This window comes from Colias philodice, chromosome 30 (assembly GCF_061535455.1).
Source record: "Colias philodice isolate Cphi_HAF_F1 chromosome 30, ilColPhil1 Martin Lab GWU primary, whole genome shotgun sequence".
Classification (NCBI taxonomy): Eukaryota; Metazoa; Arthropoda; class Insecta; order Lepidoptera; family Pieridae; genus Colias; species Colias philodice.
Genome location: NC_143115.1, coordinates 5553675 through 5625763, shown reverse-complemented (window position 1 = coordinate 5625763; position 72089 = coordinate 5553675). Strand labels below are relative to the sequence as shown.

General features: G+C 34.9%; 3 protein-coding genes across 5 annotated transcripts; 1 reads left to right on the top strand and 2 right to left on the bottom strand.

Moving 5' to 3' along the window:
• Window positions 1-1071: 1071 nt before the first annotated feature.
• Window positions 1072-4200, bottom strand: LOC149475560 (uncharacterized). The gene is made up of 3 exons (XM_089713259.1): window positions 3983-4200; window positions 2872-3020; window positions 1072-2561 (listed from the first exon to the last, which is right to left on the bottom strand). Exons 2-3 carry the CDS (start codon window positions 3015-3017, stop codon window positions 1112-1114), a joined length of 1596 nt encoding a protein of 531 aa, XP_089569385.1. The 5' UTR covers window positions 3018-3020; window positions 3983-4200; the 3' UTR covers window positions 1072-1111.
• Window positions 4201-4526: 326 nt separating this feature from the next.
• On the top strand, window positions 4527-11065 carry Fibp (acidic fibroblast growth factor intracellular-binding protein). The gene is made up of 11 exons (XM_089713242.1): window positions 4527-4868; window positions 5206-5302; window positions 5804-5905; window positions 6438-6519; window positions 7726-7871; window positions 8177-8276; window positions 8579-8706; window positions 8976-9044; window positions 9259-9345; window positions 9679-9777; window positions 10190-11065. The coding sequence occupies exons 1-11, from the start codon at window positions 4784-4786 to the stop codon at window positions 10266-10268; spliced, it is 1074 nt and encodes a 357-aa protein (XP_089569368.1). The 5' UTR covers window positions 4527-4783; the 3' UTR covers window positions 10269-11065.
• Window positions 11066-21210: 10145 nt separating this feature from the next.
• On the bottom strand, window positions 21211-63682 carry Asator (tau-tubulin kinase asator). 3 transcript variants are annotated; one of them, XM_089713345.1, is made up of 29 exons: window positions 63514-63672; window positions 56360-56427; window positions 53208-53293; window positions 52931-52989; window positions 51526-51661; window positions 50481-50631; window positions 49807-49948; window positions 48892-48964; window positions 48141-48270; window positions 47698-47837; window positions 36243-36446; window positions 35308-35382; window positions 34413-34508; window positions 32743-32829; window positions 32210-32297; window positions 31408-31485; window positions 30934-31002; window positions 30383-30471; window positions 29831-29932; window positions 28493-28747; window positions 28203-28383; window positions 27750-27913; window positions 26244-26370; window positions 24607-24700; window positions 23988-24062; window positions 23519-23576; window positions 22949-23135; window positions 22078-22189; window positions 21211-21435 (listed from the first exon to the last, which is right to left on the bottom strand). In XM_089713345.1, exons 1-29 carry the CDS (start codon window positions 63567-63569, stop codon window positions 21213-21215), a joined length of 3405 nt encoding a protein of 1134 aa, XP_089569471.1. In that variant the 5' UTR covers window positions 63570-63672; the 3' UTR covers window positions 21211-21212. The 3 variants fall into 3 exon arrangements, with proteins under 3 accessions (XP_089569471.1, XP_089569469.1, XP_089569470.1); XM_089713343.1 differs by lacking the exons at window positions 21211-21435; window positions 22078-22189; window positions 22949-23135; ... (1 more) ...; window positions 23988-24062; window positions 24607-24700 and having other exon boundaries at window positions 26094-26370; window positions 32210-32300; window positions 63514-63682; XM_089713344.1 differs by lacking the exons at window positions 21211-21435; window positions 22078-22189; window positions 22949-23135; ... (1 more) ...; window positions 23988-24062; window positions 24607-24700 and having other exon boundaries at window positions 26094-26370; window positions 32210-32300; window positions 56366-56427; window positions 63514-63680.
• Window positions 63683-72089: the final 8407 nt, after the last annotated feature.

Sequence of the window (72089 nt, the reverse complement as noted above, 5' to 3'; positions counted from 1 at the left end):
CAGAAGTACCTACACTGGCGGCGCGGCGGCATCGTGCGACATCAAAGGCATTGCCTTACTAGGTAAGTTTATAATGATTAACTCTTTAATAATTATTTTTGACTTTACTCATTTCTTTTATTATATAATTTACGTTTTACTTTTACAGAATCCGATTCAATGGATTATGAAGACGAGTCACACAACGCCATACGATAGTGATGATGAATGAACATTTCAATAAATGCATGCGTGTTTTTTTATGTTGTTTTGTAATTGCTAATTGTTTCTTAAATAAAGAAATAAACTAAATATTTAAATGATGATTTGTTATTTGCAACACAACTTTATATTTGAGATTCTTTAGAAATGTATTTAGTTTTGTATCATCAAATTTATAAATTTTATTCCATAGTTTTCAAAATTAAATGTAAATGACCATAAAAACATTAATAAAGTAAATCATTGATGTAAGGTCAGGGAACGTAATACATATTATACATCTGACCATGTAGAAGCTAAGTCTCGTTGACTGCTGAAGTCTGTAAAGTTTTGTTGTCTGCTGAAGTCTGTACGCAATGAAAATGTCTGCCGTTTCGAAAATAAGTTTTTAAGACCCTAATAAATAAAATATATGAATGGCAGATCTGGTCAAATACTTTCAAAATTGTATTTTTTTCAGCACTTTCATAAGTGTCTGCCAGAAAGTTATCCGCGTGATAATGGTCTGCCATTGTTATTTTCCGATAGTAATAATAATCTATTTTCAAATATCAAAATGGCAGACGTGGTCAAATGGTTTCAAAGTTCGCCAAAAATTTCCACCTGTCTTACCTAAGCGCGCGCCCCGTCCACCACTCTGGGCTTAGTGACTCCTCATCTCATGTATAGTAGGTATAGGGGAATCAACACACAAAAATCCAGGTCTGGTCAAATACATACAGGTAGCTTTGCGCTAGCTCTCTAGCTATGTGTAAAACAACAAATAAACTGTAATGAACGAAAATGCGACTTTCAGTATATTTTTTTCAATTAGAGAGCAATTTATTTTATGTAGCAACATAAACTAATATTCAACATATTGCTTATAAATTTCTATATTATATTTACAATGCAACGTACACCCCACTCGTCACTGCAAATTCTCACTCATTTTAATTGTGTCCAGTAACATCGGCAAGGGAACTTTCAACGATTCAATTTTGTCTTCACTAACAATAGTCACATCAGTTTTAATTTCACTGTGGTACCGTTTCACATGAATATCGAGTAACGAGCGTCTCACCGACATATATTTGCAATATGCACACTTGAAAGGTTTATTCCCTGTATGTATCGCTTCGTGGCACAATAAACTTTCTTTCCTCGCAGCTTTATAATCACAGTAACTGCATTTCAAACCTTTACCCATGTGCATTACTGAATAATGCTTCTGTAAGTCGTACTTTTGCTTGCAAGAGTATGTACACATGGAGCATTTGAACGTGTAGTGGCATTTCTGGTGCATGGCGTGTTGGCACTTGAAGAATGTAACAAAATCACATGCGGTACACGTTAATACTTTATCCGATTTACTTCTTTTGTTGTGAAGAGCGATTTGGTCCTTAGTTTTGGTGGAAAAATCGCAGTTACAACACTTGTATGGACGGTTCTGACTGCCCGTGTGATGTCGTTGAAAGTGACGTTGAACAGCTGCTTTGAATTTGGACGTATAGTTACACATTAAGCACATGAATGGCCGCTCTTTATCATCTGACTCTAACACTTGAATGCTGTTCCAGTCGAGACAGTTGGGATCTATTAAATACTGGTCCTTCGAGGTTTCGTGGTCTTCTTGGTATGGCATTTCATGGTCGATTTCAGTGTGACGCGGAGCTTTAGGCGTTTCTTGTTCGATTTGTAGCGACTTGTTTTTATAGATCTCACCGAAATGCCTCTGTCTGTGTTTCTTCGATTCGCACATGTACATAGTTTCGAATTCACAGTAATCACACTTTATTATGTCCTTCTGCAAGCTCCTCTGCTTGTGCGTGTTCAACCGCCACTTTATCTTGGTTGAAAAATCGCACAAATCACATTTATTAGCACCTTCTGATACTTCATTATGTATTTTTGCTAAGTGCCTTGTAATGTGTCCCTCGAACTTTGTAACAAAGGGACACTTATCACACTTGAAGTAAATGCCTTCGTTGTGTATTTTCCCATGCTTTATGAAGTTATGCCTGTACGCTGTCTGATAGTCACACTTGGGACATTTGTGCTGTTTCTCGAGCTTGTGCTTACGTTTATGTGCATTTAAATTCCATCGGTAAAATGTAACATATTCACAATCTTCGAAATCACACTTGTATGTGGCTATGGCACGTTTCTCTTCGGCAGATAGTTGATGCCGCATTTTGCGATGTCGGTTAAGAGCTGTAGGGTATTTCGTGGTGTAACCGCAGTGATCACAACTCAGAGGGTTTTCGTCTCTGTGACTTATTATGTGAAATTTCAGACAGTTTTTATGTTGCGTTGTGTAGTCACATTCTTCACATGATAATAGTTGCTTTTTATTCTTTTTTGATCGCTTCTTTACCTTCCTGAAAATGAAATAGTGTTTCATTATTAATTATTCTTTAAATTAAAAATATTCAATAACAGCTATAAGGACCAATATTTGAATAGATTACATGTAACAGTTTTAAAATGATTTTAATAAATTTTCACATCAAAATTTATAATACATACTAGGAATGGATAAAAAGAATACGATAAGTAATCACAATCTAATAAAGTTTGCAATAAGCAGCGGTGCATATAGTTTTTGAAATTATTGTAAACGAGACTAGTGGCCTACTGGCCCTATGAATTTACCCCCAAAATAAAGTTCATAATCAGTAGCGTACTCACACAACAGGCTCTGCATGGTTCTCGGCGCCCGACTGCCCCCCCTCCCCCTCCCCCACCTCCACCTTCACCCACACACTCGCAAACATGTTGGTGACCCCCCCCTCCGGCTCACTTGTTATGAGGTTACGCTCATCACAATCTGACATTTTCTGGAACAATAGATGAATTTTATTGGAAATGGTGAAAGAAAACATGAATGTTACGTTGTTTAAAAAAAGACGTGTGGCACTCGGGGACTGCCGCGGTAAAGCTATTGCATAGCATGCCTCAAGCCACACCTCCGAGCCCTTCGGAGTAGGGAGCGTGAGGTTTTTTCGTTACGGAATTTCTCGATTCGGTCCCCGCGCTCAAGGCCCGCAATAGAAGCTATGCAATAGCTTAATAAAAAAATGTAGAGATGTTTTCTTATGTAAATGGATTACAATTATTGGTTAAGAATTTACAAATATTTGAAAAACATTGATTGTGAAGTAGGATTTGAACCTATATCTAACTAATGCTGTAGAGAAAATAATCAAGTATACATTAAAATCCAGTAAGAATGATAATTCTTTTCAACATCTGAGAAACTTGTTCAAACTTCTAGTATAACATCATAGAATCTAGTTTTGTGTAGGTCAGGTATATTATTATTGTGAGCATGATTTTATTTTACAGATAAAGTAATGTGACCTTGTAGATAAAAAGCTCTAAGGAGTAAGTATTGAAGAAAGTATGAAAGAAATCACCAAGACGTTTATAAACTCTATAACTAACTTTAGTCGGCACAGATCTATAACTTTTACAATAAATAACATTATTTATAATAACAAAGTTAACTTATATAGACATCCAGGAATTATATACTTTTACATATATTATTTGTGCTTTAAAATACTGTAGAGTGTAGATACTTATACCAGTGCCGATTATGAAGTATTTAAGTATGTACTTAGTAATTCCTATAATATTTTCATATTATAGGATACCTATTTGATAAATTGGTTGCTTTGTTATTTCAATGAATTTCTGTACCTTGAGCGTAGTGAAGGACGAATTTGAATATATTGTTATATCTAATAAGCATGCTGAATCTTAATTTTGAATATCTTTATTATGTTTATGAAATTACCTGTCTACAGTCGGCGTAAACTAAATAATTTTATCGTAACATTTATCCATCAACTGAGTCGTTTCAAGGTGTTTTTTGGTTTCCCAATTCGTTGGCAGTCGTTTGAGATACAACCACGCAAAATAAAAAGCTTCATCTATAAGACTATAGGTTATTTACAAAACAAAAAGATAAAAGTAGGTAGATAATGTATATTCCCTTTCCCACTCAAATTCCGATGAATTTATTTTGTGAAAAAAATCAATCATGGCTATGATGCGTTCTGAATGATGACCATTGAGTGGATTACAAACACTATATTATTTTTGTTTATATGTCATCAATTATATTTTTGTAATTAATAAAAAGAAAAATATATGATAACTGTGATATTAATAATAAATTTAATTTCGTTTACTTTGAGAGAATAAATATATATTTTGAGCGGGATGTGTTGAAATTTCCGACACTTTATCCGAAATTGGAACACATCTTCGCAAATGTCAAAAATATGTCAAAATGTATAAAATTTCAGTGCATAAAAATTGTGGTTAGAATTTGCTTTAAACATAATGTACAGATTATTTGATAGTAATTAAATTATATTCTAGATTGCAATTCAATTTATAAAATAAAAGGTGCGAATTACCTATCGAAACAATATGTATAATATTATTAGATAAATTATCTGTAATCTGTATCATTTTTCAAATGTCAACAAAGCGGAACAGCTGATAAGAGTGATAAGTTGTCAATTTTATTGCTCACTGCTCAATTGTAAATAAATAAATCTGGAATAAATAAAAAGAGAAATAATATAAAATGTATACCGAAGTGGATGTTTTTGTGTCGAACTACACACTTATAGACCCAGAGATATATCAATTGTGGATAGAGGGATGTTCATGTAAGTTATTTTTCAGATTTTATCTTATAAAGATAAGTTGCAATTAACTTAACTTTCGTAATGATATTCTTATTTGTATTCAAAGATTTATCAATCACTCGATTGAAATAGATTTATTTGCTAGATCTTAATTCAATACAATGTTATTATTAGTAGATAAATATTAAATATCTTTGCAATAGGACAGAGATTCTCAAACTTATTTGACCATAGTCCATAGCCTACCTAAACTTGTTTTATTTTCATACCTTTATTATAAATTATGAATCTTAAACTGTATATGTACATAGCTTGACATATAAAGTCCTGATAACATGTATAATAATGTAATTTGCAGCAAGTGAAGCAGTGTCGACGCTCCACCAGCGCGCCGCGGCGAAGCAGACCGGCGCCACAGTGGAGCTTATAGCCAGCGATGTGCTTGACCATTATAGGTACGTTTATGAGACTAATGAATTTGTGGTTTGATGAAATCTATTGTACTGTACTATAACAATTATATATGTGTGATTAAATACTCATTTAGAAACATTTTTCCACGGTTGAGTAAGTGTATGGTAATTTTTTATAGTTTATAATTTATTAGCTTTCCACCCGCGGCTTCGCCCGCTATGTCTTTAAATAAATTATATACGAAAACCATCCTCTTGAATCTATCTATTAAAAAAACGCACCAAAATCCGTTGCATAGTTTTAAAGATTTAAACATACATAGGGACAGAGAAAGCGACTTTGTTTAATACTATGTAGTGATAATCAGTTGAAATACTCAAAAATATCTGAATTTATTGGGTTCAAATCTTACCATGTTACTAAGACATACTTTTAAAGAATTACAATGCAAAAACTGTCATAGAGTTTTGGTAACAAACAGCAATATCTAATTTAGTTAAAATCTTGATTTTTGAATACTTATACAAATTTATTGTTCACAGAACATTTGCATTGTTGGAGCGTCTACTCACAGTACCTTCGAAACTGTCAGAGCAGATGATCTTCCAGATAGACGAGCCAACCAAACAGATGCTTATTGAGAAGTAAGTTATAATAATAGTTGAAAAATATATAAATGAGATATTGGAATGCAGTCTTCCCTTTATTCCTACTTCGCAAGTAAGAGGTGTTCTCTTACTCGAGATGTTGCTATGGCAATACTTACCTGTATGGAATGTATAAAATGCAATAATTTTTTTAAACCCAGTTTAGGACTAGCTTCGGATTATTCAGAAGATACTTTAGACGCAACGTCTTTGTGATCGACAGGATGATTCCCAATTTGAAGAATCCTACTAATATTATAAACGCAAATGTTTGTGAGGATGTGTGTGTGTGTGTGTGTGTTTGTTACTCTTTCACGCAAATTCTACTGAACCGATTGTAATGAAATTTAGCACACATATAGAGAGAGAGAGAGAGAGAGGGAACTTGGATTAACAATTTAACACATAGGATAGGTCCCGGAAATCTCACGGGAACGGGAACTATGCGGGTTTTCCTTTAAAAACGCGGGCAAAGCGGCGGGCTCAAATCTATTATTTTTATAATCCATTTTATTGTATGAATTTCCAGATACTATGAATTGGACGATGCTGTGATACGAGAACTACTCGGAAGGAAGCTATCGTCGCGGCACAGAAAGGATTTAGACGAGGTGAGTGGAACTTAGTTTTATAGTGTTGTTTATTCCTTTTGTAGATGTTCATTTATTTATTTAACAATTTTTGTACCACACAGATTACTAAAAATGTATTTTAGTAAATATGTACATACAAAATGTTTTAATTAGCTGTATTGAATTTTGTTATATTATTTCTATCATTTACATAATAATGATTAAACAGATCTGTTTAAAGCTTTCGATTAAGTAGAACATAAATAATTATTGAGTAACTTATATTTTTATGGTAGCTATAGTAATTCTCAAGATCCAATAGCCTCTTATTTACCTAACCGAATTCAAAGGTTTTATTTGAAGAACAAACCTCGCCGGGTACAGTTTTACAAATGGGTGTCCCACAAGGTTCTGTTCTAGGTCAATTTTAATATTTCATATATTTTCATGATATATCATTACAACGGTTTTTCCGGTGCAATTATTACATTTATTTATGAATATTGCAATATCGAATGAAAATCGGAGATGTTTTCACAGCCGATGGTGTAATCTAATCATTTCAAAATAACTAGGAGCTGACTGCCAATATTGAAACTAAATTCATATTATTATTATTTATTAAAATAACATATTACCGTCGCGACGCGTAACATTTTAACATTAAACATATAACATAACATAACATTTATTTAACAGAATAATTAACATATAATATAACAATAATTAACAAAAGCATTAACAGTTAAACATTAGCCGGTAACAGTGTTATAATAGCAGTGATTTTAGAAATAAATTAATAAGTGTAAATTTTAGTTTGATTTTACAACAAATCCCTCCAACACTAGCCACGTAGCCCACCGCTGGGTATATCGCCCTACAGTACATACTATACCACGTATAAAAAAATCACTAACCATTTTGTTTTAAAGTTTTTCTAGTTATTAATACATCCTTTAGGCATTTAAATGCTTGCAGTATAAAATGTATGATACTGATTGCAAAGTCGTAACACGTAAAAGTAAAATAAAAATGTTGTGTGGTTTTATGAAACCACGGTAAAAGTGAAATTGTTCGAACGGTTCCGAACACTGCTTTGTGTAGCGCATGTCGCGTGTCGGTCGGCTGCCGAGTAGGTATACCTACTCGGCAGCCGCGATACACGCGACATGCGCTACACAGACCAAAAATTTTGAGACGATGTAATAAAAGTTTCACTTTAAAAAGCAACAAACTCGCGCGTAGGTATCGGACCGTTCTGGCGCGCCGCTGCGCTGCTGCCGGCGGCAGTTCGACAACGTGCGGCGCGTGTTCAAGGCGGTCGAGGAGATGCCCGGCAGCGTCGTCGCCAACGTGCGAGCCACCTTCCTCATCTCCGAGCCGCTCGCCAGGTGACACACACACACACAGACACACGCACGCTAACACACACACACACAGATATAGACACGTACAGATGGCAGACGCACACACATTCATTTATATATACAACAACAGCTAAAAGCCAAAAAAGATGTGTTAACAGCTTTATACTTTATAGCCTTATGTATCAACGAGGACTGTATAGTAAAAAAAATGTCAAATCAACACAACCTTAATATGGTTTGAAATAACTGTTTATCTGTCTTTTACTCGACCGCGCATAACAATAGAAATATTACCATTAATATTACATGGATATATAAAACGTGTGCAGAAAGTACGGCGCCGTGGTGTTCCTGGCGTGTATGCGCTTCGAGACGACCAAGAGGAAACTGCAGTATTTGTCCTTCAACGATTTCTTCCATTGTGCACAGGTTAGTTACTTGTTTGAAATCTAACTGAATAATGAATATTGATTATATTGTATGTTACATGTACATTGCGTTCGTCATTTGCTTTGATCTCAATCTTAATGTTAACATTTAAAAAGTATTTTAGTAGCCATTGAATCGTTTACTAGTGGCCAGCGACAGCCACTTGACTAATTTTTTCATATGTTTTCGGTCACCAGTAGCCGTGGTCCGTGGCCCGTTTGCGCTTACACTTACTCAAATGAAATTTGACATTCGTATTATTATTTTTATCGCATATTTTATCTAAAAAATAACGTAAACAGGCGATAATGGGCAGCTGGACGTACAGTTGCACGGGCCCGGAGTACTACGACACGGAGATGGACCGCGAGTTCCTGCTCGAGCTGCGCGACCTGCGCATACTGCTCGACAAGGAGAAGGAGCACAAGCAGTACGTGCCGCTCACTGACTGACCGACTGACTGACTGACTGACTGACGAATAGAATAGTGACAGTCGACAGAACTAATAGAATAGAATATGAATATAAGTTATGATCATTGATTACAATAGCAACATTTACAAAATTCATAAATGCATGATGTTTTGGTCCCCAAGTCAGCATGTTAGTAAAAATAATTAAACTAAATGTATTTTATAATTTTTTTTAAACCAGACACTATAGTAAACCTCTAAACATATACATATTTGTAATTTTCAGTTTAATCTGCATGCGGTTGAAACCGAAGCTGTTGGAAAAGTCATACCAGGAACTCGAACTTAATTTTAGGTAACATTATGTTAATAATTATCATATATACAGAAATCAAGCATCTACCGCAATAAGTCACGTCACCATGAGTAAAAATCTCATCGTACTCGCCGATAGATGAAAAATTAAAAAAAGCGTCATAACTCCGAAAATACGACAAATCGCTCTACATCCCAACTTCAGTATATCACTACTTCTAGGGACACCCTGTATAATAAATTGTGTTTAACAGATTGTACACACGCGCACTGGTGGGTGTTGCGGTGAACTTGCATCGCGCGAGGGAACTGCGCTCGCTGTTTGTGGACTTGCTTGAGAGGTGAGTCAGTAAATATAAGTTTAAATGGATAACTTATTTTATTCCAAACAATAATTTAGCGGATTTTTAATTTTTATCTAATCTGTTCCGTAGTAGCCTGAAAAAGTATTTTCACTTACGAATAGTTGTCACAAGAATATTTTTATTGGTTTAATTGGTTTGATTTTTGTTTGTATTAATGTTTTCCTTTGTATTCATGAAAAAAAAAACGCTTATCTTTCCATCTATCTTAAACAATACAACAAAAAGTAATTAAAAAATAAAACACTGGTCGTTTATTTAAAAATTCATTTAATACTATGGAAATAAATAAAATGAACAATACAATAACAGATGCATAGAGCCGCTGCGTCTGGGCAGTTGGCCGAAGACCGACCTGGCGCAGTTCCTCTGCGCGTACGAACAGTGCGCTCTGCAGATGGATGTGCTTAGGTATGTAGATAGTGTATTAATTACTATTTATTTTATTTAGGGTAATCTGCATTTCAGGTGTTTCTTGTATGCCAATGCACGTGGAGACAAAACTACCAAATATTAAAATCTGTTGTGTCGCTCTTGATTTATAAGGGAAGTAATTAACCCCGCTGTTTTACACATTATGATTATAGAAGGTAAAAAAGTTGTGCAATTTTATTCAAGACATGTTTTTTCGAAAGACGCACGTTCGAATCCTGTTTGACGATGAAATTTTACAATTATTAAAATATTTCGAATATGAAAACATTGATTAATTATAACCTAAGACATTATCATTTATCAGCAAGTCGTGTATGGATGGATTTAATAATAAAAAAAATCACATTGGATCTAACATAAGGTTTTTAACAAATATGTATGTCACCAGGGAAGCAGACCTGAAGTCGGTGTGGGAGCGTTACATGCGTGTAGTGAGTCAGTGCTTACTCACGATGTATCACTCGTAGTGTTAACTACACAGACAGACAGACAGACAGGTGTAAAGTAATGGATTTGTGTGGTTTGTATTTGTGTCGCGTATATGGATGATTTTGTTGTGAATTTCATTGACCGAACCTAACGAAAACAACGAAATAGCAAGAAAATATGTTTATTTACATTAAACGTTGAAAAAAAAATTATGAAAAATTATTTAAAATAAGTATGTCTTATGACTATTGACAGTCAATAGGGTGACAGACAATTGACAGTCAATAATTTCAATGTTATTGTTAGGTTCGGTTTGGTTAAAAATGTTATTGAAAGTATTTTTAGTATCATCTATCTTTTTGTAATAAATATCACTATCATAATCGCCTACATGTGATGACCATTACGTCAATAATGTTCAATGAGCAATAAAATTTATAATAAAATATAAAAATGAAACCCGTTTTCCTTGGTCACGGCATCACGCGTGAACGGGTGGACCGATTTCGATACTTGTTTTTGTAGTACGAGGACGGTTCTTATGTAGAGAAAACGTAAACATGTAAGTCGGGCCGGATCGCTAGTTTATAATAAAACTTACCGATTTTATTAGTTCTGATGTCGATGAATTTAAATTAATCTTAATATTTTCCATCTAAACTATTTATAAAGATTTTCTTATATTATTTTATACTATATAATACCTAGACTACCTATACTGTGTAAATAAGCCAAGTAGTTTAAGCTTTTAAAATTCTAATAAAATTAAATCTTTTAAAATGTATAAGATAATGTGGTTTTTGTGGATTGTAATAATTATTTATTGTGTTCCTATTAAAAATATATTTTGATTGTTTATAATGTTGTTTTATTTCCTCTGTCATTTCTCAACCTTAGAAATTTTTAAAACTAGTTACGTTTACACATTAAATTTCAACAATCAATTATTAGATTGACTGCTACATAATTATCCATGTAGTAGTAGTGTAATTTTCTGCATGTAGGCATTTCTTTCTACTCGTCGTTGTAGTCTTAACAGCTGAACGTTTTTGATCACGTTGCAGAAAGATGTCTCATTAATCACTACATAGTATAAAACTAAGTCGCTTTCCCTGGCCTTATATCTCTACATGTGCTTAAATCTTACAAAATTACGCAACCGATTTTGGTGCGGTTTTTTTATTAGATATAGTGATTCTCGACAGAGGTTTCCATTAAGGGGTTTAAACAAAGCAGGCGAAGCCGCGGGCGGGTCGCTAGTTATACAAATAGTCAGTAAGTATATATAGCACCAATTTATACTATGTAGGTAGTATAGATCGTGGTCTATATTGGATTTTACACACATATACATGTCGTGGCCATATCGAAGATTTGCTCACTTCATGAAATGGTCGCATTTCTTGCTGACATGGCTGACATGGCAGAATGTCTATCGGCCACATCATGATTTGGTTTGAGCATATCAATGATAAGAAATCGTTTCTCGATATGGGCAACTAAACACGCGGTTTTTTCATGAAATGTGCAATCCTAAAGTAGTTACAGTAATTATTGGTAGAGGCGATGCAAGCGCTGTGTTTATCATGGGCGTAGCCACGGTGGGGCAGGGTGGGGCACTTGCCCCACCCTGGCTCTGACCTGGAAGGTACCTACCTAACCAAATTTAAAAAACTAAATTATCTAGGCACTAACTATATACTTAATATTTGTAAGAGAAGTCGTCAGTCGACATAAAAAAATGCGATCAAAACAAAAAGCTGGTACGATTTATCTTATGCGTAATTGCGTACACAAACGCATAGACCGGACTCTCAGTGAAGTTTCGTTTGCAAAAATAGCAGACCTAAATCTGACTTCTGATATATATTGTATAGATCCCAGACATCCTATAGACAGATGTTGCCAACCAGTTTTGTGGTCCCCCTCTCCCCACAATGGTAATTAAATATGGCATACAAAGAAAAAAATAAAAATTTCCAAAACATGCCGCGTGGGGTATCAAATGAAAGAGCTTATTGAGTAGATCACGAATATATAGCATACTATAACATTTCTTACACTTTCTCTAAGATTTTTTAGAAAATTTACGAAAATGGTCCATTTTTGAGTTAACTTTAAACCACTATAGATTGAAAACTCATGAATATATTTTTTAAATTATTATTTTAAATAATTAACAATAGTCCATTTTTTACGATTCAATAGTTCGTACAGTGAAATAGTTGCATGGGGGAGTGGGGGGAGCATTCAAAGATGGCGAGTATATTTTCAAGTTTAGAAGAGGCTGATGAAGTTAAGAGGCTGATTCAAGAATATTCTGCCATATTTTTCATTCTGTCAAACACAACGACAGTGCAGAGATAATTATTCTAAGCCCTGACACCGATATTTTTGTATTAGGCCTTTATTTCTGGCATAAACTTGAAAATATACTCGCCATCTTTGAATGCTTCCCCCACTCCCCCATGCAACTATTTCACTGTACGAACTATTGAATCGTCAACAATGGACTATTGTTAATTATTTAAAATAATAATTTAAAAAATATATTCATGAGTTTTCAATCTATAGTGGTTTAAAGTTAACTCAAAAATGGACCATTTTCGTAAATTTTCTAAAAAATCTTAGAGAAAGTGTAAGAAATGTTATAGTATGCTATATATTCGTGATCTACTCAATAAGCTCTTTCATTTGATACCCCACGCGGCATGTTTTGGAAATTTTTATTTTTTTCTTTGTATGCCATATTTAATGACCGGGGTGCGGGGAAGGGGACCACAAAACTGGTTGGCAACATCTGTTTAAAGGATGTCTGGGATCTATACAATATATATCAGAAGTCAGATTTAGGTCCGCTATTTATGCAAACCAACATCTCCTTGGAGCCTGCTCTAGCAATCATTTTCTCCGATTTTTATTTTGACTTTTTTTGTAGAGAATTAAATTTCGAATCTTTTTCACCCTGTAAACTTTTTTTAAAACTTATCGTTTACGATTTATGGGCTATTTAATGAACCGGTTTATCGTTTTTGGCTATTTTTGAGAGCACTTTATTCTCTACACTCTACAGCATTTGTTTGAATTTTTTTCTAATGCCGTATTTTTCGAGTTATAGAACATTTAATGTTGGACTGTTGACTACTGTTGACTACTGGGCGTTTAATCGAAAATTTCAAGGTATGCATAGTATATAATGGTACAAATTCAACAAACTAAAAAAAACTATGTGCTGTAGTGCTTAAAAATTTATAGGTAAGTAGTTTATTTCGGCCGCCCGCGCTATTTCTACATTAAACGTTCTATACCTACTCAAAAAATATGGGCAATGGAAAACATTATCTACAAAAAAGTTCACATTAATAACTTTTGCCCCAAGGTGGATTTTGAGATATTGACCAAAAACTTTTTAAACTATATTTCATTTCTATATTCAACTATAATTAACAAATCAAATTATTGTATTTATAGAACGCTAAACTGTATAATAAAGTAGCCCTAAACATATGGTTAGGGTTCTGAACCACCAAAAGGAAAAAAGTGGATCCCATATAGGATCACTTTGTTGTCCGTCTGCCTGTCAACACCTTATTTATCAGGAACGCGTGGATGTATTGCTTAAAACTTTATCGAATACTCAAATCTAAGGTCCCTTGAAGCAAAAAAATATTAAGAATCCAACTACTAGGCAAAGCAATCAAAAAGATACAGCCGCTTTTGCTAAAAAATTTCAAGAATCGATAGGGTCCCAAGGAACAAAACCTACAGTGTACTTCCCGTGAAACCAGAATCTGTATTAAGTAACTTCATATAGCGCAGATAAAGAAAAATATTGCGAAAAGCATAAATTTAAAGTAACAACAAAAAAAACATGTTTGTATAGAACCCTCGGTAAGTGAGTTCGATTCGCACTTGGCCGGTTTTTTGGTTGTGTCTAAATTAACTACATCCATGTAGTATCTAGAAGACACAACTGTTAACTTATTTCTTGATACAAGGCCGGGTGTTGTCCCTATAGACCCTTCTGACCATTTTGTATGAAATAAAAACCGTGAGTTGAACTTGCGCACCGATGGTTGCGTATGAGCCTGTTTAAATATGTTGTTACAGAAAATTTATAATTTTTTCACAATTATACTTGTATCTGTCATATAAGATGTTGCTTGTTGCTTCTAACCAAATTTCAAGATTCTGTGTTCACGGAAAGTACCCTGTAGGCTATGATTCCCTTGCGAAAGTCGCAATTTGCAGCATAAACGGCTGTATCTTTTGATTGCGTTAGTTTATAAGTTTAATTTTTTCACAGCTTCAACGGGCGGTAGACATTAGTATTTAATATTAATTTCAGCTTCATATTTCTACGCGTTCTTGAGAAAAAAGTTTAAAGATAAACAGGCAGACAGACGGACAACAAAGTGATCCTATAAGGGTTCCGTTTTTTCCTTTTGAGGTTTGGAACCTTAAAATTTAACCGGGATAAGACCTAGGGTATTTCTAGTTACATAATATTATTTTATATGATTGCCCCACCCTGAGCCCATGGCTGGCTACGCCCATGGTGTTTATGTGTGAAGATGGCGCAGGCGAAAATTTTATTTCTCGCAGTAAAAAACTTCATAAATCGTTCAATTACATTGAAGAAAGTCATACCTAGCTGGTCATAGCAAAGAATTTACGACGAAGTACGAGTACTGTGGAAACTGCGGATATCTTATGTTCAAGAATAAATGTGTCTAAAATCCTATATTACTATATTTATATATCCTACTATATTATTTGTTTTCTGAAAGCTATTCGCTTCTGGTTTATCATTTCATGAAGTGAGCAAATCTACGATATTGCCACGACAAACATACATGTTTCAAGAATAGGCACATAAAACCAATAAATAGTAGAATCTAATCCCGACTTATGATCAATTTTTTATTTCTATTGTTTGCAATATGATGTATACAAAAAGTAGGTACAAGTAAAACTTTAAACTAGTATGAATAAAATACTCAAGTACTGATTATATGCTCAAAGACCGCTCATATATAGATTAAAAGATACTGTTAATGTTGTTATGAAAAGGCTGCGAAATTCGTGCCCGATTTGCTATTCGATTTCGATGCGTTGTGGAACTAAAAAAATCTTTTGTATGGAATTTATGATGCGGAATTCGGATGGAAAATCTAAATTCATACTTAATTATTATTCAAGTTTGCTACGTGTATATGCGACTTAAAATATAAGGGGTTACGGAAATCTTTATATGGTTGTAAGATAAATTTAAATAATCTGTTGAAAGATTTGTTGGACACATGAGTACATATTGTTCGAAATTTTAAATTTTACCATCATGCATAATTCCGAAATCACATGAAACCTACTGCCATAATAGAAAGCAAACATTTCTATTCTGAAATAAACTTGAAGTCTATAGATATTCTATCTAGATTTATACTACGTTTAGCCCAAAGTTAAGTTCAGGGGTTTTCGGAAAAAGATATTATAGATAAAGGCTCCAGAGAGGTTGAAAGTTGAGGAGCGAAAAAAGTACGGAAACAAAATTTCTGTTTTAAATAGATATCACATTTATAGGATTTTATGATCATTATTTTGTAAGTTCATTACAATAAACAATATAGAGGAAAAATAATTTCGAATGAAAAAAGCGTGTTAAATTATTTAGGATTTTCAAAATCATGTACCTATAAATGTTCCTACATACTTAGGATATAGGAACATAATTATATGCCTAAAATAGGTGTCAAATTCTAGACTGGATTAGAAATGGAAGTAACCTACTTACTGAAAAGGTTGCTGGTTTCAAATGCTGATTTCGTAACTAATAATAACCTAATAATTACCTATGCCTCGGCCCTCGGAATCTACGATTTTCGAATGTATGTGATGAATGTACCGTCGATATAAGTAGGTATATAAATTGTAATCGAAAATATGTATGTAGTGGTCCGGGAGCCAGCAGCAGATTTTATGACCAAGTTCCTCTCAAGCGGTAATTAGTAAAATGCATCAAAGTATAGTATTATGAAGCCTCGTGAACGTCAGCTGGAGCTCGGTTGGGGGGAAGAGCGGTTGTAGCCTCCCGTATCAGCTGACGGTTTTTCCACTAAGATACAGCCAGCTGACATATATATTTATCCACAGTTACATATAAGCTATCATCAGGTAAATTTTTGTTTGAGAGGAAATAACGGAAAATAAATTTTTCTTTAAATTTAACTTTCATGTTCGAGACACCAGCTGACGTATAATACACCATGTTGTAACCAGCTGACTATTTTTTTTCGTTGAGATATTGGGTCAGCTACAATTTGACAAATTTTTAGCTGAGAGGAAATGAATGAGTGAATGTATTTTTTTTCCTATGTGCGTGGGAGGCTACAACCGCTCACCCCCCCAACCGAGCGCCAGCTGACGTTCACGAGGCTTTATAATACTATACTCTCATGCGTCTGACGAATTATCTCTTGAGAGGATATAGTTAACCAAATTTGCACCTGGCTCCCTAACCATAGGTTTTTTCATACGCTCTTTAACAGCTTGATGGATGTTAGCTTGAGAAATGTTAGATTCATCTTAAATAACTAGTTGTTATGTAACTACTATATAAACTTAGGTATTTTCTAGTTTTTGATTTTACGCGAGTATTTTACATTAAAGATTTTAACGGATTTTAAGACGTTTCGCACACGCTCGCTGCAAAATGTGCGAAACGCTGGGAAAATAACATAATGAATAGAAATTGATGTAGTTGACGACTTGACCTATCTCTGTATGAATTTCTATGTGTAGCTGTGTAGGTATTCGTAAATCTGATTTCGAAAACAATTTTTTATACTTCTATGTGATAAAGGTGTTTTCAGGACAACGTTTGCTAATTATAATTTTTCAGTGGTAGTTAGGATTAAGGATAGCGACCAGTATCATTTTGATTGCCAGTAAAATAAAACAACAATATAAGGACAAATACCTTTTATTTAAATTTCATTGTGCATATTTCGGTAAATATAAAAAAAAATATCGCAAAACAAAACGTAACCGAGCGTGCATCCTTGTAACATAAGACAAATTCAGCGCATCGCCTCAACATGCTCATTTAAAAAAGGGCCTAAGTATAATATAACAACAACTTTATACATAATTTTTATTTGTCAAAAATAATTTTCTCGACTTTTTTAATCTGTCACCGATATAACTATGAGACGGAAGCTGTTCGTAGACTAGAATGTGTTCCGGAACCCACGTTCCAAGCGATGTATCAGCTCACCTCCGTCAGACGCAACGCTGACAGCCGTCAGATCGCTGACAGCCGTCAGATCGCTGACAGACGTCACACTCGCTGACAGCTGTCAGACTCGCGCCTGACAGTCACAGAAACCGCCCAAAAATTACCAATAAACCTTACCGCTAGATACTTTTTAATTATTACATACATTTCTCTATTCTAAGCAGCGGAGACTAGAGTTGAATGGCGTCTACGTAACGTATATATATAATATAATAATAATATAATTTATACATATGTATAGAACTCGAAGATATTAGACTATCGGGGATATAAAATGAAACGTATGAACCATCGTTGTCGAATGTCGCCGCAAAATAAATATTCTAATATCGTCGAGATTCCCGTGCAACACTAATAATAATTAAGAAAACAGATTAATATTAAAAATTTTACACCTTGGAGTCTCAGTCCAACCTCGCATACAGTCAATATACTTCAAGAGACACCGAAGTACCTTCTACTTGTGCCCTCAAAAACGCTTGCAAATTACCTTACAAGCGTTTCCTTCACATTAAAAATTAAAAGCCGCGTACACACTACGCCACCAAAATTATTTCCGCGATAAATATATTTAAAATGTGAACACTGAAGATATTAGTGGCGCAGTGTGCACGCAGCTTTATGTCATCGCCTGCACGAATAAACAGAGAGCTAATCGAGAAACGATTTACAAATGCAGCCAATGACATGAAATTACAATCCAATACAATCATGTCATAAAATGTCAACACAAATGACATTTTTTTCATTTCAGTCAATCCTAGCGACCTTTTTTAAAAAATGCGTTAAATCTAAGACAACCCATATTAATAAACCGTTCTATTGTATTAAATTCTATATTAGAAAAGTTACCGGGAATTTTTTATCAAAATAATCTAATTAATGTACTCATGATCACAATATGTCACTATTTGTAAGAATATGAATTATTTTCTGAATATTTAACTGTAAAAGATGTATTAATATGGGTTTTTAGTTTACCATAAAAAAATATTATAGATAAAGAATTATTCATTCGAAACATTCAAAGGGACACATCACTAAAATCTCAAAAACGCACCGAACGCAAATATTTCACGCGTCATTACAATATTAAGGAAATGCTTTTTTTTATTTATTTTTCTTTCTATATCGTACGTGACTCTTTAAAATACTAATCCGAAGGAAAACATTGATATGAAGGTATATTAAATCACCAATTTTTGATGATTTACGTTAAAAATTCGATGGAATCTAATAAAAATATCAGCGTTAGCGGAAAGCTTGGAAAATAATCTATAGCATTCTAACGCACCATTTCTTGTATCTATATTTTTTTATAATTATTTTTCAATCCATAAAAATTTCGAGGCAATTACTTTTTTTATATTTTTCATTTGAGTATGTTTCTTTCGCTTAATTCGAGCCTTAGAGTAATTAAATTATAAATATATTAAGGAGAAACTAAAATAGTGAGCGTTTAAGTCTTCAAAATAATTAATATAAATAAAAAATTGGATCATTGGCGTCTTAAATATATTTAATCTACCGCGCGTCATCAAAATAAAACCATAAAAACTAAATTTTAATAATCCAAAATTAAAAATTAACACCAAATTTAGACGAATCGGTATTATTATTTAAATCACACGCCGCAAAATTGTAAAACAATGTTATAATAAAGATATATTTTTGTTTTTACAATTGTCCTATTCTATAAATAAGTCCGTATAATTTCAGAAGATAAGCTTAACATACTCGGATCCGTGTATTAGCGAGTTTTTGTGATGTGATACCTACAAATTATTTTTTTATTCTTAATGTTTGTTTTTTTTTCTTATGTAGTAGTTACAGAAACTGTTTACGTCATAAAAATGATTAATAAGTTTATTTGTCTCATAATTGATATTTTTAGCACATGGGATTGAGAATCGTTCAAAAACTCGCCGATACATTACTTATTCACCGAAAAAATCGTAATATTTTTTACATTTTAATAATTTTTCTTTATTATTAAACGAAGCTCACAAACCGATCAACAGTTCTTACCTAACGATAGCGAAGGCGAATGTCCTATCTAAGAGATCTAGGTATTAAAATTACATGTCAAAGTGTCTGAGATAATGTCAAACGGTATGAATCGATTAGACACGACGGATAAATCAATGTCAAACGGTATGAATCGATTAGACACGACGGATCAATCAATGCCAAACGGTATGAATCGATTTGACACAATGTAAACCATCTTATAGTTAACTATATTGAATTTATTGACACACATAAATGCACTAAGACAATCAAATCTGTCAAATCAAATTTGTCCTCCATTTTGCACAATTTTGCGTCCTGCCGTGCTGTTTCACTAATCATGTAATCTAAAGATTTTAAAGGTTACAACACAGTTATTATAGATAAAATATTAAAAAAAAACCAGAGCACTAATCATATTTTGTTTACATTTTAAAAACGTGGATACTTTTTATTATCTGTCAAAACGAGGTAATAGTATACGTATTGAAAACATTTCATTATTTCCCAAACATGTCACTTTCGAGGATCTTAGTAACTCTTAGCAATGGTGTAGCCTTAAGAGATAGCTTCTAGGAGTTTAAATTTAGACACAGAATTTATAATTACTTGAAACACTATAAGAAAGATAAATGTCATGTTGTGCCAAAAAAGATGGTATTTTTGCTTTAGTAAAATAATTTTTTGTATTTATTATTTCAAGTAACTATAAATTCTTATTTTATCAAGCTACATCCGTTCTTATGTTATTCAAATAAAGATTTAAAATTGCATAACTCTAAACATTACATAATATAGAAAAATAAATATCTTAAACATTTTAGAATTCCCGAAACAAAAGCCTCTCAATAGCAATACAATTATTATTAAAATTAAAATTTTACCAAAAATAGTACCGAGATTAATGTCAAATGACGTCACGACACATTTTAATTAAAATAATTTTTGCAATCAAATCCAAAACCCCTCAATTTCTTACGAAAAAGCGAAAAGTATTATCCCACGAGGTCTTCCAAATTAAAAAATTATAAAAAATATATGTAATTTCAAAATAACATCTACTTATTTGTGCACTACCGTTAACCGCCAATTTGTATTCACAACCAAATTATTCTTCTTTAATCACAAATGAATGCATTTCCTTCATAAAAAGTATAAAACAATTCATTTTACGTAAACGTAAAATATTTTTAAACCGTTACATCCAGAAATTTTACATTAAAAATCATATTAGAAACAACATCTGAAACTTTCATAATTTAACAGATGCCATGACATTTTTATGTCAAACAATTCCACTTTGACATGCGTAATCACTTTGACATCTATGGCAAACGTTAAGAAAATCGTGACGTCATTTGTACACTGTACACAAATAGTAAGGGAAAAGTATGGATATAGTCAGGTGTAACAATATGTATAGTTACATATAACACATTGAGGTACGTATGTTTCGCCGTCACACTTGCTCGTCAGATCCTGTGAAACAAAATTTTAAAGTTATATATAGTTTTGTATATTTTTTGATATAATAATTAATGTTAGTTAAATCGTTTGTACTAAATTGTAGATTTACATTTAGAAATATTGAATAGAATTATTTAGATTTACCTAACTGAATGGCCCACTTGCCCCATTGCCCCCACTTGCCCCAATACAAGCTATACTCACTGAGCTAGGGCGCAATAGACAGCGGTCGGAACCGCCGGGCCCTCGCCGCGTTGTGTGCCGGCGGGGCTGCCCCCGGGGCGGGGGGCACCGCGCCTGCCCCACTCGCCCCACTGCCCCCACTGGCCCCAGTCCCCCCGTTGGCGGGGGGCGGCGGGGGCGAGGGGGAGGACGACGAGTCGGAGTGGGAGGGGGCGGGCTCGCGGGGGGCGCTGTTTGCGCGACTCGTGCTGCAAATCATTATTATTGTTTATTTAGGCTAAAATATTTATTTGAATCGTGTGTATTGTGTGTAGGGATAATAAAAAAAGACGGGTTGCACTGGGGAAGTGCCGGCAGAAGTGAAAACTTGATTATTAACGTTGAGAATGTTTGATATCCATCCGTCTTACGCTCTTTCGATCAGGTCACGTGTCCCGACGCGAGTTTAAGATTTTATACCCATTACAGAAAAAGTGCTCAACGCCGCTAAAGAAGTTTTCACTTCAAAAATATGAATTAATATGTAGATAAATCTCGCATTTCATATTCATTTTCAAATTGTAATTTTGTTTTACAGACATTACTTTATACCGCACAATTTCGTTGCCATGACATAACTTTAATGTCATGTCATGTAAAAAAATGTCAGTTCCTACCAAATATTGACATTATTCATGAAAAACAAACGTATAATTTAACACAATAATCCAATAAATTTATAATCAATTACAATACTTACACATCACTTAAACAACAATTCAAAACTTTAAACAACATACGACTATAAATATAATATCATAATTAAGTATACTTTCAAATTACTAAAACATTACAACCTATTTGCAATATTCCAATAACTACAACCTATAATTTATATATAAAATGCTCACTTATTCTGCGCGTGCGCGGTCTGTCTGTGTCTCGGTCTCGCGAACCGCAAGTTGAGTTCTCTCGCCGGATCCACCGCGTACTTGTCCGCGTTCTGCCGCCGACGACGTAGTGCTGACAATATATACGAAAGTGTTAGAAAAATTGAAGTTTTTTTTTGTGTATGTGGTTGGTAATATATGGTGAATATGTTGCGTTATCCTACTAATATTATAAATGCGAAAGTTTGTGAGGATGTGTGTGTGTGTGTTTGTTACTCTTTCACGCAAATACTACTGACCCGATTACAATGAAATTTAGCACACATATAGAGGGTAACTTGGATTAACACATTGGATAGGTTTTATCCCGGAAATCCCATGAGAACGGGAACTATGCAAGTTTTTCTTTGAAAACGCGGGCGAAGCCGCGGGCGGAATTCTAGTAGTAATATATATTTATTTCAGGTTTGGATTCTATAATATGACGACAATCAAATATTTCTAAATGTACATATTTACAATTCCAAACCTAAAAAAAATATTTTGATTTTTGTGGGTCATAATAAAAAAAATCGACACGTCACGACAACTGACAGTTTGCCAGTTGAACAATGTCATGGCCGATTGTATTTTCAGTTGCAACTTTGTATATTATATTTATGGAAAAACATGATGCAAATATATAATAATTGAATCATCAAAAAGATTCCAATAGGTAAGTAAATAAATTTTATTTTATTCGTAACCAATCTATTAAAATAGGTAAGAATTTTATTATTAATATTTATTTACTCATATGCTATTTCTGCCTATTTTATTTGATAAAGACGAATAAGAGTGCTTTTCCTCAAACTCATGTCAATAACAATTATTATTATTACATGAAACTCACCGGGCGTCAGATCGTCCACTCTATGGCTATCCCCACCATGTGGTGCCCCAGCCCACGACGCACACTTGGCCAGTCTGTTCTCACCCCCACTACCCCCGCTACCACCGGTACCGATACCAGTGGTACCAGTCCCAGTGGTACCGGTACCACGCGCTACTGGTATACGGGAGCCGCTGCCCGATGAGCGCTGTGAATCAATAATAATACATGAAAGAGGGTAAGTCCCGTGTCCCTAGTGGAGTAAGGGGCAAATGAATTATGTTTCACTGTTCCATTTTCATTACGGACAATTGTATGTGTGATGTGACATAAGTCGTTTTTAAACAATTGATATGTATGTTACGTCTTGATATTTTTATGATAGGATTGAAATCTTTATTAAAATAATTTTTTTTCTTACCAAAATAACACTAGCACACAATGAAATTCTTAAAAACATATTTCAAGTCATAACTACGACTGTTATATAAAATGTATGAAAATGATGTCCTTTTTTTACGTCACCGTAACATTTTTTTATCTAGAGATGTAAAATGACTAAAGATCAAAAAAATACAACAAAACACTCACATCTCTGAGACTCGACGCATCTCCCGCGGCGCTGCCGTCGCGTCGTAATGAACTGCTTCTGAAATATTATCAAATAAACCATAATATAGTACTAAAAATCTTAAATTGTGAACTGTAAATGATTATTTTTCCGTACTTTGACGATTCAAAAGGGTCTCTAAAAGAAGACTAGTTTTATCAATAAAAGTGCGAATTTAAATCGTATATGGGTTGTAGTAATAGATTATTGTTTTACATTTGCATAATAAATAACATTATGTCATCACCATAATATCATGGTAAAAGAAAGAAAAAAAGTCAAAACAGTCGCTCAAATTCTTTGTAAATTTATTGCGAAATATTTATTCAAAAACTACTGCACCGATTTTGGAAATTCTTTCACCTATAGCAAACTACATTATCCTCTAGTTACTTGAGCGATTTTTTATTATAATTTTTATTTATATTAATATAATATGATAAAACTCACCTATCTTGTATAGCATCAAGTCTGGTTCTCTCCACGGCCGGGCTGTGGCTCTTTTCCACACTGCGAGTTGACGAACTGCATCAAAGTCATGTATTTAAATTTTATGTAAAAAATTTCACATTTTTTCGGTCGAATTAATAAAAATACACTCTTTGCCTCATATACATAATATATTTTATTTATTTATTTTGTGACGCAGATTGGAAGTCAATCAAGCTTTGATTGTTTGTTTTTTATTTTAAATTAATTTGATTTATGAGAGTGGAGGAATTTTAATGTACTAATGCTGGCTTTAAAATTAAAGAGACGGTGGAGGGTTTTAAACACAAAGTGTCATTCTGTATATGATTAGTACTAAACACTTTATATCAAAGTGTATATTTGTATGTTTGTAAAGTGTACGTATCAAATATGTCAAAGTGTAAGTGTGCATATAAAATATAAGTGTACATATTAACATGTAATTGTACATGCCAAAGTATAAGTGTACATGTATAAGTGTAATTGTACATGTCAAAGTGTACGTATACGTGTAAAAGTGTAACGTACATCCCAAAGTGTTCACGTACATGTCAAAGCGTACATTATATCAGTTTGTGTGTGTGTGTGTATATCTCACCGCTTGTCCCTCTGATGGTCCGTCGCGTCGTAATAAATGGACGCGTCCTCGGCACGAGCCTCGCCCGCGCCGCTCACCACGGACTGGATGCGCACTAACAATTATACATTGTTTTATTATGACTTCTTGATATTTTTAAAACTTCTTTAGGCGTGTTGAGAAGAAAATTTCAAGATTGCGGCATGACAATATCGTCACGCCATGCAGTAAGTGACGATTTTGGTATCTTTGAAATTTGCCAAAGAAGTTTCACTTCTGACACGTGTGCTTAGCACACAAGCTTTTTTTATATGAAATATGAATAATTAGAAAGTAGTCTAAGCGACGTGGAACGCACGTTTTTAGTTAATAAATTCTGCAATCAGAATTGTGTCTAGTAGGCATATAAGTAAATTTTTACGCAATTTTTGTTGAATTCAGTTTTCAACCGAGAAACACGTAAAATATATTTTCATTTGATTCAGTGTCGTACAGAATAACGAAAAAAATCCGAAGTAAAATAACACAATTGTGTGTGTTACTTTACTACACACGCACACATTAAAAAGTCAAAATAGCAGACGCGTCGCCTGGTGTTAGCGATACACGCCGCCCATAAGCATCCACTCCCTGGGATGTGTTGCTGTCCACAATAAGGATAGAGAGGGATATAACGTCTAGTTGACGACGCGGTTGGCGCAGTGGTGGTAACTGCCTACTGAGCCGACGGTCCCGGGTTCGATCCCCGGTTAGGGCAAATATTTGTGTGATGAACCCAATTATTTGTTCTTGGGTCTGGGCGTTATCTATATATGTATTTATAATATTATATTTATCGTCGCCTAGTACCCACAACACAAGCCTTAATTGAGCTTACTGTGGAAATAGGTCGATTTGTGTAATAATGTCGTATAATATTTATTTATTATTTATGTATCTAGTACGTACCCGAGTGTGTGGGCTCAGCGTTGCCGGGCGCGGGGCGCACGCGTATCTCGAGGCGGCTGGACACAGTGGTCTCGCGGGGGGGCGGCGCGCGGGGCGGGGACCCGGACCCGCTCGACCGGGACACGCTCTGTGTGGTACGTACCCGAGTGTGTGGGCTCAGCGTTGCCGGGCGCGGGGCGCACGCGTATCTCGAGGCGGCTGGACACAGTGGTCTCGCGGGGGGGCGGCGCGCGGGGCGGGGACCCGGACCCGCTCGACCGGGACACGCTCTGTGTGGTACGTACCCGAGTGTGTGGGCTCAGCGTTGCCGGGCGCGGGGCGCACGCGTATCTCGAGGCGGCTGGACACAGTGGTCTCGCGGGGGGGCGGCGCGCGGGGCGGGGACCCGGACCCGCTCGACCGGGACACGCTCTGTGTGGTACGTACCCGAGTGTGTGGGCTCAGCGTTGCCGGGCGCGGGGCGCACGCGTATCTCGAGGCGGCTGGACACAGTGGTCTCGCGGGGGGGCGGCGCGCGGGGCGGGGACCCGGACCCGCTCGACCGGGACACGCTCTGTGTGGTACGTACCCGAGTGTGTGGGCTCAGCGTTGCCGGGCGCGGGGCGCACGCGTATCTCGAGGCGGCTGGACACAGTGGTCTCGCGGGGGGGCGGCGCGCGGGGCGGGGACCCGGACCCGCTCGACCGGGACACGCTCTGTGTGGTACGTACCCGAGTGTGTGGGCTCAGCGTTGCCGGGCGCGGGGCGCACGCGTATCTCGAGGCGGCTGGACACAGTGGTCTCGCGGGGGGGCGGCGCGCGGGGCGGGGACCCGGACCCGCTCGACCGGGACACGCTCTGTGGGGGAGATGATGACGTTATACGGGGTATTTTGGGTGGTTGTTTTGGAGTGTCTGGTATGTTCGTTACCCCTCGTTTTCACCAAGAAACAAGTTAAATACTAGTTTGATACAAAACTTGTAGAATACTTTTCAAAACATAATTATTTATTTTACACATGTATTGAGACTGTATCAAACATTCTTTCGTTCACACTTTGTAGCCAACAAGTATTTATACAAGTATAAAACACATTTGCGTTTACACTGAAGTCTGTGACATGGTAGAACTTGTCTGATCCATTGATAGCGTTCTCACCTACAAAACACAGTCGTGGTTTAGATAAGTATTGTTTATTTTATTGCAATTTCTGTATAATACTAGTAACAAACAAGTTTTAAACTTTATCCATGTTTGTTGGATAAAGTTTTCAACATACATACATATCACAAGTTTTTTTTTTTAATAGAAATTATAAAAGTAGGTACAACTGAATTTGTCTCGAATTCTACAAGTATTGCTACAACAAAAACAAGAGATCATAAACATGTAGGCAACTGATCAGGCAACTAGAAGTTTTCAACCAACAAGTTTCATATAAGTTATCCTACATGTATCAAATTTTGTATACAACATGTTTTACACATGTCTATGAGAAACGAAAACATTGTATCAAATTTGTAAAATACATGTATTATACTTTGGTGAAAACGAGGGGTTATAACTGTGTTCGTATTTATACTTATAAAAACGAACGTGTTTTTATAATGGTGTGCGTTTTTATAACTATGGCCGTTTTTATAACTGTGTCTGTATTTTTAATAACTGTGGCCGTTTTTATAACTGTGTCTGTTTTTTTATAACTGTGTCCGTTTCTAAATCTGTATTTTTCTATAACTGTGGCCGTTTTTATAAATGCGTCTGTTTTTTTTTAAACTGTGTCCGTTTATATAACTGTGCCCATTTCTAAAACTGTGTCCGTTTTTATAACTGTGTCTTTTAATAACTGATCCTGGCAAATAAGAAATATGTCAATTCGGTAAATGTGTCTATTTTTATAACCTTTATGTATGTCAACTGAGTTTATTTCTATGAATACATCAGTGTGTGTATGTGTGTTATTTAGTGGGGTATATTAATTTATTTAATTTCAAAACATTTGAAGTCGTGCATGCCTCGCGCTTATTGACATCTTCAAATACCTATATTTTGAAAACTAAGTTTCTAAATGCAAAAATATTTCGTATGTATACTTGGTATACATACAGGTGTAACATATTATTAAAATATAACCGAAATCTGAAACTTGACGCTGAAATCTGTGTCCGTTTTGCGTGAAATGCCCCATGTATCTTTCTATATTGTGTATAATTATCTATATGCGTGTATACACTCACAGGCAGGCTCCTCGCGCGTGTGTGCGCGGGCTCCGCCTCGCTCGCTAGCACGCGCGCCGCGACCCCGCGCGCCGCGTCCACGCGGTAGCGGAGCGGGGCGCCCACACCGTCGTCGAACGACGCCTGCTGCAGGAGGGGGGGCTGCAGCGCGCGGATGTGGGTGCCTGGGGGAGGGGGGAGGGGGGGTTGTAGTGTTGTGGTTAACATAAGAGATGCATCGCGAATTGTTTGTACATAATAAACAATGATGCGTTGTGGCATTGAAGAATGGCGTAATAACGAATTTGGATCATTACTTGATTAACGATGACGCGATAGACAGGTTTTTACCGTCTGAATCAATTTTAAATTAATACGAAATATCGATTCTAGCACTCGTCGGTCACTTTTTTAGCACTTTCTCAGCTCCTGTAGTGGTTTAGAATTGATGAAGCACGCAGTAACGGCACTAACCGATGGCCGGCAGCGACCAGCTGCGCGGCAGCGCGGGCAGCACGCGCGCGAACCGCTCGGCGCCGGCGCCGCGCACGCAGCAGCGCGCACGTGCGCCCCGCGCGCCGTCCCGCGGCCGACTGCGCGCCGACCGCGTGCTGTCCCGCTCCCGCTCGCCCTCCTTGCTGTCTCTGTCCGCTGCCTGCAACACAAAACAATACAGATTAAACAAAACTGCTGCAGCTATTGCGTCTTTCACTTCTACTACTGCTGCAGCTATAACTTCATTATTTTTACTACTACAAACCCACCTGCTGCACGGGCGACACTCGTTCCTTGACCACCTCCTTGACGCTCGGCACGTGCACGCTGATCTGCGTGTGTTGCGTCGGTGTTGGTTGTGTTGCTTGCGTCGCCTGTGTTGGTTGCGACGTGTGTTGTGTGTGTTGCGTGTGTTGTAGCGACGTGTGTTGCGTGTGTTGTTGCGATGTGAGCGGTAGTTGAGTGCGCGGTTCCTTCGAGCTGGAGGAAATGCCGGACGCGCGGTTCGCACGATGTTCTGGAGACTGGAAATGTACGAAACATTTCTTTTATGAGGATTCTATATAAAAATTACGATAGCTTGAATGTTAAGGTTATCAGTGTCATAGCATTTGGTAATGTGTGGCTCCGATGGTGGAATTTGTTTTATGTAAGTAAACTACTTCACAGAATGTTATAGTATACATGAAATAGCTCTTATATGTATTGAGTGATCATGGTGAATGAGTATTAGGTGTCTCACAATGTACTTGTTTGTTATTTTTGATACACGATCTTGTTCATAGCCTGTGTCATGTATTATAATTTTTTATGTGGTACGTAGTACGTACGTGTGGTAGTATACAAATTTCTCATAAATTCCTCTCTCTCTTTAAATTCCAATACTAATGTATTGATATTAATTGATAATTATAATTTATTTATTTCCTGTCATTTAAAAATTGTGTGTATAAAATATTATTTCTCATTTTCATTTTTATCTTATAAAGACAGTTGATGCTATGTAAATATATTTTATAATGACTTCAGTAATTGTGAGCGTGTTGGGGATGATTTACTATGACTCGAATAAAAGATTAATTAAATATAAACTGAATTTATTTATTTATTGCACAGTTCTTACGCGCTGACTCAACACTACATACAATATAAAGATGCGCTGATGCCGAAGCACATTTTATTCCTTTGACACCATCATTTTATTTTATATTTACTGCACTGCAAACAAAGATTTATTATTATCTCTTTGCCTGTATATTGCATTTTTTACTATAATTTTTCTTTGCCTATTGTCCCTTGTCTTATATACTTTCGAAATATCATATTTACTGGAAAAAGAGCCTTATTATTATCTATTTATTAGCCTTTATATTGCATATATAGATCACCTTTTCGCCCCATGCCCCATCATATATTCTGCACGCAAAGATTATTACTAATCTCTTTGCCTATTAATTGCATATAATATTTTTTTCTTTGCCCCTTGCACCATATCCGATTTATATACTGCAAAAAAGGATATGTACTTTTATCGCTTTGCTTGTAAATATATGTTAAGAATTTTTTTTTACTATTTTCCCTGCCCCTTTTCCCCTTGCCCCACTAACCTGCGCATGTTCATGCCTCCACTCGTTATCAGTAGTATCGGACGAGTCGTCGAACTGCGACTTCCACAGCGACACTAGTGTTAGCGCCCCGCCTCGCGTCACCTGTGGAATTCAACTTAAAATAAATAAATATTTCAGGACAATTTTCACACACGGCACGATCTGATCCCATACTAAGCTTTCGCTTGTATTATGAAAAGCAAATGGCTGATAAACATATTATATACAGTGTGGAAATTTTCGATGGGCCCTGGAGGGAAAGTATTTGAAATATTGGAGATAGCAAATTTTTCTGAAAGAAAAATATCTTTTATTTTTTTAAATAAATGGAAATGCATTCAAAAATTTTCGAAAATTCACTAGCTTCAACCGGGAATCGAACAATTGAGAATAAATTTGAACGACAAGACAGTGTGTTTGTAAGAACCAATAATATCGCTTAATTTGGTTTGAAGATAGAAGGGTTTAGCGTTTGAAGCGATACTATTGGTTATTTACAAACACATCCTCGCACATTATTGGTGGAAAAACACAAATAAATAAAAAGCTGACCTGTTGCAAAGCGGAGACATTATCGTCGTCCATAACCGCGAACTGTGTGTAGCTCTGCTCACCGCGCGCACCGCGACCGCGACGGGCGCCTGTAACGTGTAACGTGTAAACGTAAAGTTAAAGTGTAACGTGTAAAGTAAACGTGTAAGGTGTAAAGTTAAAGTGTAACGTGTAAAATAAAAGTGTACGGGTAAAGTTAAAGTGGTTCGTGTTAAGAGTAATGTGTTAAAGTGATTTAGTGAAAGTAAAATGATAAATATTAAATGTTATAGATAAAAATAAATATTAATCAACATTTATAACAATTTAAATTAACACGTTTCATTCGATTTTATGAGGAGAATTTGTATCAATACCAATACAGCATAAGTAAGATAAAGTAAATTAAAATAAATGTAATTAAGACAATTTTGTAAGTTACAGACTCATATCAATAGATCGTTTTCCAAATCTACACATATCTTCTCAATAAATTTCGTCTTTGATAAACAACACGGTAAACCAAAAAAAAACAACAATATTATTTATACAATGAAATCAAAGTGACTTACCACGTTTGAAGTGCGTATCGGAATGAACACTGTCCACATCGGCAACTATACGGGGACTGCTTGATTCGCCTGCAATAACAAATATACAAATTTAAATGGATTATTAGTACAATTAATTTTTAATTTATACTTTTAAATAAAGCATTTAATGCAGTTCTTGAAACTATAAATTCTTATAGTTTTAGTTTTATATCATCATCTTTTAATCTTATAAAATTACTATACCTGACAATTATGTTACGAAATCGGGCGCAGTATTTTGATCTACAATTAAATTTAATAAAAAGTGTAGGTAGTGAATCGAGTGCTTCTTATTAGAAAAATCTAACACTAATTATAAATTATAGTTAGTTGAAGTGATTTAAATTGAAAATCCATCCATTGCTATCGATCACTCTTTTTGATAATTTTAAATAAAGCAGTACAATTAATATTTAAATAAAATCTTATAAATATAATGAACAATATACACACCGGCCGGCGAAGGTTGTAGTTCTTGCACACAAGTGGGCGGCGCTGTGACCACGCGGAGACGTGCCAACGTCGGACCGCCTGTAAAGTTAAAGTGTAATTTACACTTTCACTTTACATGTTCATATTGTACAGGTAAAGTGGTGAAATAAAAGTGGAAACGATGTAATTTACATTTTTACTAACAATTTTGAGTGAATTTTAATTTATTTGTATGCCTTACACTTATTAAAATAGGGAGTAAAATTTTGAAGATATGCATTAGAAAGATTGTAGAATATTTATTTTACAGTTGGACATTTATTTTTATTATAAAGACAGTATATCCTATACCTTATTCTGGGTCTTCAGCTACCCACATACCAAATTTCATTCCATCATCCTTCAACTTTCGCATTTATAATATAAGTATTTACTAGCTGTGCTATGCGGTTTTACCCGCATTGCTCCGCTCCTGTTGGTCTTAGCGTGATGATATATAGCCCATCGCCTGCCTCAATAAATGGGCTGCTATCTAACAACAAAATAATTTTTCAAATCGGACCAGTCGTTCCTAAAATTAGCGCGTTCAAACAAACAAACTTTTCAGCTTTATAATATCAGCAAAATTGTAATACTGAAATGATTTAAAAGAGCAACTATGGAGTTTCTTGCCGGTTCTTCTCCGTAGATACTGCTTTCCGAATCGGTGGTAAATGTTAAAAATATGCAATGACAATTCGAAAGTGCTTCTAGAAGAAGTCTAATTGAATAAACAAATGTTTGAGTTTGAGTATAGATAAGTACAGATAAACAAAGACCTCACCAGCGTTAGGTCTGGGCTTGCAGGGCGGCACGCTCTGTCGTTCCGGTCTCGTTGCCGTGTTGCTGCCCAACGCTGAGGTACTCGTTTCCTGCTAACATACACACAATTATTATTGAAGTGAAACTTCTTTATCGGGGTTTTTTCGTTACGCGTGACATTTTTCCGTTACGCGCCATCTTTTTCTTATCCCTACCACGCGTGATTCGACGTTTTTCTGTAATGTTGCATATTATAGTAAATTATTTTTTGAAAAATAAGGTCACAAAGAAGTTTCACTTCTTACGTGTGTACACTAGTACACGCACACATTTTACTACTATACTATACTATCGGTCCACCCCGGCTTTATACGTGGCACAAATTCCAAGAAAAAATAAATAAAAAATTGCAGTTACAATATTTGTTTTACAATGCGGGTAGTTCAAGAAATAAATATTCTATATAATTATTTTAAAATGCGGGTAGATTAAGCAATAAAAATTCGATATACAATAATTAATATAAAATGCGGGTAGTTGAAAAAATAAAATTACCTTAGCATGTCTATCAGGCGACGGCGCGGGTGTAGTCCTCTGTTCCGGCTCTTTCTCTTTCTCCTGCTTCTCTGTTGTTGTCGATTGCTGTGGAAATATATTGTTTTGAAAATAAATCATTGTTTGAAAAATAATAATTTAAATAGCTATTTTATGTACTTCAAACATTTTTGGTTCATTATTCATAAATTTATGGATGTTATTTAAGAAAATTTCCACTTGTAAGTTACGTTTTTTGTAATTATTTTATTTTTGATAAAACTAATGAATTTTGAACGATATTTATCAATTTAATGACGTATTGTATACAGGGTTACAGGAAAAGTCGATAAATTTTAAAAAATAAATCGAGAAATATCAAAAAAATTACCCTCCCATACATTAATTAGTATGAAATATGAATATCCCATATACATTTAATATGAAAGATTTTAGCTTTCTTTTTCTTTTTATGGTTTTCTGCTTTAATTATGTAGTTCGCAAATTTGAAGTGGCATTTTCCACGCTTTTTACGGACATTTTCCGGATATTTTCCGGGAATTTTTCCGGGCATTTTCCAAGCATTTCCTGGACATTTTCCGGGGATTTTCCAGACATTTTCCCACGCATTTTCCGGTCATTTTCACGCATTTTCCAGGCATTTTTCGGGCATTTTCCTAGAATTTTCCGGGGATTTTCCAGGCATTTTCCACGCTTTTCCCGGACATGTTCACGCATTTTCCGGATATTTCCGGGAAATTTCTCGGGCATTTCCCAGGCATTTTCCGGATATTTTACAGGCATTTTCCGGGGATTTTCCACGCTTGTCCCGGACATTTTCACGCATTTTCCGGATATTTTCCGGGCATTTCCCAGGCATTTTCCGGGGATTTTCCACGCTTGTCCCAGACATTTTCACGCATTTTCCGGATATTTTCCGGGCATTTCCCAGGCATTTTCCAAATATTTACAGGCATTTTCCGGATATCCCCGGAAAATATCCGGAAAATGACCGGGAAAAGCGTGGAAAATGCCTGGAAAATCCCCGGAAAATTCCAGGGAAATATCGGAAAATGACTGGGATATGCCTGGAAAATGCCTGGGAAATGCTTGGAAAATTCCCGGAAAATGCCTGGGCAATGTCTGGGAAATACCCGGAAAATAACCGGAAAATTCCCGGAAAATGCGTGAAAATGTCCTGGAAAAGCGTGGAAAATGCCACTTAAAATTTGCGAAGTAATTAAAGCAGAAAACCATAAAAAGAAAAAGAAAGCTAAAATCTTTCATATTAAATGTATATGGGATATTCATATTTCATACTTAATGTCCCATACATTTAAAGATAATTTTTTTTGATATTTCTCGATTTATTTTTAAAAATTTATTACGGCCATTTTACTCATTAGGTTTAGTACTTTCGATATCAATTTAAAGTTTTTTGTTATCTGTAATACTTACGGAAAAATCGCCTGTGGACACTTAACGATTACACCCTGTATATCTCAATGGTATAATGTCATTTTTATTTTATTTTTTCTCTCAACTACGCTGTGTGCATTTTACCGCAACATATGTTTTAATTAATTTAAAATTGTGTATAATTAGTTACAATTGACAGCTGCAGTGTGCACAGAGTGTGTTTAAATAAATAAATAATAATACTTTGACCGTAAACAAGCAAATAAACTCACATATCCGTTGATCTGCGCGTGCCTGCGCTCGGCGAGCACGTGGCTGTGCGTCTCTGTCGCCGCTACCGTCTCCGCCTCCAGACGGCGACGGGCTTGCTGTTGGAAATAAATAAACGAAATATATATATTTCCTGAATGCATATACAGTGGTGGACGTTTAATTAGAAACACGTAACTCGATGAAGTAGTCATCAAATTCATTTAACATTTATGTATTAACGTATTAGAGATTAAGTATTATTTCATATGTAATAGAACACCCGTTTATCTAGTTTTATAAGAAATTGCTTAATTTTAATCAAACGTTATTAATAAAATTAAACAACTTTAAGTGAAGTGTGCCCTTAAAATATGTAAATAAATTTGATGACTACTTCATCGTGTTACGTGTTTCTTATTAAATATCCACATTGTATATGTGAATATACAAAAAAGTAGGTACAAAAATATGTGTGTATTTCATGAAAAATTGGTTCAGCACTTTTTGCGTGAAGGTATGATAAAAGAATTCATCCGATGTTGTTTCGCTCTCATTTTTTCTAAATAAAAAACTTAGATTCTGTTTTTAAAGTGAAACTTCCTTAGTCGCGTTGAAAGTAAATTCGCAAGGTCACGTCATAACAATACCAAGTCATGTTAACGACAATTACGTTATCTTTGAATATTGTCAAAGAAGTTTCACTTCTGACACGTATGCTCAGCACACACGCTCTTTTTACTAGTATATAAATAGTTAGTATTGTATATGTTACACACATTACATGTCAGATAAAATCAGTTAATAAGGATATTGACCGACACCCTTAGTCAATAACCTTATTGACTAATTTTACCGGTCAATAAGGTTATTGACTGGTTCAGGGTTTTGACTGTAACATATATAAATATAACTCACAACTTCAGGCACGTCGGGCTGCGCGGGCTCGGGCGCCGGTTGCAGCGCCACACGCGTGCGGGACGCCGGCAAACTCTGCACACAGACATAACAATTATTAAAATACTAGTTCTCTCCTGTTGGTCGTAGCGTGATGGTTTATAGCCTATAGCCTTCCTCGATAAATGAGCTATCTAACACCGAAAGAATTTTTCAAATCGGACCAGTAGTTCCTGAGATTAGCGCGTTCAAACAAACAAACAAACTCTTCAGCTTTATAATATTAGTATAGATATGGGCTATAGTTTTAATAGGAATTTACTTGTTTGGAAATAGGCTTTTGTGAAACACACTTAGCACTCATATGTTTATATCCTACTAATATTATAAATGCGAAAGTATGTGTGTGTGTGTAAGTGTTTGTTACTTTTTCCCGAAAATACTACTGAACCGATTACAATTAAATTTAGCACACATATAGAGAGTAACTTGGATTAACACATAGGATACGGTTTATCCCGGAAATCCCACGGGAACGGGAACTATGCGGGTTTTCCTTTGAAAACGCGGGCGAAGCCGCGGGCGGACATCTAGTTTGTGTATAAATAAATTAATGAAATGAAATGAAATGAAAATTTATTTGTAATGTCACTGAAGAATTTCAATACCAATGCAATGTTGTGATTTTGTGGGATGTGATAGTGTGTGATTGCGTCAATTAACGTGTTTTATCGTATGATGACGTCTTGTAGCGTGTTCTGACGTGTTTTGTGTAGTGTATGACGGCGAGTGTTGTTACATGTAGAGTCGTATGGTGAAGAATTTCGATATGAGTTTTTGCGTTTGATTGTTTTTGTTTGTTGTGTGTGTGTGTTGTGTGTGTGTGTGTTGTGTGTGTGTGTGTTGTGTGTGTGTGTGTGTGTGTGTGTGTGTGTGTGCGGGTGTGTGCGACCCACCGGCGCGTCCTTCTCCCAGTCGTACGGGTCGGCGTCCCGCACGCCGCGCCGCCGGCAGCAGCGCTCGAGCAGCGCGCCGAGCAGCGCGTAGTCCGGCGCGTCCGCGTACTCGAGCGCCTGCACGTGCTCGAGGAACTGCCGCAGCTCGGACGGCAGGTGCTTGAGTAAGAGACGGTGGTCGTACTTCTCTTTCATGAGCCCGACCTGCACGCGCAATCACCACTGTTACGTATTACCAAAAGTGTACGGGATTAACCCGCGGCAAAATAGATGTGATATAGCTGATAGAAAGAATGCGACACGTTACTATAACATAATAACAACAAATGACAATTTTAACCCGGCGAGCGCAAGGTTGGGTGTGATACACCCAGACCTACGAATATACGACAACCGACTCGATCGAATTTTGACAAGAAGTGACAAACACTTGCCTTCAATAATAAATATATGTTCGAATTGTTAATTTTTTTTTATTCAAATTACATTTATTTACAAGAATGTAGTTACAAAAAAGGTGTTATTACAATGTTAAGGCGCTAATACATTCTACCCACTATCTGGGTGTGCAAATATTTAAATGGAAATAAGTTAAATTACACAACACTAATTCTTCGCGTCACAATAGTTAAACGTCACTAATTCTTCCTTGTCACAGACTCCGCAATGTATATTCATAAATAAATATCAGTCATAACTTTTTGAACTAATTCTTTAAATTAATAAGTTCACAAAGAAGTTAATATCAGTTTGGCATTCGCGGAAATAAGAATTTAAAATAAAATTCCATTAAAACTACGTAATCACTATCTGGGTATGTCACACCCACTTAGCGCTCTGTGTTTTCTTTCTAACCTTGCGCTCGGCGTGTCATGAAATCTGTTTAAACCATGTACCAAATAGGCATTGACAAAAATAAACACTACTACCATAATTAACATAAATTAAAATAGTTTTGACACTTTTCAAAATAATCCGGCTCGAAGGACCATTTAACAAATTCCTTCTCTGCCTTAAATTGATCTGACAATTTTTTCTCATGCAACATAATACGATTATTAATTATTTTATTGTTATTTCAAAAGATCAACTAACCAGAGGCGGCTCGTGACAAAATTTTATGGGTGTTCACTTGAAATAAAACACTGAAAATACATGGTGTAAAGCAGTACAATTTATTAAAAAAATACTTTTAAAGGAAATGCATACGTCTTTCTTTTTGGTGTGCAAAAATATCTATAACTTTTTTTGTGAAAATCAGTGTACGGGGTTGTAGGGCCCGTACAGAGTAAATAAAAGAATCAAGTACAATAAAGCCTTTATTGCCTTAATTCTAATGGTTAATGGTGATGGTCATGAGAACGCGCGATTGCTGCGGTGATCGAACGCGAACTGATGAAATGTATTAAAATGCCGCGTGTCCGCGTAAAATGCTGACAGCGCGCAATAAAGCTAATGTACGAAGACCGTACATGCTCCCACAACGAGAAAATGGATGAAAAGCGATGGGCATGAATGATGATGAGACAAGGTGATTCAATTTCGCTTTAACTAATCCTTAGTGTCCTTATGGTTTAACACTCCTCCGTAAAGCGATGCTTACGGAATAAGGGTGAGGTGGATTCACTAACACTAACACATGGTTTTTCACTAACACTAACGCATGGTTTTTCACTAACCCTAAAACATGGTTTTTCACTAACACTTATCACACAATCACTTGTCACCGGGGTTGGAGGTGGCCGGGCGGGGACTGCGACGCTGGTCGCAGCCTCCACCGCCGGCTCTGCTGAGGCTCGTCGACGACGCAGCTGTCTCCAATACGTTATTATTGCCACAACAACCAGAATTCCAATTAACACATATATTATGAAGTAATGATGAATGTCGTGATACGACAACTTCGTGCCCAATGGTTCACTCAGTTTTAGGAGGTCAATTTTTCTTTTTATTTCGTCAAATTGTTTAATGTCTTCCGAACTGTTTGTATTGAGATCCTGGTCTGTTAATTTGGAGATCGATATATTTATAAGATGATTTATTGGAGCAATTTCTATTGCCACAAACTCGGAAGTGGTATTTATGTTGCTCGACAGCTTTTTATGAGAAAAGACTTGAAAATCTTTAGTTTTAATAGTACAACCCTCCATAACGCTTAACAAACCCGCTTTTGTTACCTTTGTAGAGGTTATTTTTTCAGCACAGATAAATTTTATGTTGCATTCATTACAACAAAAATAATAATATACATTAGAGGTCGATAATTCTTGCCAACGATTCGTACAAGGTAATAATGTTGTTTGACAAATTCTCGTATTAGGAATTCTCTTACATAAATCATGATCATCTATTAAATGTCGAATAGGATTTCTGATGTGACAAAACATAGTAGTAGGATTCTGGCTCAAACATGATTTAAAATCGCTTTCTGAGATCGTTATATAAGAGTCCTTTTGTATGTTGATAGCCGCTAAATTAGAGGTCGGTATCACGTTCACCATGCTGCCGTTTGATATACGTGGGATAGAAATGAGATTAAATATTTCATACATATTTCTTTCCACCAAAGGTATTTTTATTTCAATAATTAAGTATTTTTTAGTGTTCTTGGCTCTAACTTTTAGTAAACTATAGACATCTTGAAAATGTAAATTATCAACAGGCAACGCCAAATCGTTGGGTAGTTGTGTAGATATCAAATTTAACTCTGATCTCAGCTGTTTTGGAGATAACAAATGAAAATCTAATTTGCCACTGTAAATATCCGTCACTGTATCTAAAATAAAGTCTTGCATTCTTCTAAGTTTGTTTAATAAGTTGTTAGTTATAAGCGCCGAGGATATAAAATCGGAGATAAAAGATGCGTTTTGTAGTTTTTGTTTAAAGATTTGGTTTGACTTTTCAAGGTAATTAAGTCTCTGGTTAATTATTTTATGTTGTGTAATCATTGTTTGTTCCATTCTTTTCATTAGATTTAATTCAGCTTCCACGATTGAAGTTTGATTTTTCCACAATTTAAATAAGTGATTTTCATTTTCTCTTAAAAGGTCGATATCACATACATATTTTTCTGCAAATCTCTGATCTAATAATCCAAATAAACTGTTAGCAACGTAGCCTACTCCGTCTATTAAACCACGACGCGGGCGCTTAGCTCCCATATCAAATGAATCACTCATAAATAAAATGTTATTATAATATTCCAATTCGCCGAACTCGTGCTCAAGCTGTAATAGTATAGCGTCGCATTGTGTTAGTTGTTCTCTTATCATGGGACATATTGTTTTGAGATATTGTATGTCTTTTACGAGTGCGGCCGTTCCTTCTTGATAAGGGTATTTATCATAATAAACTATTAGCTTCCAATCGTCTCTAACCAGCCGCATGTTCGTTAATTTGTCAAAATAAATACTGTTGTTATTTAATGGTGTATACGTAAACTGTGCGTGACACGAACTTATTATTGAGAGGAAAAATAATGTTAACGATAACACTATAGCGGAGAAGGAGATGCCACGGGGATTCTTTGTTTTCGAGATTTTAATTTCTTCCTTATCATAGTCGGTAGATTCATTAATTGTATGTGTATTTGTGTTTTCACCGACTGGTAATAAAGATAGTTTTACTATCGGTCTTTTAATGATTCCGTTTTTGGTTTTAACGGATACTACTCTCACGAATCCATCTTTTCCTGGGTGTAGTTCTACAATTCTACCCAGGGCCCACTTTCCAGGTGGTAGATTAGCATCATGTATTAAGACTATATCGCCTATTTGCATACTTGGTTTCGGTCGCTGCCACTTAGAGCGAACGTTAAGCTGGGTTAGGTACTCAGCTCGCCACCTCTTCCAGATATCTTGGTATATCTTCTGCATGAGTTGCCACCTAGTACGCAAGTCCTTTTCCGTTTCAACTATGGTCGCTGTCGGTCCCCCAGATAGAAAATGTGCTGGAGTCAGAACGTCAAGGTCTTCCGGATCTTCATTCAATGTACACAAAGGCCTAGAATTAAGACAGGCTTCCAGTTGCGCAAGTAACGTTGAATACTCTTCGTATGTTAACCTCTGTTCCCCTATGACTCGCTTTAGGTGGTATTTTAAAGATTTGACGGCTGCTTCCCAAAGACCGCCTGCACTCGGCCACGAAGGAGCGTTGAAATGCCATTCAATCTGCATTTCTGTTATTTCTGTATAGAACTGTTCGTCAATTATTGATTTTAGATGTAATATCTCTTCTTGCAATAATCGATTTGCTTTTATGAAGTTGGTACCGTTGTCACTATACACATGACTAGGCGTTCCCCGCCTGGCTGCGAATCTACGAAGAGCAGAAATAAATGCCGAAGCGGTCAGGTCCGACACAAGTTCTAGATGTATGGCCTTGGTTGCCATACACACAAAAACTGCGATGTACCCTTTGGTACACCTTACTCCTCTCCCCTTTTGAGATTTTATATCCACAAAGCCGGTAAAATCGACCCCCGTATGGTAGAAAGGTCGAGTTATATTGGTTCTAGCTGCAGGTAAGTCCCCCATCAACTGGTCATGTTTATAGGGGCTGTGTTTCCTACAAATAACACATTTTCTTAACCTCTTCTTAACGGCATTATTTCCACCGATAATCCAATATTGTTGCCGCAACCATGTCAAAGTTAAACGAGCACCTCCATGAAATGTCATCTTATGCGCATGGTCAATCAGCATGTCTGTTAATTGATAACTATGTGGTATAATCGCAGGATGTTTCATGTTGTGTTGAATACTCGCTTTTGAAATTCGTCCTCCAACTCTCAAAACTCCTTGTTCATCAATGAATGGATTTAACTTTAGTAATGGACTTTTAGAATGGGGCTGGTTATGTTTTTTAATATAATCTATGTCATCTGTAAACGATATTGACTGTGCGTGTTTAATTAATAAAATTTTCGATTTTCTTAATTCTTGAATCGTTAAATAATTAGGTTTATTACGTAATCGTGTCGTCATACGTAGTACCCACGCCAGCACTCGTGACGCTCGCGTAAAATCGCTATGTCTGCGAAATATCGAGTCAATGACTTGGTTCTCATATTTCATGGTAGATGTATTTATTAAAACAGTATTTTTAATTTCTTCATTAGTATTATATATAATATTTTGTATTGTTTCTTCATTGAAAGTTAAAAGCCAAGTTGGTCCATGCCACCAAATATTATGAGTAGCTAGTTGATCAGCTGTGATTCCTCGAGTAGCGCAGTCAGCAGGGTTCTCCTTAGACTTTACGTATCGCCAGTTAGTTGATGGAATCACATCTACTACTTTCTTAACTCTGTTAGCGACAAAAGGCTTCCAACGACTCGGTTCGCCGTTAAGCCAACCGAGAACAGCTGTTGAGTCAGACCAGCAATAAATCTTGATGTTAAAGTTTGACAAACATTGTAACGCAGTTTTCATCAATTTTGATAGTAAAACAGCTGCACACAGCTCTAGTCTTGGTAGCGAAATGGCCTTCCTTGCGGGTACTAGACGTGATTTTGCCGTGATGATGACTACTGATGGTTTAGTATGTGGACTACCCTTTACTCTGCAGTAAATGACACAAGCGTAGGCCTTCTCGGACGCGTCACAGAAACCGTGGAGCTCTATAGTGTCATTTTTATTGCTATGCAACCATCGCGGTATTTTAATACGGTTAATATTATTTAAATCAATTTCCAAGGTCTTCCATCTTGAGATGATGGCATCTGGTAAGACATCATCCCATTTTATATCAAGTAGCCAGACTTCTTGAAATAATAGTTTAAGGTTGGTTGTAGCGGGTGACAGCCACCCAAGAGGGTCAAATATCTTAGATATACTCGAAAGCAACGTTCTTTTTGTCAGTTTAGTAGGTGACTCAGTTTTCAAATGAAACGAAAATTGATCTTCTCTTGAATGCCATTGCAGTCCTAGCGCTTTCGTAGACTCTTGGTGTTTAAAAATATATGTCTGATCATCACCCGATAAATAACTCTCTTCCATCTCCAATCTATTTGATGACCACTTCCTCAAATTAAATCCTCCGCAACGTAGAAGTGCTATAAGGTCAGCCTTCAACCTCATGGCAGATTGAAGGTCGTGGTGGCCATGAAGTAGATCATCCATATAAAAGCTGGTATTCACCACCTCAGCTGCTTCTGGGAACCGGGAAGCTTCATCTTTAGCAAGCTGCTTCAAGGTCATCATTGCTAAAAATGGTGCGGCCTTGGTGCCGTAAGTGACGGTGGCTAATTGGTATTCCTTCAATGGTTTATTGGGATAATCACGCCATATAATTTTCTGTAAGGCTTGATCTTTTTTATTAACGAGTATTTGCCTAAACATTTTTTCAATGTCAGCAGTAAAGGCTATTTTGTATTGCCTCCAACTTATGATCAATGTTAATAAATCTTTTTGTAAATTCGGTCCACTGTACATAATATCATTTAATGAATATCCAGTCGATGTTTTTGCTGACGCATTAAAAACGACGCGCGTGGCAGTGGTCGTTGACTCCGCACGTATGACACAATGGTGAGGTAAATATGATTCCGGTGTCTGGTTACCGGTGCATTCAAACATATGTTTCAAATATATGTATTCATGAATGAATTGTTTATAACTTTCACAAATCAATTTATTTTTGGTAAATCTATTCTCTAATTGACGAAATTGAGCTATAGCTTTGGTTTTAGAGTCACCCAATTTGTCTTTCATATCTGGTTTTAGTGGTAATCTAACAACATAACGCCCATCTGACTGGCGCTTCGTATGCAACTGGTAATGTTGCATACAGTATTGATCTTGGCTGGACATATCAGATGAATTTTCTGAGATATCCTCTATCTCCCAAAACCTTTGAATGTTACTTATATTGACCGTAACAATATTACAATGACTCTGTGTTGCAACAGAACCGCTTAATATCCAACCCAACTCGGTATTCTGGGCAATCGGTTGAGATATGCTGTTACGAATAAAACCGGGAAGTAATATTAACTCGTATACTTCTACACCCAATATCAAATCAATGGGTTTACTTATGTTGAACTCCGGGTCCGCCAGAGATAATTTTTCTATATGCGGCCAGGTTGGTTTTCTAAATGACTGACTTGGTAAATTGTCGACAACATGCTTCATAACATATGCTTCCGAATCAATTGTAAAGTCACTGTAAAGAGACGATATTGTAATTTTAACAACTCCTTTACTGTTGTTAGCCTTTGAACCCACTCCCACCACCATGCAGTTGCGTTTAACACGGGGTAGTCCTAACAATTGAGCTGCATTTTCTGTGATTAATGATGACTCAGCACAGGGATCAATAAGTGCACGCATAAGATAATTACAGCCATCTTCCGATTTAATGTTGACCTTAGCGGTGGCTAACAACTTCGGTAAAGTTTCTTGAGGCGCCTTTGATATACATAATATGTTTGATTTCGGCGTCTCCTTTTGTTTAGTAGCACAAGAAGTAGACGGAGCGTATGTCACGTAGGCATTGTGTAGCAATGTGTTGTGGCTATCGTTACAAAAGCGACATGTTTTTTCGGAAGTACAATTTTTTCCGAAATGATTTATTAAACAGTTTTTACATAAATCGTTATTGTCAATTATTTTTCGCCTTTCCTCGGGCATTGATTCTAAGAACAATTTACATTGAAACAATGCATGCTGGTTATTGCAGATTATGCATTTCCGGTGTTGCGAATTCCTTATGGTTGACGATTGGTTTACAATAATAGGTTTTAATTGCGAAGTTTTATGCATTAAATTATTATTAGGTAATTTAAATGAATTTCTATTTTTATTATAGTTGTCTTGATATTGTAATTGTTTAGGCTTGATTAAATCTTGTTTTCTTCGTGAAGACTCCAATGATATAAATTTTGTTTCAAGGAAATCTAGAAATTCGGTAATTGTTGCTAAATCTCTGGGGTTCTTTAGCGACTCGATATAATCATGGTGGGTTTCTGTATCCAATTTCTGCGATAGTATATACACTATAAGAGGATCCCAAGACGTTATGTCCACCCCCATGGCTTTAATGGCATTGAGACACTCGTTGGTAGTGTCATGTATTTTCTTTATTTGCCCAGCTGATTGTTGTTGCATACTAGGCATCGATAAAATAATTTGAATATGAGAGTTAAATATAATTCGCATATTATTATAACGATGGTTTAGAATATCCCAACAAATTTGATAGTTATCGGAACTTATGGTCAAGTGCTGAACTAATTTCGACGCTTCTCCTCTCAATTTATTTTTTAAGTGTTGCATTTTCTGAGCGTTCGGTAATGAATTATTGCTATGTATGGTTTCATTGAACAAATCCTTAAAAGATATCCATTGTTGGAAATTTCCGCTGAACGTTGGTATGTCCAAATGCGGCGTTGATTTCTCTCTAAATGAGACCGAGCTCATTTTATTGTTTACTGCCACCACGTCTGCCACCACGTGTTACCACGATGTACGGGGTTGTAGGGCCCGTACAGAGTAAATAAAAGAATCAAGTACAATAAAGCCTTTTTTATGTTATTATATTTTATCTCATATTGAATATAAGCTTGTTCATATTCTTCATTCTCTACGAGGCTCTCACAGTCGATTTCCCAATGTAAAGAATCGATGACTGACCATCTCAAATTAATATTTTTTAATAAATCTTCCAATTCCCATCGTTCAGAAAGATTCTCAAGGTTAGCAGAATTTATAGTATGCGAGAATGCCCTAAAATTGCTTTTCTGCTTACGAAGCATTTCGTCAACCCTACTGTTATTCCCTTGAGTGGTTAGTGGCCTTGAATGTGAAGCACCCAATTCGGGAGGCGAAGGAGCTGGCCCTTGACGATCGGAAAATTGCGATAATGGTGTCGCTGGTCTTAGTAATGGTTTATTTTGATCATATTTACTAATGAGAACTTTGGTGTCATTATAAAACTTTAAAGTAGACTGGTAGTAGTTCTCTTTAAAATATTTGTGGTTAGGATCATCAAATTCAACAGTTAATCTCGTATGGTTAATTTGGAATTCCTTCCAATAGGCATCTAAAGTACTTAGGCGTTTCTCAATGTAGGCGGGCGTTTTACGTTCTGGCCCATCCTTCTTAAAATTATTGCGGAGGCTTTCCATCGCAGAAATTATTTGCTCTTGCGTGGCTAAAATTGCCTCCATGGTTGTTATGGTATATATGGTGTGTTAAGTAAAAAAATAAAATGTAAAGAAATTTATAATGGAAAGCGCTCACTCAGAGACTGGCACTTGGTAGCTGGTTTGTCCCGTAGCTGGCACCTTTATCCTGGTTGGTTATTGGTTGATCTAACACTGGTTAATATATATCGTAAACTGAACTCACTTTCACGATTTAACTTTATCACTCGCGCAAGTCCCGCTTACGACTTAAGCTCGAAGGACCACGATGTACGGGGTTGTAGGGCCCGTACAGAGTAAATAAAAGAATCAAGTACAATAAAGCCTTTATTGCCTTAATTCTAATGGTTAATGGTGATGGTCATGAGAACGCGCGATTGCTGCGGTGATCGAACGCGAACTGATGAAATGTATTAAAATGCCGCGTGTCCGCGTAAAATGCTGACAGCGCGCAATAAAGCTAATGTACGAAGACCGTACAATCAGATATCTGATAAATCAGTCGTTTTTCTATTGATATCATGCACAATGCATTTAAACGGTCCTGTGTCATCGTGTGTCATGCAATTACGCGTAAAAGTTTTCACTTTATTTAAGGTGGAAAAGCAGAGCTCACTTTCGACCGAGGTCATCGGTATTGTACAAATTAATTTTAATAATTTAATACTTTCGACAAAAACTGACTCCAGGTTGAACTCTATGAAGTGTTGCAGTAAAGCTATCGCACCATCAGCGTTATGGAAATCTTCCCTGCTGTAAATAACCACTAGCTCGTTTTTAAGTTTTGTGTTTTCTAAAAAATCATATGACTCCGAATTTTGCTATTTTTCCTTAGAAAATCTTTTGTTTCACGCCCAGGGCACTGGCAAACTTTCTCTTTCACTCCTATTGGATTTCGTATTAGGAAATGTACTAAATATTTTTTCATTGGAGCGCAATCGTGAGCGCTCCGCTTCGCGCGTTACATAATACAGTATTATACAGGTGTATGGGATGGTGGAATAATGTATATATTCATTGGTATTGACAGTAGTTTTTTACGATTACGATTGATTTTAAATAGTAATAATTACTATTAATAATGAAATTAAGGAGTATGATTTTATTATAATTATTTATGGGAGTTCACTGCACCAGCGCTCCTTAGGGCGAGCCGCCTCTGCAACTAACATCCTATAAGGTAAAAAATTTATTAAAATAATTGTTTTTTTTTTAATTACACAAACTTATATTCAATTAACAGTCAAAAATAGTTCAGTACCACGCGAAAATTACTCAATTTTTCTTATAATAGAAAACATTGAACTAAAACGTGCCATCAAAACACATTGCGGATTTTGTAAAAATGGTCCTTCGAGCCGGTTTCGTATAAAAAAAGACGGGTTGCACTCCGGGAGTGCCGGCAGAAGTGAAAACTTGATCATTAACGTTGAGCTTGTTTGATATTTTGGAATGGTATCCGTCTTACGCTTTTTCGATCAGGTCACGTGTCCTGACGCGAGTTTAAGATTTTATACCCATTACAGAAAAAGTGCTCAACGCCGCTAAAGAAGTTTTCACTTAAAAAATAATAATAAAAAAACAATTCGAATTGCACGCACATGCATTCACAATCATAAAATTAACGTTATTAATTCATGTATGCAATAACCATTCATTAAAAAGTATCCTAAGGAAGGGAAAAAAACATTTTCAGCAATGAATAGCAAATAACCTAGTTTAGAAAACAGAGCAGTATGTATATAAATATACTTTTTATTGAAGAGGCAGTTTTTTAGGCGCGTTGAGACTTTGAGTAAAATTTCAAGGTCACGTCATGACCATATCGTCAGTAAGGCAACGATTTTGGTATCTTTGAAATTTGCCAAAGAAGTTTAACTTCTGACCCGTGTGCTCGGCACACACGCACTTTTTAGCTAACTTAACAGTCGAAAATAGTTCAATACAGCATGCAAGTGACTAATTTTTATTACACACATTACATTGCGGATTCTGTAAAAATGGTCCTTCGAGCCGGATTCCGATGGAAAAGGAGTTAATAAGCATTCGAATAATCTATTTTTCCACAAAAATCATAACATAAATTAGAATTCTTATATGCAATAACCACATATTTAACAGTGCCCAAGGTGCCCACATTTATATACAAGTGCCCACATTTATATGCAAACGATACCAAATAGTCTGAACTGACTATGAGGGATAAACTTTTATTTTTTTTTCAAGTTTTACAATATTACAAACTTGTTGCAAATATTCAATATCTATATTATAAAAATCTAGAACAAAAAACTGATCTCCACAAACCTGTTCCTTATCCTTTATCTTCCTCCACGGCAGCTGTCCGTTCACAAACTCGACGAGCATGTAGAACAAGGACCACAGATCATCATGTCTTCCCATTTCCTTGTTTTTGTGGGCGTTTATTGACGCGTAGCGAACTGTGCCTGGAATTATTGAAGAGGACTTTATATCCTGCCTTTTTTATATTATTTTGAAATTTGAACACTATAAATTTCTATCCTTTTCGTATTTTTTTTTCTTCTTTTTCATCATTTTTAATTCTCTTGCATCATTTCATCATATTCGTCAGGATATAACAGATAAAACAGTTGTTTTTTTTTCTAGATACATCAAGCTCGATGCTGTGAAGCTGTGAGCTTGAAGTGTGCGTTTGCATATTGTGTTTCACAACAATAATTTGCATATATCTGCACACGTAATATGTTCGTCAGTCTGTCTGTACGCACCTCTGAACCCAGCGGCAGCTCGCGGCGGGCGCACGGCCCCCGTGCTGGTGGTGTACTGGCGCGCGAGCCCGAAGTCGAGCATGTATACGCGCCGGCAGTTGGATGGGTGACGGCCGATGCTGAAGTTGCTCTAGGCATGGAAGATTCGAATAAAGAATTTCGAATTTCGAACAAAGAATGTCGAATTTCGAACAACTAATTTCAAATTTCTAATATCGAACTTGGAATAAAGTATTTTAATGGCGAATGACGGTTGTCGAACTTCGAATAAGAACATTTATAATAAAGAATTTTGAATGTCAAACGGACGTTTATTCACAAGAGTTTCTAATATTAAATTTGGTACGTCAATTATTTTATAAATAATATCCAATTTTGAACTTCTAAAACAGAATTTCAAATGCCAAATTTAGAATAAAGAATTTCTAACGTCAAAATTCGATTAAAGAATTTCCAATGTCAAACTATAAATGTAGAATTTCAAATCTCGAATTTGCAATGTCAAAACTCGAATCTTGAATGTCGAATGTTAAACTTTGAAATAGAATTTCAAATGTCTAATTTCGAATAAAGAATTTCGTATAATACAGAAACCCGAAAAGTATTTTGAATAACGAATTTCGTTTATAGAAATTTTAATTTCCTTTTCTATTTGAATGCTAACGATATCGCAATAGCTCTAGTTTTGTAAATAAGATTTTACTTAAACACGCATGAATAATTTTTTTATTAAATTAGACGTTGTACTTACAGGTTTTATATCTCGGTGCAGGAATCCCACCGAATGTATTGAATCTATTGCTTTTAAAATTTGAATACCCAATCTGGAACAAAAAGAAAAAAAAAATTTATTAGGGATGTAACGATACATGATTTTGCCGATACGATACCGATACCGATATTTGTAATCAAATATCGGCGATACCGATACCGATATCGATGGCTTGGTAGAAAAATAAATAGTGAATTATGCATAAAAGTTACCAACATTTAACAGAGACTCAACTGTAAATCGTATTCTTTTAAATAACAATGAAAAATCAAAAAACAAGAAAACCATTTATTTTAGTATTATTATTTTGCAAAGTCAGTTAAACTTTAAGTTATACACATACAATCAGTTCCTAATAAAAGTTTACTATTGGTAGAGTTTTTTCAAAAAACAAAGTGCGCACGCGCGGGCGGCCTCCCGCATCGTTCATTGGGCGCGGTTTTTTGAATTGTTTGATATCGGTATCGGTTGTTTTATAATCGGCGATACCGATATATCGGCTTGTCGATTATATCGGCCGATATATCGGTATCGGTATGGTTACATCCCTAATTTTTATCATTTTATGTGCAAGTGTGAGTATATTTCTATCATAATCTTCAGATGACTTTTTCGTGTTTAAAGTGTGCGAATTTGTTTCAATCTGTTAAAGACGTCACATGGTCGGCGTGTGCGTGTTGGACGTGTGTGTGCTACGTATTTTTGTATATTTAGTGTATCTATGAAATAGACATATACATTGTCTCACGCATACTAGTGAGCTAACAGCTCATAGCTGTCATTGCGTGTATGTGTGTATGCGCGTGCGTTAATGTGTGCGTACGTGCGTGTGTATGTACATACATGTGTGTGTAAGTTTGAATTTATATTTGCGTGTGTGTGTGTGTGTCTCACCGCAGCGTGGTGGAGAGCGAGAAGGCGCCGCGCGGCTGCGCGCGCCGCAGCTCGGCGAGGTTGCGGCCCTGCAGCTGCATCACCACGTAGTTGAACCGCGCGTTCCGACCGCACCCTATGAACCGGCACACGTGCTCCTTGCCTGACCACCGACCAAGGAATTAATGAATAAAACCACAATTTCAATTATGGAAGGGGGGAAAGAAATGATAACAGCAAGAAACGTGTAAAAAATGCAGTTGTAATTATGCTACAATCAAATCTACCAAAAATCGCGTATCTACCAAAAAACATTCATCATCATTAACCAATTTTATTCCCAGAGCAGCTAAAAGGGTCTCCAACGACAGTTTAGACCACAACTCCACATTTTTACAAAGTGACATACGTCGTCGAACTTATTTTCATAATTTCCCCAATCAAAGCATCACAAACTAGGAAAATTTTAAATAAATCAAAAAACCACATCAAATCTTGCACGTCCAAAACCCTCAACAATGCAAAATAAAATTCAAATTACATTTATTTGTCACGAATTTTTAAGACGTCACCACACTAATTCTTTATTGTCTCAGATTCCACAATGTAATAAACTCTTGAATCATAAAATTGTATCTCCATTCACTAACCACCATATCACCCCACACTGCCAACCACTACAACCCCCAACTCACCCTGCAGCTTCTTCAGCACGGCCACTTCCATCTTCAGCACCTGCTTCGCTTGCCGCGCAGATTCCACCTTCAGCGCGACCTGTTCCTGCGTCACCAGGTCGAGACCTTCGTATATCTCGCCGAAACCACCGCCGCCTATCTTCTTTATTACCTGCAAGTTGAAATAACTTACCTCTGAAGCATTCGAACGTGTAATTTTCTTTAATTTATGTATGTAACTTTAAGTTGAATACATAAGTTGGAAATTTATATGTATAAAACTTAAATTTAATTATTTGGTCATATAGAAGATTTGTGCAGAACCGAGAATTAACAGCACAGATTTTTACCAACATGAATGGTAAGAAATGCATCTTTAGATATTACATTTGTACCGATATTAGCAAAAGTATTAGAAAATGTGTGTAGTTACACTTGAATTAATTTTTAACAAACTTTATATCATTAATAAAGCTATATGCTTTACAGAAAAACAAATCCTACTCCCATATACAAGTCTAAAGCATTTGACTGTGTACCACTATTGAATAAATCAGAAAAATATGAAATTAAAGACTGGGATTGATTTCATATTCAAATCATTTAACAATGTGCTACAATCATAAGAGCGAACAGATTTCATAAAAGGCAAGCACATCATCAGTCTGACTATATTATCAACAATTTTGGAGTACCTCAAGGCAGTGCACTGGGGCCACTATTGTTTTTAAGTTATATTAATGAAATAATTGATCTAACCTATAATAAAATAATCGTATTTATTGACGACATCTCTACTGATGCAATAATAGTGTTCTTTTTTTCAAATTGAGTTCGATGCCTGGCTAAGAATTTATAAAAATCCTATGCAGTTATATTTTACATAGAAAATCGTAAAAATACTAATCGTAATGTTTTTCTATCCTTGACAATCTGTAAATGGCTTATTGTGATTGTATCATGAGACTATTTTTAAGAATACAGGTGTAGATTCTCCTAAAATAAAAATAAATAAATTTCCCTCTTTACATTTATATTATACTGTCCACCTACAATCTGCACGTACCTTCCACCGCTCCTTGACCACGTGTCCGGGCTGCAGCAGGTCCTCCGTCGCCATGGTGATGTGGTGCGCGCGCCGCGACGTGTCGCAGCGGGACGCCTCCTTCGAGCGGTTGCCGAAGTTCGGGAGCGTGCGGGACCTGCAGGTTAACTTATAGATCTACTAGTGGTCCGCCCCGGCTTCGCCCGTGGTACCTACATGTTTAAACTATCCTATCTCTCAAGTTGGATCGAACTGCACATGGTGTGCGAATTTTATTATAATCGGTTAAGTGGTTTAGGAGTCCATTGAGGACAAACATTGTGACACGAGATTTATATATATTAAGAAGATAGTTAACGTTCCTGTGCTATTAACGGGATAGCCTATGTCTTATTCCGGGTACCTACATAGGTAGAAGACCCAGAATAAAATTTCATTGCAATCGGTTCAGAAGCATTTGCGTGAAAGAGTAACAAACATCGATCCATCCATCTGTACTCATAAACTTTACTTAAAAGGCAGGCAAAGCAAAGTCGCCACTGTCCACCACTTAACACCAGGAGGCCCACCGTGCCCCTTAGCTTGCTCTGACATAAATAACACGATCGAAACAAAGATGTCGATGAAAACATTTACATATTAACTAACGTATCGAAGATATAGGTATAGATACATATTCAGAGATAAAATTGTTGATGGAAACATAGGTACCAATAGATACAAATGTCAAATATAGAGGAGATTTGTAGAAGTACAGAAACAAACCGCGCGGCACAGATAGTAATATAATAAGGTTTAATTTACACCAAGCGACTCAACCACAACAAGATATATGAAATCAATCTGTAAAGTATTGAGTTACATCAAGGCTAAGAAACCGCTGTTAGCTTTGATTATAATTAATTACAATAACGTAATATGGTTTATAAACAAACAGAATGACAGATAGATCTTTGTAGATAGTAAAAAGGAATATGGACTTGAAATTTTTTTATATCATAGGTTTATTGTAAATAATATAATCTATTAACGTATCTTTCTACTTTTCAAGACTACAATTTTTTCCATTTCATTCAAAATGTTTGATTTCCTCTTTTTCCAAAGTTTATTCTAGGATTAATTAAAATAATAAAAAAGATTCATTAATACAATAGTTAGTGTCTCTGATCGTTAACCCAGAGAGAATATAATCTATCTGAGGTACTGGAAAAAGATTTTGCTCTCTAATCAGAATATTTACATGTTATGACAAACACTCATTATATTATTATGTCTACAATTATATAAACAAACAATTTACATGTTTATCGTTTTACAGAACCAGTTACCAGTTACCAACCTAAGAATATTTATTTTTAAGTTTCACTAATTTATTTGTCTGGTAGATGAATGAATCAGAATGAATCAGATTAAAATGGCATCTCACCTCAACAATGGGTTGGTCTGAACGCGGGGCGCTGCCGGCTGCGGCCGACGCACCTCTCTCTGTAAAATTACATAAATAATATTAAATATTAAGTATAATAAATATATAAATAAAAGTGATTTATATAGATATTTTTTCAATTGAATGAGACCTTTGAAATTTCAATTTTATTCAAATTTCATATAAGAAAGAAAAATTATTAATCAATAATTTAAACATTAAGAAGCCTTTTTTATTTTTTTTTTAACTGACACAACAATAATCGAATAATAATTACCTGCTGTTCATTTTTCTTCTGTTTCGGCGCTTGCTCCGCAGACTCTGAGCCCTGGGATGCTGTGTCCGCTGACGACGATGAAGATTCTGGAACGAGATGACAAGAGCATTAGTAATAAGCTTTAGGAAGATAGAGCAAAGTACAACCTGTGAAAAGAATGGACAATTCTTTACCCTGATCTCTAGGGCGCAATTTTTTTGTATAGCAAGTAAATTATGATCTATTACTTGAATGGGTCTATATTCGATGGATGTATTAGCGTATTTTTTGTATTTTTTATTTACTTATCTACTTTATATGATGTTTCAAAAAACTATGATCTATTTGTATGAAAATGTAATGAAAATGTAATGTAAAGCAAATTGGTGTTGTAAAATCGTAACAGACAGATAGAACTCTTATTTATTACTAGCTGCTCCGCGCGGTTTCACCCCCGTGGATCCACTCCTGTTGGGCGTAGCGTGATGATATATAGCCTATAACCTTCCTCGATAAATGGGCTATCTAACACCGAAAGAATTTTTCAAAAATGGACCAGTAGTTCCCGAGATTAGCGCGTTCAAACAAACAAACAAGCAAACAAACAAACTCTTCAGCTTTATAATATTAGTATAGATATTGAATAAGGATATTGCCTTAAATGGTAGAAAATTATAAATAGAGACATATTATTATGATCATAACGTGATTTACATTAAAGATATGTGTCTCTCAATAAAAGTAAAATTATTGAAGCATAATTTATTATAATGTTATTTTATATTTATAGATATGCTTTGACTGAGGGTCTCTGAAAGGGTAGTGTATTGGAGACCGCAGGTATAAAATGAAATCAACCGAAAAATTAGGATATTATAGAGCAAGGAAAACAGGCCGAATATAACTAGAAAAGTATCGTAGTATTAATTTGTAATCACTTTTATATTGTAGTAAGATTATGTAGCTGTTTTTTTATTATTTTTTTGGTAGTCAAAATTATCAATTTTTATTAAATAAGTACTCATCATACAAATACGTTAAAAGGTTACATATTATTATGAAAAATCCATACTAATATTATAAATGCGAAAGTAACTCTGTCTGTCTGTCTGTTACTCAATCACGCCTAAACTACTGAACCAATTTGCATGAAATTTGGTATGGAGATATTTTGATACCCGAGAAAGGACATAGGCTACCTTTTATTGCGAAATATGTACCACGGGCGAAGCCGGGGCGGACCACTAGTTTATCATATACCATACTCATCATGTTTTAACGGTGCATTTACATCAAACGAGCGATTGCACATTCTAACCCCACTATATATGTCAAATTCTTTTAGTGTAAACAGGCGTGGAGCATTCTTTCGTTGTTCTTAGTGCGTTCGAAAATTTGTATGCAATGTTATAATACTGAACAACTCTGAATACGAGCTTTCGTTTACACTAAAAGATCACGAAAGAATGCTCTCGCTCTAGCTCTATGTTAGTTTGATATGCACCGTAAGACGTATTTCGTTACAGGTAAATTAGCTTGGAGAAATTTTTGCATATGTAGTGGTGTGTATATTACTCAGATCTTAGAGCGCGTTTCCACTATATCGTTCTGGCCTATACAAAAATGTTTCGATATCCTAACATTACTATTTAATTTTATACTTATTCCTAGCAACACTTTTGTTTACAATAAAAACAAGTTTTTATTTGAAAGAAAATGGTTTTGACTTTATAAAAAAAAATATATCATTCCATATTTACGTTCTTGAGCAAACGACAAGGCGACTACCGTGAAACAATAAAATATCGTGTCCATAATAATTTGTTTCATAATTAATATTTGACCATAATAATTACGAAACAAAACAAATAAATAAATCGTCACTTGATAGTGGAAAGTGGAAACACGCACAAAACCAGAATAAACCAGTTTACGCTGTCCGCAGGTGCCACGTGCAGTCGTTTGGTAGCGTTAGAACATAAAGCACATTTCATTCAAAAATTATAATTATTATGTACGTAGTTTAATTGATAAATTTTGTATTTGTTGATTGTTGTTATTATTTGTTATTATTGTTATAATATTTGTTGAAGTGAATTACATGTCCCGCAGCCGGAGGCCCCAAATGAAAACTCAGATGTACTTAAAAACTACATTTAATAGCTAAAATGAGACTTTTACACCCATGTCTGCACGATGCAGACCGGAGTTAAAGAATGAATTTATACAGTTTAATAATTATAAAGACGTAAGCTTGGATGCTAACTAAGGGAAATCGCATCCACATTCTATTCCCGTGCGAACGGCGTATTCAGCAGTTTTGTATGAAGGCAGGGCCATAACTAGTGTTTAATTTGTGTGTAAGTGTTGTAACTTTATATTGTTAATTCAATATGGCTCCAGTGTTAAAACATGGTCGAGGCAAGCCTTTGACTTCTCAAACTAAAGAATTAAACTTTAAATGTCGTTTCTTTTTCAGGTTAGTAAATTTTTCATTTTAGTAACATTGTTAATGTAAAAGTTATATGTATGTTAAATGTGCAAATATTAAAATAAAGTCTCATCTTTTTCAGAGGAGAAACACATATAGTTTAATTTAAAATCCCTTATATATACAGGGTTACTTGTAAAACACCGGCAACCTCGCAGGACAAGATAGCTAACATCATAAGTAACAACATTTCGACTTTTGATAATTTGTTAGATTTTATTTTCATACAAAAATAAATATTCATTTAATTTTCCGTCTGAATATTATAAACTCTACGCCTCCCAAAAATTACGTAAACAAAAAGCGAACGAGAGGGGGAAGGGGGCGTCGCGTCGTCCATCCGATAATTAATAGAACATAGACTTACAAAATAATGTAAGGAGAGTACAATAAAAGTTTAAAAAATCATTTAAAAATAATTTATTGCGTTATGCCAAAAGTCGTAGAACAAATGTTGTTACTTATGATGTTAGCTTTCTTGTCCTGCGAGGTTGCTGGTGTTTTACAAGTAACCCTGTATAAAATAAAAACTAAAAATAAAATGTTGTTTTATTTTATTTGCTGACCATACACTACTACAAACGCAAAAATTTCTCCAAGCTAATTTACCTGTAACAGTGTCTTTTTAATAATTTAACCAACAATTTCATACATTTCTATATCTAAATATAATAAAACAAACCCTTACTAGATCGATGCGTAGGGCGCGGCGCTATATCGCCGTACGACGGTTCGCACCCCGCCTGCTCCCTGTAAACATTACAATTTATTACTTTTATACCCTTTTAAATAGATCTAGGTAAATGATAATAATAATAAAAAAAATAATTTGGAAAATCCAAAAGTGCACGCCTCATAATTTTTTTTTAATAATTATTTATTAATTATTATTTTTGTTTATTTAATAACAATTAAACCACATCGAATCAGACCCTGAAAAATGAAAGGGTTCTATTCCTGAGCATACTCAAGCGTAAGAGAAAAAAAAGACTCGATTAGTAAAGTATTTCGGTCGCTATCGTGTTAACAAGAAAAAGGATCCGCACATACAGATTACAGACACACGGACGTCCAAGACAGAACTTTTTTAAACTGTTTTTTTACTAGTTTAAATAACAAAAATGACATCAAAAATATCATGAACGTTAAAAATAGTGTTTTTTCTTAATATGTGTGTGTATATATTATCTTACAAGTGCAATGTATGATACATAAAGACATTTTAAGTTTGAAAAATCAGATGTTTTGCGCGAAGTGACAGTAGTACCCACCTCAACGCTTCGCTTATGAGGCGTGCAATAGTTGTTTTGTAAAATCATTATAGACCGGGAGATACTGACACAAAATTTCGAGTCATTTGTAACAGGATGGCGGTTCTACAGGGTTCTTAGTACGCAATGACAAAAAGAAAAATGATGGTGTGAACGCTGGTACCGGCGGCTTAGTCGCGTGGGCGTTAGTCGAACTCGTCGGAAAATAGCGAAAGTCAAACGATTTGTAACAGTATGGCACTTATTTTTCCTGGAAGTTTGAGGATCAAAGAATATAAATACAAAATTTCAAAGATCTAGGTGTTGGAAATCTTCACTTATATAAATTAATACTAAATTAATTTTTCAAGTATGACAGCACTTTTTCCCCCTACTAGAAGTATGGCATATATAATAATGGTCACATTTTATCAAATACTCTCCAAAAATCCAAATGCAATACTGGTACAAAAAGTTTGGCGAAATAATTTTTTTTGCAGATTTTTGGCGGTATGGCGACCATTTGGAATCGTCCGAAAAGTATGGCATGGCGATTTTCGTAAATGGCTGCACGACGATGGTTACCTGTGCAAAAGTTAGCCTGGTACAAATGGTTGAATAATAGTTTTATTTAAATCAACATATTCGCGTCGGTATGGCAGGCTTTAAGTCACACCGGAAAAGTATGGCATGACACTACCGCCTACTTCTTTTTATGGGCTATCGGTAAATACTAAAATTTTTGTGTTACAAATCGTTTGACTTTCGCTATTTTTCCGACGAGTTCGGCTAACGCCCACGCGACTAAGCCACCGATACCAGCGATCACACCATCATTTTTCTTTTTATCATTGCATACTAAGACCCCTGTAGAACCGCCATCCTGTTACAAATGACTCGAAATTTTGTGTCAGTATCTCCCGGTCTATTACATTCTATAATATTGTACACTGACTCTTAAACTATAAAAGCTCTAGCTTTCTTTATTACACATTTTATTAGACGTTTTATTGAGATCCTTATCTAATGCTTAATTAATTATCTCCTGTAGTTTAAATCTTTCTGTGGAAACTGGAAAGGAATAGAGATTGCTGTAATTGTAAAAAAAAAAACTAAAAAATATGTCCTGCAAATTATATTAAATGTCTTTGAAATAAATGTTTTTTCTTGCTTTCTTTCAAATATTTAGTTATGTATTATAATTTAAAAGGCTTAAGTATATTAACTTCTAAATGAGACAATAAAGTTATCGATCTCCCTTTTTCAACATTTAGCCGTTACCAAAATTATCTCGATCAAACAAACGAACTCTTCCATAATATCAACATAGATTAACCTTAAAAACCCGGCTGAGCCGTAACGTCGCAGTTTATATTACTCATAATATTACGCTCGTAACATTTTAATCAACGTAATACAATTATAAAATGTCAGAGCTCGGGAACATGACAAATTCAATAAACGGTTACCGCGTTAGGGTGCTTTTCCACCGATAATAATGTGCGAGGATGTGTAGCAAGCCATGTGTTTGTAAATAACCACTAGTATCGATTCAAACTTCTAACTTCAAACTTCAAACAAGCGATATGATTGGTTATTTCAAACACATTCCTCTCTACACATCCTTTATTGGTGAAAAAGCCCCCTTATACCGAAATAGTGCAAGAGCCCACCACTGGATTATGTACGTATCTGTTTTTTACAGAAATTAATCCCTAATAATCTGTCCATCTATTTGTTTCTTTTACACGCCTAAGCTATCTGATTCGGATGAAATGTGGTTCACAGATAGAATGACACTTGAAAAAGGACATAGATTAGGTTTTTGGGTTTTATTATATAAGAACTATGCGGGTTTTTCTATGACTTTCAATTAAATGTCGTCATTCAATGAACGCGCTAGTCATTCAAAAAAGTAGAAGATTCAACCAGATGACTGCAACATAAATTTTATACAGTACGTATATGCTCGCAAAAAATTTTATCACTTAATTTTTTCGTAGGTATTTTTATATGTCTTGTCCAGTCGCTATTTTACGTTTTACGCATTGACTTGCGCCTTACTTCAGCACGGCCAAATAATGTTGAGACTATGTAATTTTAAAATCTTCCCAACGTCGTAAACACATCGTGATATTGACAAAACAACTGTAAACAAGCAATAATCGTGTATAAATAAACAATCATTCTTATCTATCGTGCTGACGGTACGCGGGGGGAGCGATAGCATCTTAGTCAATGTTTATGTTCTATCGATATTCGATAATTCGAATCAACTTTGTTGGCTTGTGACATGCTACTTACTGCAGCGAACATTTGATCGCACTAGTGTCGCAAAAAAAGAGCGTGTGTGCGGAGCACAGGTGTCAGAAGTGAAACTTCTTTGATACCAACCTCGTCGCCTCCATGACGTGACGGTATTGCCATTACTGACCTTGCAAATTCACTATATCCTTACTAATATTATAAAGATTTTTTTTTTTATAAATAATCCAGTAATTGTGGAAAGTCTTTATTAGAAAACTCAACATTTATACATTTTTAGTGGATTTATAGTAATTTAAAATAGGCATTGGAAACTCAACACTTGAGGTATATTATACTAATCTGACAACAGTTTAAAGAATATTAACTTACACAAACATACAACAATTATTGCAAATAATAAATTGCTAGAAGATAATAAATTGACAGTTCCAAGAATTCTCTGGTCAATAAACGTCCAATCAAACCAATTGATATGAGAGACTATACAGTATACACATTTGTATTCATAGTTATATTGTAAAAGTCTTATTCTGTATATGAACTAGATGTGTCCTGCAGTTTTACCCACATTGCTCGGCCCATAGTAGTTTAAGTGTAATTGTTAATGATGTTTGGTTTCTCTAATTGGATACTAAAATTGGAAAAACTATAGATAGAAACAGATACTCAGGCGGAGACAGGGCGAACAGCTAGTATGTAGAATCATTAACAAGTGAGTTGATCACTAGTTGATACAATGATTTGTAAAAACTGTTTTCCGCACCAGTAGTAAATAATTTTGAATTTTGAATTTTGACGATTCAAAGTGCTTCCTAAGCAAGTGTAGTTGAATAAATAAATATTTGGGTTAGTTAGTTAGTCTCTTATGTTACAGTTACTGTTATATACATCTCCAGAAAAGATTAACCAGGTTCTGTTATTATTGTGTATATTCCATACATTTGATAATAAGTCGTAAACTTTGTAGGGTGTTCTGGCAGACCAAAGATTTTGTAGGTCCGCTAATAATACTTAAAACAATAGTAATATAATATATTAAGTAATATTATAGCTTAAGCCTTAATGCATCAGGTATCATATCACTACATAGTATAAAACAAAGTCGCTTTCTCTGTCCCTATGTCCCTTTGTACGCTTAAATCTTTGAAACTACGCAACGGATTTTGATGCGGTTTTTTTTAATAGATAGAGTGATTCAAGAGGAAGGTTTATATGTATATCCATTAAATAGTGGAGAAGTACTGTTATTTTTGAGGTTTCTAATGTGATGTCGTAAAAAATTACATTTTTTCCGCTTACATTGCAAACGCAGGCTGAACCCTACGAGTTTTATCAAAATAATGTACTAAGTATTATACACATTGAAAAGGTCTACAAAAAAGTCCGCGATGGTATATGTCTATCTCTTATGGATAACCCACAATAACTTTTTTTTGGCAATTACTTTTTACGACAAATAATGGCTAATTTTCGAAGCGATTTTAACCAATACAGCATTAATCCTTAACCAATTAAATACCTTGAATACATTGTTCATTTAATATAGATCTATATGGCCCTTTACACCGTATGATTTAAGTGAATATTTTCGAAGATATTACAGATTTAAAAATTGCGGGACGTAGCGTTTGCGGCGGTACCGGCCGGACCGGCCGCCCGGCTATATATTTTAATTTTTATCCCCGTGTGAAGCCGGAGCGGGCCGCTATGTTTTTATACATATACAACGTTCACAGTTTTTCTGTAGTGTATTTACTATTTAGTATCAGCATTGCACCCGTGCGAAGCCGGGGCGGGTCGCTAGTTATCTTATAAATTCTTATACAATAGCGAGTGTGGCTTGGCATCTAATCTCAATAAAAAAGTGTTTAAATTATAAATTTATATAACCATTGATAGAAAAGAATATTCTTTTCTTCTAACTGTAAATACTAAATGTGTTGCAAAGCGTAAAACTCGAGAACCACTCAATCAATTCAAGTTTTTAATATTCTTTTTAAAGCAAAAGTAAGGTTGCAGAGAAAAAAAAACAGTAAAGGGGGAAGCTTTTTTAATTGGAAAGTATGTTGCTTATCGAATCACTACACACTATTGTGCAGTCGTTTTCTCTGACCCCTTGTATGCTTATTTCTTTATAATAAACTAGCGGTCCACCCCGGCTTTACCCGTGGTACATATTTACGTTTTCTGTACATAAGAACCATCCTCGTACTTCAAGGAATATAATAAAAAAAGAATTATCGAAATCGGTTCAGCCGTTCTCGAGTTATGCGCTTACCAACACATTTTGCGATTCATTTTTATATATAAGAAGATAATATTTCATAATTATTTATTAATTTTTTTGCATATTTTAACTGAACAAATATAATCAAATAAATTATAAGTAATTTTAAGATTACCTACCACAGACCCTCTAAGCTCAGACCAATAAAATTTTTCTATAATGCAATGGTGTGAATTTATATTTCTTTTGGTGTTATTAATTTGTTGAATCGTAATTCGTGATTATTTCGCACTACGTGATTTGTACCACAAATTGAAATAATGTTCCAATTATTACGTGTGACTGTGTGTAGATCAATAAAATTATTGAATATAACTATTTGTAAGTATATTGCTATGTTTTTAAATTAATAATATAAAAAAATAAAACTCTATATCGCGAATTATTGGTAATATAGAGTTTGGTGCATACTGTAACCAAATTTATCGACCATAATATTATTTCCCAATTGATTTTTCTGCAATCGTCGGAAAAAAAAAATATCTTCAATACTAAATAGGAAAATTGTGGGCCACGTTAGAAAGAGAAAAAACATAAAAACCGACCGAATTTTCAACACTATGACATTATGCACTGCGCTTGTATTACGTCACTTTCTAACATGACCGGGTTATACGCGAGCGAGATGGCCATAGCCCGTCCTATCCCACCCACATCCAATCGATTTTTAGTAATTCACAGTGAAAATTCTCGATAAAACAATATAAAATTACGCAGTTAATTAAAAAGCGTGATTTATGAACACGCTAATGGACAGCGAGCGAAAAGAAAATACAAAACTCACCGAGAAAATTGAGTTAGTCGGTCGCTCCGTGAATAAATTTAGATACGTTGAAATCTCACTCAAAATACACTGCACTAGAAATCCACTCCGCTAATTTTTATTGTCTTACGCTTGAGAGCACTCGCACTGTGTTAATGGCGTGTTTTACCTCTGAATGCGACATATTATTCGCATTTTTCGCGATTTTTACACGGGAGACACATCGATCGGGAAACCATGACAGATATTTTCACTATTGTGAAGTTGGCTGCGTTCGCTCAGCTGACGGAACCTGATTTTTCGTTATGTCAAGTGAAGTTTGTATGATAAAGGGTAACGACCTTAGCGGATCACTTTTTCTTGATACTTTTTTTTGTTGATAAAAGATTAGGTAAGTAACGTTACTTTCTTTTTCACAGAATTGATAGCATTTTATGCCGTAAAGTAAAATGTTTTTATACTAAATAATATTTTCTTTCATGTAGAATAGACTTAGGTATTTGCCTTTAACTATTTCTCAGGCGTATTTTTAAATTGTGGTACCTATTTGATGATCGATTATGAAATAAAAAGTAGAAAATATATAACACTAAAAGTCTAGAAAATGGTATTTCCATGTTCTGCATCGATTACTGTATTGAAAATTAATAAACCTTTGCCCCTACGAGGCTACGATACGCTTTTGCCATGATAATAGTTTCTACCCCTTATAACGTAGCCGAGTTTGATGGAGGGTGAATAACACCCATTGTACCTAATGTAGTTGTGCATTTTTGTGCATTAGCATTGAATATTTTGATTGTATACTTATTTAATCATAAATTAATGAAAAAATTAAAATTTTAATAGGTACTTATATTAGCAATTTTCATTTATGAAATAGAGGCTATTTTTATGCTTATGAACTATAATAATTAATAAAAAATATTTTGGTTGATAAGAATATGGAAGTAGGTACCTACTTACTAATATAAAATGCGTGTAATAAAAATTAATTTGTCTTGTTAATCACATTATATAACGCCATCTATCGGAATTTGTAAATTTTGGACTGATTCAAATCACAATTCAATAATTAATGATCTTCCCGTGGAATTTCTAAAAGACCACGGAGCTAGTAAAAAAAATAGTCCACAGATAATAATATTATATTTTATTATGAGTGAATTTTTACACATTCCTAGCTACACATACTCGCACGTTACCTAATGGTGGAAAAGCACAAATTAATGTATTAAATAATCTAAAGTTCTAAACAAATTACTTACCATGGTATAGAGTGGGCCCAGTCTAGCTGGACCCTTCGCGGTGCCACTAGCGACATCTCTTTCTTTCCCTCAGCCACTATAGGTATATATGTATAGCTATCTCTTTTCAATAACTGAACAATTCGATTTACTAATAATAAATTGTATTGGCAGTTTTATACATTTGTTTATTTATATACAAAAACGATGTATAGCTTATGAAAAAGGACATAATAAATTTTGAGTTGTATTTGATTTTATTTCTAGAGTATTTTTGAGCAAGTAGAAATTTTCGATATTAGAAAAAACTTCATTTAATAATTTATTTATTTCGTAAGTGAAATAAATATAAGGGACTTTTTGTTGTTCTCTACTTTAGAAGATATTGGTTGTTGATTTCCACCTGAAACAAAATAAAAATAGGTAAGTACTCACTTAATAATTGTTAGTTAATAATTATGTGTAGTGTAATGAACATTGCAATAATATACACAGATTGGAAATTCAAACTTATAAAATAGGTACTAATTTATCTTAAAAACAAAAGCCTATGTAAGTAACGCTTTCACGGTTTAAATTATCACATAGTCTAGACCTTAGTCTAGACTCTAGACCATTGAGGTATTATTATGGAGAGGACACCACGAACAAAATCTGTGCAACAAGCGCGGCGGCGCGGGCCGGCTAGTGAGTCATACACTTTGTAGATATTTTGCCTCTTATTACTTAATAAATTAAAACCAATCAATGTAACAAATAAATATTGTTTATCTTATTAAAAAATATTTATAACTCGTGTTACAAATAGGGTAGTAGCGATGTCCTCTCTAGTACGTAGTACATAGTAACTCAATGGTCTAGACCGATTTGGTTTAAATTAAATAGGTAGTTTTCTTTTTTCAAAATAGTTTTAAGCAACTTTTACCCGCGGCTTTAATCGCGATTTTGCTTATAGTATTATAGTGGTTTTCATTATATCACGTATAAATCGGAAATCATTTTATTTATAAATATGTATGATTGAATATACAAACGAGAGGCGTGCAAAATTCACTGATTTTCTTTTAATCCGTAGTTTCTAAAAATAGCTGTTAAAGAATGCTCTGCGTGTTTTGTTTACAACAACGCTTATAGCTCAGTTACTAAATAAATGTTATTTATTGCCTGTCTGTCAGTTAATAGCTGATATTAACTTTTGATCCTTTACAGGTCTAAGGTAATTTTAAGCCCGCGTTGATTTTAACCCGGGTTTAAAATATCTTAGAATAACCGCGGTTATCGATTCTTAGCATACGAATTGTACAATTTTGTTATCTATGAATGTTTATAGATATTGATTATGTAAATTATCAAAGACTAGGTTTAAATCACAATTCACAGTCTATTTATAATTTTTTAACGAACTGTTTTAATTTCAATTTCAAATACTTAATATGCCTTCACGTAACGCCATCTATAGTTTCGGATTAAGCGATGAAAATAAAAAAATTTCAGTACAAAAATTTATCATAGACGATAAGACGTATGTTAGATGCTTAGAAGCTTTTAATTTAGTATGCTTTGTATTTTTTTATATTTAAAATTCCATGATGGTACGGGAGCCAGGTGCAAATTTAGTTAATTATTTCCTCTCAAGAGATAATTCGTCAGACGCCTCAGAGTATAGTATTATAAAGCCTCGTGAACGTCAGCTGGCGCTCGGTCGGGGGGGGTGAGCAGTTGTAGCCTCCCACGCACGTAGGAAAAAAAATACATTCATTCATTAATTTCCTCTCAGCTAAAAATTTGTCAAATTGTAGCTAACCCAATATCTCAACAAAAAAAAATAATCAGCTGGTTACAACATGGTGTATTATACGTCAGCTGGTGTCTCGAACATGAAAGTTAAATTTAAAAAAAAATTTATTTCCCGTGATTTCCTCTCAAACAAAAATTTACCTGATGATAGCTTATATGTAACTGTGGATAAATATATAGGTCAGCTGGCTGTATCTTGGTGAAAAAACCGTCAGCTGATACGGGAGGCTACAACCGCTCTTCCCCCCAACCGAGCTCCAGCTGACGTTCACGAGGCTTCATAATACTATACTTTGATGCATTTTACTAATTACGGCTTGAGAGGAACTTGGTCATAAAATCTGTTCCTGGCTCCCGTACCATGAATTCTTGATACTTTGGTTTGATACGTACGCAGTGTCATCTAGTTCCAAATTTAGAAAAATATCTACCACGGATATTTTTACGAAGATAGTAGAGTGCGTTTCACGAAAGAGTTCCCCTGCCGTTATGTTGGCTTACCTGACTGTCAAAAACGAAAATATTTTTTTTAATCAAAAATGACAGAGAAAATATTCTCCTTTCTAGGCAGCCGACCCCGTAAGATACGGGATAAGGCTAGGAAGAAAGGAGAATATTTTCTCTGTCATTTTTGATTAAAAAAAAATATTTTCGTTTTTGACAGTCAGGTATGCCAACATAACGGCAGGGGAACTCTTTCGTGAAACGCACTCTACCTACGGTCTATTAACACAGATAATATAATATTAGACTAGTAAATTATATTATCTATGGTATTATAATATTTGTCTGTGGTAGAAACGCCGCGGTTAAAATATTATTTGAAACTTTTGTGTAAAAGTTTTATAAGCTACATACATGCTAAACATTATACCTAATATTATCGAGATTCGAGTTGAAAAAGAAGAAGCAGCTAACCACACAGCTATGAGCTAACGCACTCCTAGGAGTGACTTTTATAAGGTTGCAAATGAACCAACTTCGGTGTTATTTTTAAAACTGGAACAATAACATATACAGTGGTGGACGTTTAATTAGAAACACGTAACAGGATGAAGTAGTGATCAAATTTATTTACTTTTGTGTATTAACGTTTTAGAGATTAAGCATTATTTCATATGTAATAGATCACCCGTTTATCTAGTTTTACAAGACATTGCTTAATTTTAATCAAAAGTTAGCTTACATTAATAAAATTAAACAACTTTAAGTGAAGTCTGATTTCCGAGTATTTTCAGTCTGGACAACAAATTAGAAACAGCACGGTTCGAGTGTTCCAAAGTCAAAACCTGTTGAAATGCCGCCAATGTTTTTTTCTTCTACAAATATTTGCACCGTTTTTTAAACATTCCATCTAAAAGTTTCTGAAAATTAATTTGCTTTGCAGTACAAATGGGTAAAAGTAAGATTTGTGACCCATCAACAAGAAAAATAATTTTAAGTTTACATTTTGACAAAAACTGGAGTTACAGGAAAATTGCAAATCATTTAGAGTGTTCGATAAAAATATATTCAATGCTATAGTTTATTTAAAAGAGCATGGTACTTCTGATTAAGTCCCTAAAAAAGCTCGACCATGAAAAACCACTGCTCGCGAGCATAGGCAAATAATTCTTTTCGCAAAGATGGATCCATTTAATGGTTCCAATTCTATTAGAAAATATGTTTTTGCAAACGTCTTAAAATCTCATACAATATAAGCCACGACGTTGTAAAGCCGTTGTTGTCTATAAAGATTATAACAGTCTAAAAACAACCCCATACATGCCCATACTATAATGTTTCCTCCGCCATGCTGAACTGTTTATTTATTATCTAAGGCCTGGTTAACTGAACGACGCGCGTATCCTTTGCCATCAGAATTGATTAAATTAATTTTAGTTTCATCCCAAAATAAAACATTTTCACTGGCGGACTGTCCACTAGTAATATTTCTTAGTAAATGAAAATCGTTGTTCCCTGTACTGCCTAGTAAGAAGCTGTACTTTTCTGGCGTCTCTCCCAAAAAATTTTGCCTCGACGAGGTTCATCTTCGGAAAAAACCTAATTTAATAATAGAATTTGAACCTTTAAATGGATCCATCTTTGCCAAAAGAATCATTTGCCTATCCTCGCGTGCAGTGGTTTTTCATGGTCGAGCTTTTCTAGGCACTTGATCGGAAGTACCATGCTCTTTTAAATAAACTATAGCATTGAATATATTTTTATCGAACACTCTAAATGATTTTCAATTTTCCTGTAACTCTAGTTTTTGTCAAAATGTAAGCTTAAAATCATTTTTCTTGTTGATGGGTCACAAATCTTACTTTTACCCATTTTTACTGCAAAGCAAATTAATTTTCAGAAACTTTTAGATAGAATGTTTAAAAAACGGTGCAAATATGTGTAGAAGAAAAAAATATTGGTGGCATTTCAACAGGTTTTGACTTTGGAACACTTGAACCATGCTGTTTCTAATTTGTTGTCCAGACTGAAAATACTCGGAAATCAGACTTCACTTAAAGTTGTTTAATTTTAATAATTTAAGCTAACGTATGATTAAAATTAAGCTATTTCTTATAAAACTAGATAAACGGGTGTTCTATTACATATGAAATAATACTTAATCTCTAATACGTTAATACATAAATGTTAAATGAATTTGATGACTACTTCATCGTGTTACGTGTTTCTAATTAAATGACCACCACTGTATATATAAAAAACTAAAATGTAGGTAGTTTAAAGCCTAAGCCCACAGCCTAAGCCTAATATAAAGCTAAAGCCTATAATATTTATTTATTATTTTATTATTTTAAAGAAAAAGGTAATTGTTTTGTGCTTTCTATCAATTTTTTCTAGTAGTGTATTTTGAAGCAACAAGGTAAAAGTTCATCCTTAAATTTTGTTCTTATCTATACTTCTATACTAATATTATAAAGAGGAAAGGTTTGTAGGTATGTATGTATGGTTTTCACGCATAAACTACTGGACCGATTTTGATGAAATTTGGCACAGATAATCTTTAGACCCTGAGAAAGAACATAGGCTACCTTTTATTGCGAAATATGTACCACAGGCGAAGCCGGGGCGGACCGCTAGTAATTGATAAGGTCAATAAACTTCTAAACATTTAAATGTTCAATACATCAGCTGTCTGATGCGCTCGTTTCTCGGTAGCGCCATAAAACCGACATTAATCGTAATAATATTATAAGCAAATGTATCGAGATCAAAGAAGTACCTCACGTTCTTTGCTGAATTTTCTTTTATGTAAATAAATATTATATTAATATGATGCTGCGCCGCGCGGTTTCACTCGCGGGCAAAGAAATTCCCATAGCTTACATCACAATTCACAGCACATCTCAGTTAGATATCAGTAGAATCTGTTGTGATTACCAAATCCAAACATCGGATAAAACGATACGTTCAAACTAAACTATACAATAATTATACACCCACAATTCTATTAAAATAAATAAATCGGGTTTGCAAGGAAATACCTAAGTATGTGTTTTGCATTTATGGATTTTTGACTGTGCAAAAAAGACGTTATTTTATTGTCGAGTGCATGTACCCATATATTTATTAGTAGCGTAAACGTTTTGACTTTCGATGGATTTAGCTTGAGAGATATCGTTAAATTTATTGTGATACTGATTGCGATACTGGCAATACAACAACAAAAAAAAAAAGAAGATTTTGGCGCCAATTTTTTCAATGTGCATATTTTTTTTTCAAAGACAACTCGTACATAATTCATGTGCATTCAATTAATTTTTTTTATTCTAGTATTACAAACAGGCACTTCGATTTCATTTATTTGTAGTGTGAAGTGTGAACATCGCTCAAACGTAACGACAGAGTTTTGCACTCAGCGTGTATACATTACAATGAAAATAAACTATTTTGTAACGCCAGTGTTTCTCAAACTTTTATGATGTAAAATATTACACGCACAGTAATAAAGTTTTTAATCTATTATGTTAAAAGTAATGCAAGTTTTTAGTACAGACAGAGATAAGTTGTTATGTTACTACATACTATATATACGTCGAATCACGCGTGGTAGGGACAAGAAAAAGATGGCGCGTAACGGTAAAATGTCACGTGTAACGAAAAAATGTTACACTAAATTTTTTTCCAACCCCGATAAAGAAGTTTCACTTCAATGAATTAAGAAAATAATTAAAATAGAGTAAAAGATGATATATGCTAAAATGGTTGATCAGATCGCATCGGGATGTTTGGCAAAGATATTATAGATTGGTTATTCTAGCACTAAAAATTTAACTATTTTAAGTAAACGAGACGAAAGACGAGATTTATTAATTTAAAAGTATATTAAATACCTAATCCATACTAATATTATAAATGCGAAAGTAACTCTGTCTGTCTGTCTGTTACTCAATCACGCCTTAACTACTGAACCAATTTGCATGAAATTTGGTATACATATAGATATTTTGATACCCGAGAAAGGACATAGGATAGGTTTTATCCTGGAAATCCTACGGGAAGCAGTTTTTCTTTGAAAACGAGCTAGTATATTATAGGTAATTGTGTTAATATTTATTGTTAATTAGACTTATACAATATACAAGCAAGAAAATTAAGTTTAAAACCGATGTCCGTGCATATGTATTAACAACTAAAAGGTTTACAAAAATTTACATAGGTATTAGGAATCTTCATAAAAGTGTTGTACTTAACATTGAGATAATATTAATATGGAGACGACACCGCCTACACCACTAATCAGACTAATGTTCCGCTCAACATACGCCATATGGCCTATGTTGAGCGGAACATTAGCGGTTTTTTTTAATGGTTTTAAAGTGAAACGCATCAAATATGCCTTCGTGTGTGTTACGATATTGCACAAATAATACAAATAATACGGAAAAGTGCAAAGGAATAACTTTCATCGGTAAGTACCTAACTAGATAATAATTTTTAAAACTTAGTTAGAGCAAAAAAATGGCGCACAGATTTTGTTCGTGGTGTCTCCTCCATACGTACCTAGTAATATTATCTCAATGGTACTTAATAAAAATTCTTAGTTCCTTTTTCCATAAAAGAGCTTTGGTTATGAAGTACATATTATCGTAAGATGCATACTATTAGATGAAAATTTTCATTAATAAATTTCAAGTACTTTGTTAAGAAAAGGTAATAAACATTCATCAATCACGCATCAAACTAATTATTATAAATATTGTACTATCCAATACAACTTCAAAACTTTGAGAATTAAATGCGAAACACTCGCGCCTTTTTGGAATGCCGCCAAATGTCAAAAGTGGACGTTCGGATACTCGCACCGGCTTATGTAATTCATAGCATCAAGTATAATGGCCATTTAGATAAATACGAGTGCTTTAGATTATTGGATTATATGTTAAATTATGATGCAGAGGCTTCCTTGTTAATGTAGTGACTGATATTTTCATTGAAGGTCGTTTGTGTAGAAAATATGTATATGCAAAAGAAAAAATGCCAGTTTATTTCGTATGTCCAGAATACGTATTATGTATTACTGTCTCCTTTATTTCTTTCAACCCATGATTAAGGTCTGCTTTTGGTTTTAATTCTCATATTTTAATTTATTTAAGTTTTCAGAAATATTGTGTACTTAAATCTTTATAATGTTTCTCTATTTATTTTTCTTTTTTATCCATGGCAATAACAATCTCGACCATTTCAATACACAGAACACTAGTACTCCTAGCGGAGTTTCAATAGGTGCGAAATATTTGTAAGCGAATCTATAAATAAAACTTAAAAATAACTTGCAGTGCACGTGAAGTCTTCCGCATAAATATACAACAAAGACTAGGGTTTGCGGAATTTTGTTTTGATTAAAATATATTATCTGTTTGAATAAAACGCTATTTTGACACCTACGCTGCTTCGTAGGACCTAGAGAAATCACGTGAACTATAATATATTTTAGCCTTATTTTGTTGTTTGATTTTTATTTATGGCAATGAAAATTGCATTTTAGTAATAAGCCCACATTTTTCTAAAAGTATACCTATGCGTACTTATTAAAATTAAATATTTTTATATTTCTTGCATTTTTTATTTCTATTATAACATTACAATTTACATCTTTAGAAAATTAGTTGGGTTAATGGTATAAGATAATATCATCACCACTGCCTTTCAAATAATAAAAATGCGACGGTAACTGTGTCTATTTGTACCGCTTTATCGCCTAATCCACTGAACCGATTTTGATTATAATAATAATAACCTACTTCTAATTTTGAGGAAAACCCAATTCAAGTGCTTCTATTATCTATTTAGATACTATTATTATGACAAAGATGATATTTTTGTTTAATCAAGCTTAGGTATTTAGATATCAGAAACTACTGGTTCGAATTGAATAAACTCCCTATTGCAATGTTCATTTAGGTTCAGTCAGGTTTTAAGTTGAATATAAATTATCATCATACGATAAGATGTGGACCAGCAATGAAAATTGTTGAAAATACGCGAAAAAAATATTAATTTTTAGAGCGGACAAACTTGTATGGTTTAGCTAGTATCTGTATATTTGGCATCGTTTTAAGGGAAACAAAAATCATTACGCAGGTAAAGTTGTTGGCAACAGATAAAACTGACGGCTATTTTTGTGATAAATACACGATTTCTTAAATACAACTCACATAAATACCTACACGAATATCCGTCGTTTTGACAGGGCCGGAGTCTGATGCAGCATTTCCTACGTTTTACAGATAGTATAATACTATAGGTTTGATTAAATCATACGTATAAAAGATAGTCATGGAAGCAGAAGGTAAATT

Excerpts from the sequence above, each read along its gene's own strand:
- Fibp (XM_089713242.1), top strand. The coding sequence starts at position 4,784 with ATGTATACCGAAGTGGATGTTTTTGTGTCGAACTACACACTTATAGAC. Across the intron at positions 8,707-8,975 it reads AAGGAGAAGGAGCACAAGCA|TTTAATCTGCATGCGGTTGA; the intron begins GTACGTGCCGCT and ends TGTAATTTTCAG. Across the intron at positions 9,045-9,258 it reads GAACTCGAACTTAATTTTAG|ATTGTACACACGCGCACTGG; the intron begins GTAACATTATGT and ends TGTGTTTAACAG.
- LOC149475560 (XM_089713259.1), bottom strand. The coding sequence starts at position 3,017 with ATGTCAGATTGTGATGAGCGTAACCTCATAACAAGTGAGCCGGAGGGG. Across the intron at positions 2,562-2,871 it reads AACCATGCAGAGCCTGTTGT|GAAGGTAAAGAAGCGATCAA; the intron begins GTGAGTACGCTA and ends TTTCATTTTCAG.
- Asator (XM_089713345.1), bottom strand. The coding sequence starts at position 63,569 with ATGTCGCTAGTGGCACCGCGAAGGGTCCAGCTAGACTGGGCCCACTCT. Across the intron at positions 56,428-63,513 it reads TGGGCCCACTCTATACCATG|GGAGCAGGCGGGGTGCGAAC; the intron begins GTAAGTAATTTG and ends TAATGTTTACAG. Across the intron at positions 50,632-51,525 it reads TGGTCAAGGAGCGGTGGAAG|GTAATAAAGAAGATAGGCGG; the intron begins GTACGTGCAGAT and ends TTCAACTTGCAG.